At 39.2% G+C, this 72,089-nt stretch overlaps 1 protein-coding gene and 1 long non-coding RNA gene across 6 annotated transcripts; one reads left to right on the forward strand and one right to left on the reverse strand.

Moving 5' to 3' along the window:
• Positions 1 to 14,899: 14,899 nt before the first annotated feature.
• Positions 14,900 to 17,102, reverse strand: LOC145129220 (uncharacterized). Of its 5 annotated transcripts, XR_013717384.1 has the most exons (5): positions 16,259 to 17,102; positions 16,086 to 16,170; positions 15,893 to 15,950; positions 15,540 to 15,631; positions 14,900 to 15,453 (listed from the first exon to the last, which is right to left on the reverse strand). It is a non-coding gene; the product is annotated as an uncharacterized LOC145129220 (long non-coding RNA). The 5 variants fall into 5 exon arrangements; XR_013717383.1 differs by having other exon boundaries at positions 15,893 to 16,444; positions 16,811 to 17,102; XR_013717381.1 differs by having other exon boundaries at positions 15,893 to 16,170.
• An 18,780-nt stretch (positions 17,103 to 35,882) lies between these two features.
• On the forward strand, positions 35,883 to 36,779 carry LOC145131082 (uncharacterized). Its single transcript, XM_079065819.1, has 2 exons — positions 35,883 to 36,350; positions 36,453 to 36,779. The coding sequence occupies exons 1-2, from the start codon at positions 35,883 to 35,885 to the stop codon at positions 36,777 to 36,779; spliced, it is 795 nt and encodes a 264-aa protein (XP_078921945.1).
• Positions 36,780 to 72,089: the final 35,310 nt, after the last annotated feature.

The following is a 72,089-nucleotide window of genomic DNA, read 5'->3' on the forward strand; positions in this document are numbered from 1 at the left end:
CTCAACATGAGGCAAAGACGTTGGGTTGAACTACTCAACGACTACGAATGTGAGATTCGTTATCATCCGGGAAAAGCCAATGTAGTGGCAGATGCCCTTAGTCGTAAGGAGTACTCTGGTCGAAGAGTGAAGTCATTATCCATGACGATCCATTCACACCTGTCAACACAAATCAAGGAAGCTCAATTGGAAGCCTTGAAACCCGAAATCATGACAGGTGAAGCACTTAGAGGGATGGACAAGAATTTTGAGATCAAGAGTGATGGAGTTCGTTACCTCATGAACCGAATCTGGACACCGAAGTTCGGTGGGTTCAGAGAAATGGTTATGGACGAAGCACACAAGACCCCATACTCCGTACACCCAGGTTCAGATAAGATGTACCTGGATCTCAAGCAACTCTACTGGTGGCCAAACATGAAAGCAGAAATTGCTACTTATGTGGGCAAGTGCTTGACTTGCGCCAAGATCAAGGTAGAACATCAGAAGCCCTCAGGTCTACTCCATCAGCCCGAAATACCTGAGTGGAAGTGGGAGCAGATTTCCATGGACTTCATAACCAAACTACCCAAGACGCAGGGTGGTCACGATACCATTTGGGTGATCGTCGATAGGTTAACCAAATCTGCCCACTTCTTGCCTATCAAGGAGACCGATAAGATGGAGAAACTAACAAGAACCTACATCCGAGAGATCATGCGACTTCCTGGAGTACCAATATCTATCATCTCGGACCGAGACAGTAGATTCACTTCAAGGTTTTGGCAGACGCTGCAGAAAGCCTTGGGAACTAGGCTCGACATGAGTACGGCTTATCACCCACAAACTGACGGACAGAGTGAGAGAATGATCCAAACACTAGAAGACATGTTGCGAGCATGTGTAATCGACATTGGTAAAATGTGGGACATCCACCTACCGTTAGTTGAGTTCTCTTATAACAACAGTTATCATACTAGCATCAAGACTGCTCCGTTTGATGCCCTTTACGGTCGCAAGTGCAGATCACCTCTATGTTGGGCGGAAGTGGGCGACATGCAGTTGGCGAAAGGCGTAGTCCCTGATAGCACTCTAACTGGTCGGAAATCATAAGGGAAACGACCGAAAAGATCGTTCAAATTCGAGAACGACTGAAAGCCTCAAGCGATAGACAAAAGAGCTATGCCGAAAAAAGACGGAAACCCTTGGAATTTCAGGTTGGTGACCGCGTTCTACTGAAGGTCTCACCCTGGAAAGGCATGATACACTTCGGAAAGTGTGGAAAACTAAACCCAAGGTACATTGGACCTTTCATAATTACCGCAAGGATTGGTCTAGTAGCTTATAGACTCGATCTTCCAATCGAACTTAACAAAGTACATCCGGTGTTTCACGTGTCTAACTTGAAGAAGTGTCTATCCGACGAAAATCTTGTAATTCCACTCGAGCAAATTGAGCTGAATGAAAATCTTAACTTTGTAGAGGAACCCGTCGAGATCATGGATAGGGAAATCAAACGAACTAAGCAGAGTCGCATACCAATAGTGAAGGTTCGCTGGAATGCAAAGCGGGGACCCGAATTCACATGGGAGCGAGAAGATCAGATGCAACAAAAGTACCTGCATCTTTTCCCTAGTTCATAAACTTTTGCTTTGTAATTAATTTCGGGATGAAATTCCCTCTAACGGGGGGATGATGTAACAACCCGTTATTTCAGACCATTGTAATGACTAAAAGTCGATTTTTGGTAATCTCTTTGTGAAATAATAAAATAGCGTCAAAAATGAAATGTTCAAAAAGCTCAGTTTGAGTATACTATGTGGTAGATATCGTAATTAGGTTTCCAAAAATATAAAGAACACTAAAATCTAAGTTATAACGAAGAAGTTATGACCGATCGAAGATACGCGACAATACCGGTAAAACACTGTTAAGCACAAAACGAGAAATTTCAATAAAATACTTTTCAATCTTAGGTGTCTAAATGAAAGTCGTAGATATCCCAAAACCGTAAACATACATAAAAAGAACGCCCAAATCTGACTTCATATGAGGAAGTTATGATTTTTTGAAGTTTCGGACATAGCAGTAGACAGCTATAAAACTCGAAATCGAGATCGAGCAACTTTTGGCCGAAACAACCTAAATGAGAATCGAAGATCTCAACAATAGTAGCGCAACGGTAAAAAGTCTGACGAAAACGGACGTCGGATGAAGAAGTTATGGATTTATGACGGAGTTTTCGTGTCCCGGCCTGTTAAAAATAATTAATTAAAAATAACCTCAAAATTAGCCGACGAAATCTAAACAAGAGTTGTAGAGCATATTCTCACCTACGCGTGCATATATAGAACGTCGAAAACGGAGCTCGTACGCGGAAGTTACGAATTTTACAAGTTCGAGACACAAAATCTGAGGCTGTCAGGCTGGCCACGACGTGGCACAGATGGTCACGATGTGGGACCATGACTGATGGGTTTTCAGGCTTGGCAGCAGACGTCTCGTCCATGGAAGGGAATAGGATCGACTCCACGACGTGGGCAACCCTTTTGCCACGACGTGGGACCCAAAAATTGGGCTATAAATAGAGCTCAAAGCGTTCCGAGTTTCATTGCTCAGTTCTCTTCTTTCTCGTGCCGAAGCTCTGCGTTTAAATCCTCGAAGCCATCCCGAAGCCCCGGTCTTCATATCCAAGCCCCGAAGGAAGTTTTACGCTCTCGAGATTCCCGAGAATCCCGAGAAATCCGCTTTCTCCTGTCGAAGTTCTGCTCGATTATTGCCTTATTTTCTTCAACCCGCCTCTTCAACCAAGTGAGTTTATACCCTCATTTCTACGCTTTTAAATACTTTTTAAATGCTTTTAGCACATTACGGGGGAGAATACAAGTAAACACACGGTTAATCTTGTGTGAAAACATCTATCTTTCGTTATACATTTCAGATCGTTTTTAATAACTATCATATGGATCTGTTAACATGCAAAACATCTTACCTTACTTTACCCTCTCGGAATAAAACATGATTATAAATACTATAAGCTTATTTGTACGTTTGCATCATATTAAGGGTAACTATTTTTCAGTATACCACTTTTATACATACAATGACATCCACCTTTTATAATGTCTTTGTTAACATTGTGATAAAGGATAATCATTTCAGAAACAACATTATTCATTTTAATACGGGACTTAATTGAGAATCTGTGAGACATTCATCTTCATTATACCTATTAAGGTATTGCTAGAAGTCCTGTTTATAACCAGAATCTCCCGTCCGGAGAACGTGACAAGTGTGTATAGATCTATACGGGACTAATGATCCCGCGCCCTGACTGCTAGCTACAGTCCCCGGGGTGACAAGTGTCATCTCATTTCGATGCCTGAAGAACGTCGCTACAGGCAAATTATGATAGTACGGTTATAAAAACTCACTGGATAGACAATTATTATGGTATTATGTTTTCACGGGGAAAGTGACTATTACAGTCACTTTTCATTTATAAATACGATTTTCTTATAGTTTTCTTTTATAATAAGACTATACATCATTCTTTTAAGCATGTCATAGTTGCTTACAACTTACGGTCTTGGTCATTTGAGACTACATTTCACTTTTAGGAAAATAAGGGATTTTCCTGTTTCAAATAATACATACAGTTTATACAACGATCTTTCATACTCATTTCATACATTTAATAGAAAATAAGGGATTTTCTGGAAAACACACACGGACTTTCGAATGGCATTCATTTCTCAAAACACTACTTATGAACTCACCAACTTTACTGTTGACACTTTTTCTTTGAAATAACTTGTATTCTCAGGAAACCGCTAAACCAGGTAGCAACTACTTTTGAAGACTAACGCGCTGGCGTTAGTAACATATTTTGGATCACCATATTGTATTTGATTTCTTTTGCAAACATGTAACACATACAATCATGTAAAATTTTCAAATATATTTATATTATGGTGGTGTGTACTTTCTTTACTATTCATTTGTTATGATATTTGACATGACGTCCTCCGCCCCCGAGCGTTTCCGCCGTTCAGGTTTGGGGGTGTGACAGAAAAATCAAAATAAATTACAATAAACAGAAAAAATATATATATGTAAACTCGAAGTACTTTGCTATTTACTGCATTTACCATCTAATATGGAAAATGTATCAAATGACAATGTACTTTGATTTTCGGTAAAAGAATTGAAACAACAATGCAAAGTACATTCCTATTTAGTGAATTTACCACCTAAATATAGAAAATGCACAAAATGGAAATATAATTTGTTTTTCGATGAAGAAATTGAGTGGGATTGGAAAAAGCAAAACAAAAAATAAAGCTGTAAAGTAAAAGTGTGTTGCTATTTGTTTCATTTATCAGCTAATTATGAAAAAATGCAACAAATACAATGTATTTAATGTTTATTTTATGGTCTCTGAATATAGATCAATTTTTGCAATTTTGGTCCAAAAATAGTCATTTTATGTGGAACATGGACCCAAAACATCACAAAATTCTCAAATAATGACCAAAATTTCAAGGGAAAACTTTATGAGATGAAATTTGAAAAATATCAGTTATACTAGGGGATGAAAACTAAATTACTCTTCTGTTTATTCTAAAATATTCAAACTGTATAATGTGATTACTAACCTGCCACCTTGCCTCTACCATCCTCAGAGACTACCACCTCAGCTGATTGAGCCAATGTGTCAAATTTTGACCGGAAAGTTGTCGTCTCAAAAAATACTATCACACGGACGATATGAAGTTTTTCTCACACCCGTGAACCAGAACGGCGGAAACATCCGGAGGCGGGTGACGTCATTGTGCAGTATCATAATAATTGATTATAAATAAAACATAGCAAATCCAAAAACCATACCTTAAGATAACAAACTTACATTGTTTTACATCATGTATTTGTTCTCAAATTACACAAAAGAGACATTAATAAGTAAATTCCAAACTACATCAAAATAATCCTGAGTCCGCGTTCCATAAACATGCTTAGTAATTTCCTGAGAATACAAGTCGTTTGAAAAGCGTCAACATAAAATATGTTGGTGAGTTCATAAGCATTTTTGTATAAAAATTAGTGATAGTTTAGAAACCCAGAAAATCCAATATTTTCTTGTCAAAATAGTTGCAAGTCTTGTTTCCAACCAAGAATAGTTGCATGTGTGTCTTAGTTTATCATCTTCGAACTTGTATAAAAATCGTTTTCTCCAGAAAATCCTATATTTTCTGATGTACAAAATAGTTGTCTTAAAACCCTAAGACTTGTGTGGTATAAATCTCGTTTAAAGTATCCAAACAATAGTTGTTTATAATCAAAAGGTGTAACTTGCGTAAATTTCTAAATAATACTGTTATATTCTAAGTGAATCGTTATAACCATACTAATATGACAGAGTGTCTGTCTAGACGTTCTTCAGACGTCGGTTTTGTTTAAGACATTTGTCACCCTAGACTGGCCGGTCTAGCTGTAACGAACAACGAAGGTGCGGGGTTTCAACACCGTATAGATCTATACAAAAATTCCCTCTCTCCCTCCAAGAGACTCTGGTTATAACTCTTACAAGACTTTAAACGTAGACTAATATATATAGGTACAGTGAAGATGCGTCTGACTAGAATAGTAACCGATATTTACGCAATTAGTTGAAATCCGTTATTTATTTAAGAAATAACAAAAATTATACTCGTTGGGTAGATATTTCGTTTTCGTTTATTGAAAATATCAAAAATGACCCAAGATTATCGATGTTAGCAAAAATGGTCCTTTTTATAAATTATCAGTTTAGGCCCATATTTGTCAAAATGTGTCATAAGTGATCCAAAACTACGAGAATTGTTGAAAATGGCCCATTTCTTCCAAAATACTCATTTTAGACTTATATTTAAAAAGTGTTCAAAAAGGCCCTTATTTATCCAATAATGCCATTTTTGGTCCTTAATAAATCGAAGTGTTCAATAATTACTCAAATTTATTCCATGTTCCAAAAATGATATATATATATATATATATATATATATATATATATATATATATATATATATATATATATATATATATATATATATATATATATATATATATATATACGGCCGAAAATGGCCCAAGATATTAATATTTTCCTAATTTAACATCTTCAAAATATTATGTCCAACCACTTGTTTAAACAATTTCTTTGAGCCAATCCTTGTGATTTTTGACATAAGGTTTTATGAATGATAGTTCATAAAAACACTAGTTTTTACTTCTAATCAACTATAATTTGTGAAATATAGTCCAAACTCTTGAGACTTAACTAAAATCTCGAGTTTTGGACTTCTATGGGGAGTTTCATAATCTTAAACACATAAATCCCAACATATAAATATAGACAAGCAATTATACCATGATTTCACAAGACCCTTGACTTGTATCCTCCCCCAAAACAAAGAAAACTCAAAAGAGGGGTATGAAGCTGTAACAACCCGATATTTTTATGTCAATGTAACATTTAAAAAGTCAAATGTAATAAACTGTTTGGAATCAACGAAAATAGCATCAAAAATGAAGTGTTCAAAAATCTAAATTGGGATACTCAAAGTGTTAGATATCGTGCCAAGGTTTCCAAAAACATGAAGAACACTCAAATCCGAGTTATAACGAAGGAGTTATGACCAATCGAAAATCCACGACACACCCGGTAAAACACTGCTAAACGTAAAAAGTGAAACTTCGATAAAATACTTTTTAGCCTTAGGTAGCTAAACGAAAGTCGTAGATTTCATTAAACCGTGAGCATACATAAAAAGAACGCCCAAATCTGACTTCATATGAGGAGTTATGATTTTTCTAAGTTTCGGAACAGCGGTAGATAGCTAAAAATTCGGAATAAAGATCGAGCGATTTTTAGCCGACGCAACCTAAACGAGAGTTCAAGGTCTCTACAATAGTAGCACTATGGTAAAAAGACAGACGAAAACGGACGTCGGATAAAGAAGTTATGGATTTTTAACGGAATTATCGTGTCCCCACCTATTAAATAAAATATAGTTAAAAATAAATTCAAAATTTGCCAACGAAGTCTAAATGAAAGTTGTAGAGTATTTTCTCACCTTCGCGTGGATATAAAGAACGTCAAAAACGGAGCTCGTATGCGAACGTTACGCATTTTTTAAGTTTTTGGCACGCATTACGAAGCTTATCCGAAGGAGTACGCCCAGCGTACTTTGGAGTACGCCCAACGTACTTAATGGAGGGCCTCGGATCGGCCACGTCGCCCCTACCACTCTACCGCCATCCCATCCGAAGACCGGAGACCGTGACATCATCGCTGACGTACGCCCCGCGTACGAGGGTACGCCCCGCATACGAGGTACGCCCCGCGTACTTCGGAGTACGCCCAGCGTACGAGGGCAGTGTTCCTCACCTATAAATAGGATGCGAGACCTCCGACTTTCCTTGCCCATTTCCTCCTTCTCTCTCATTCTTACTCCACATTTAGCATCCCGAGACGATCCCGACTTCCCGGTTTCATACCTCAGCCCCGACGAAGGTTCGAAGCCCCGAGATTCCCGAGAATCTCACCACTTTCCGGTCGAGGTGCCGCCCGAGGAAAAATCTCGTTTTCTTCGAATCATCACACTTTCCAGGTGAGTTCATACCCCTACTTTTTCACGTCTTTTCATACATTCAGTAAATACACTATTTGAGTATAAATACACTATCACTATTCGAGCACGAAAGACACCATTGTACTCCAGCCTTTGGAATCTTTTTCAAACTATATGTAAAAAATATTGGATTTTCTGGAAAACACGTTCAGTTATTTTTACTAAAGGACATACAAATTTCAGTACAAAAACGCTTATGAACTCACCAACTTAATTGTTGACATTTTTTTCAAAACTACTTGTATTTCTCAGGGAATCAGTAATACAGGTAACCATCAGCTTTTGGAGAAGGAACGCTAAGGCGTCTATTATCAAAACATTTTAAATCATCATATTTGTAATATTCTTTTGAAACATGTATTACACGCAACAATGTAAGTTTTTATTATATTTATGATGGTTGTGTTTACTTTCTTTACAATATTCAACTGTTATGATACTATGTGAAGTCATCCGCCCCCGAATGTTTCCGCCATTCTGGTTTGGGGGTGTGACAGAAGCTCACCTTGGGTAGAAGAAAGTGTGGTTGAAGAGATGAGGTGAGATATTTGAGCCTAGAACACTTGATGTTTTGGATGAATCCCTTGGAGATTTTGATACCTTAATGTTATTAACACATGAATTACTAGGCATAAATTACTTACAGGAACTTAGAAGGAATGGTGACGAAAATGGTTTCTGGAGCTTGACTTGAGTTATTGGGAGTGTTCACGGAGGTTCTCAGAATGCAAATGAGTTTGTGAAATGGGAAAATGGGGTTTACGCTCCTTCTTATGGGAATGAGAACTGGATGGGATGTTTTCTTGGATTACTGGTGGGTAATGCATGTATTACTGAGATTTACATTGGAAATTAGTAAATTACAACTCATAATTGTCGTACACACCTTTGAAATTAGAAGGGTTCACGGCGTAAATGGGTTTTCACAAAGTATTACGGCCAAAAGAGGTCCACCAAAGGTGGTTTACGGTCTAAAGGGGGTGCCATTATGGAGTTTACGGCCTAAAAGTGGCCTAGAATGGTGTTCACGGTCTACTTATGGTGGTTTGATGTAGTTTACGGCCAAAGTGATTCTTTGGGAGTTGTTTACGGCCAAACATGTCCAAGAAGAAGAGTTTATGGTCTAAAAGCTTGGTTCCTTAAGGTGTTCACGGCCAAGGAAGCTTCCTAGGGAAGTGTTCATGGTCTTAATGTATAGGAACTCATATATGCTTGTTTTATTGCTTGTGTGCTTTTTATTTTACGTAAGTGCAATGTCCCATTTAATTTCATAGCTCATGAGAGTTTTAGGGTAACATAATTCTAAAAAATTTACATTGCCATAACATAATAATAGTATAGCTATAGCTATTACATATACGGGACTCCTTTGGCTTGGTTTTGGACTTGAAATTTCTAGTTGTGATAGTTTTCATCTATCTATGTTATGAAGATGTTTCTGCAAATTAAAGTCACTAATAATAAATGAAGATGGGTTATCAAAGTAAGATGCATGAGAGAAATGAAAATGAAAAATGAATAATGAAAGAATTAAATTTTACTTCTAAAACTCCACTTATGGATTTGCTTTCATCAAGAGAAGTATTTATCCACATCCATATATAAATTTCTACCCCATAATCCAAAAGATAGCATTTATTTGTGTCTAGAAACTCCTTTGTTAAGGAATGTGCTACAACAAGTTCTACTTCCCCTTTCTCCACATTTCAATACAACAAAAAGACTTTGTCAATAGTCAAAACCTTTAAGTATTCCATCAAAGTCAATGTCATTACCAAAATAGTTGAGTGGGAAGAGGATCGACATTTTTGGTATCATATGTTTGTGTTTTGCTTGGGAGTGGAGCAAAGTCACCAAAGAAACCCAAAAACTCTCCAGTTTCAGCAGCATACATCAATTTTCTATCCTCTATTACAAGAAATAAGATAAATTTCAATTATAATGCAATATAACATCCACTTACCAACAGTGGCTATGTCACACTTCCTGTCATGGTAAGTACCTTTGATATGCAGTAAGACTTCTAGTGCTTTAGCATGTTCTTGAATGCAAGAATAGATTGGAATATCTTATTTGCAGTATCCAAGATAAAGATGTCATCATGATTAAGTGGGGATCGAGCAAAAGGAACCTGAAACAAAATAAAATTGAGACAATGAAAAATCCTGACTGACAATATATAATGAGAGCATCACAATAGTAGAGATTATTTTTGCCACATCAGCACCAATTCAACAACTCAAAAAATTAATATATATCCATTATAGCAAACCTTTTTGACTTAGCTTATTTATAGGTCCAACCTATCTCAAGTTATATTAATTTTTATTTTTTAAACCTAATAATAAAATTGGAATTACATTCAAATAACTAAATGGTATGTATATTTCGATTACAAATCAACATATATTCTTAGAATTGCAAAATTTATAAGTTGTATATTTCTGATATTACCAAGTTTCTATCTTTTTGTTATTTACTTTTTTTATAAATATAAAAACGTAAGCTTTAGAATGTTTTTAATATCTATTTTACATTATATTAAACAAACTAACAATTTTCATTTGTACTTGTGAATGTACAAGCATATTAAAAAAGCTATGCGATTGAAAACCGTCCACACTAGCTTATTTAATTTTCTTCAACTTATTTGACCCAAAAAGCTCATGTTTTAAGAACATAAACATACCTATTTTACATGAACTAGATGCTTCATATCTCTAGTAGGTTGAAGTGCTTGAAGACTTATGAAACTGTTCATAACCTACAAAAATAACAGTAAAAGATACTATTTTTATGCCGATCCAAATATACTTTGTATTGAAGCACCTAATACAGAGAAGAATAGACAATACTGTGGTGGGACGGGGACATACTCATTGTCAGACTCTCGTATGTGAAAATACATAAATGCGCTTCTAATCCTCATCATAGAAAACAATTGGATTGTACTTAAGATCTGCATGCAAGTGTGTAAGGAACCAGTGGAAGCAATCCTTTATTAGATATTTAAATGCATCCTAACAGAATAGAAGGAAGTAAGTAATCTAAAATTGCATAATTTACCTTAATATATGAAAGTATTAATGTGAAAGAAAAAAAATTGTGTGACATCTTGTTTTGAGGAACTTTCATTGTTGAACCTTATATTGAGATTTATTCGATATTGGTCTCTATGTATAAGAAAGGGTACAAAAGGGCCCATAGTTTCATTTTGGTAATTCGCGCTTTGGGAGTATGCTGAGCATACACCTCGTGTGCAGGGCGTAAGTGAGGTTCATGAAAACCCTAATTTTTAGGATTTGGCTCATATTTAAGCATCATTATAGCCTTACATCTCATTCTTATTCGGCGTCTTTCTATGAAATCGATCACCAAGCAAACCCTAAGAGAAAGAGAGTATTTTGGAGGCTTTGGAATGATTAGATGTGTACATGAAGAAGAGGAGAGTGGTGTGGAGAGCTTAGAGTTTGGGAAACACTTTGGATCTGAAGTTTTCTTTTCTTTGCAACCTCCATGATGTATAAAGCTTGAAACTTTACCACTCCATCTTGTAGATCAAGACATTTCACTCTTTTAAGTCACTTTTTGTCCCAAAATGGTGATTCTTGAGCATGACATGTTCTTAACCCATTAAGTCGTCCTTTCAGACCTTAAAAAGGGTCTTGAGTCATAAAAATGGGGTCTTAATGTATTAAGATGTTGAGTTAAGAACTTAATGGACACGCAAAGTCATAAACTTGGAAACTTTGTGACTCTTAAGGATGATTTGGCCTTGGAATTGGAAGTTGGACGTAAGAGCTTAAATCATTAAGCTCTTAATGTGTTTTTGGGAAGAATGGGAGTATACCTTGCATAATCTGAGTACGCAGCGCGTACGTGGTAAACCTCCCCGATGGTGGTCAACGCTCGAGTATGCCCCGTGTACCTTTGGATTACGCCTCGCGTACACATTTTGTGTTGACTCGGTTGCGTTGACTCGGTTGAATCAATTGACTTAGACCAAGTTTGACCAATGGGTATTTTGGGTATTCTGAATGGTGTTTGAGAGTTAGTGATTTTGTCACACCCCGAAACCGAAGGCGGAAACGTTCCGGGGCGGAGTGACGTCATGCGTAGTATCACAACAGTTGTATCATAGTAAGCATAGTAAACACAACCATTACATTATAATATGAATATTTACATTGTTCAAAAAAAACATGATTTATACATAACAGTATAGCAAAAGTAAAAGACGTGAATCTGAAACGCTCTGTCTTCTCAAAAGTCGGCAGGAATACCTGTCTATTGATGCCCTGAGAATACAAGCAGTTTTAAAGAATATCAGCATAAAACTGGTGAGTTCATAAGCGTTTATTTCTGGTGAAAGAAAGGTTTCTTTGATCCTTTGAAAAGTGTTTACCAAGAAAATCCCATATTTTCTTATGAAAGATGTTTGATTTCCCATTAGTTATATGATAAACCACCTGTTTATGAAAGTTTGAGTTATCCCAAGAAAATCCCATATTTTCTTATGAAAGATGTTTGGTTATCGATTCTGAAAGAGAAGTACAAGTATCTACCATACTTGTGTCGTTAGGTGTAGTTTCCTTGAAAGACCCTGTTTATTCTCCGTGAGATGTATTAGTCTTATTACAAAAATAGAACTAATAAGTAGGTAGTGAACTAGATCCTAAGGGTATTATCAATACCCTCTAGTAATCAAATCGGTTATTACTTTGAGGTTAGTTCACTAGATTCATTATTACCAAAGTAAATCTCTGTTATCTAGGTTGCGAGTTTCATAACCATACATTAAACTGGATATGGCACGTACGGTGGCCAGTATCATTTTATGACTTTGTCACCCGTAGAACTGACGGTTCCACTGTAGCTAGCAGCGAGGTGCGGGATAGTCAGTCCCGTATAGATCTATACACAATAGTCACGCTCTCCCTCCAACAGATTCTGGTTACAAGGGTAGTCCTACACTCACGAATCCGGTGGAGTGTTACCAAGGACGTGTCTCCAATCCTTAAACTAACAAATTTACAAGTAATAATACATAAAACCCTGTTTATGGTTGGTATGAATCCTTTGTAAAATATCACAATTTATGACGAGATTCATAAGTTCCGTGCTTTAGTTTTGAAAACTGTTTCTTCGAGTTGATTTCTAAATCGAATGGTAAAACGGTTTTCTGTGTTTGAAAGCATACTGAACATGTAATTATTTTAAACAAAATAATATATTTGAGCACAAGTTTCCTTGTACTTTTGCTTGTATTCCCCCCCCCCCTGAAAACATGAAAAACTCGGAAAAACGTAGGGGTATGAACTCACAGTTTATCGTAGGATCCGAAAGCACAATTGGTTACGAGTGTTGAGTGTCAACCGATGTTTTGTACGCGAGTGGATCCTATTATCATGTGATACCACATATACGCATTAGAATTAGAGTGTTTCATGACTAAACATGACAGGAAACCACCCTAAAGACTTGGAAATGCTTGTCGGGACCCTATATGATCAAATAAGGGATGTGTACGGCCATTTAAGTGAGTGTGCGGCCAGGGTGTGCGGCCAGGCTGCGTGTGCGGTTGCACACAGGAGTGTGCGGCCGTACATAGGGTGTGTGCGGCCGTACACAGGAGTGTGCGGCCGTACACTCCTCGTTTGTGTCTGAAATGTCGATTTTGAGGTGTTTTCGAGGTGTTCTTGTGCTAATACCAAGTCCTATTAGTAAATGAAGGCCAAAACTCTTCACTTTGGAGAGTTTAGTGTGTGTGCGGCCACCTTATGAAGGTGTGCGGCCGTACACCTTCAAAGGATGAAGAACACGAAGAACACTATGAGTTTTAGGCTTAGATTCAGGTGTCTTACCACTATAACAAGCTGAATGATGGAGTAGTTCACATTTTTGAGGCCTTTTGAGTGTTCTTGGATGAAGTTTTTAGAGAGAGAAAGTAGTGAGAGAAAGTAGAGTGCAGCCAAAGGAAAGGAATGAGTGTAGGGGTCTCCTTATATATATATATAATGGGGAGTGTGCGGCTGGAGGGTGGGTGTGCGGCCGCACACCCATGTGTGCTGCCGTACACACCTCTCATGAGGGTGTAAGGCCCGGTTTTGTCTCTATACGACTTGTTGACTCATTTCTAATCTCATTGCCGACTGTACTCAAGCTTAGAACACTTAAACTAACTCTTAAACGGCGTTAAAAGATGATAAAATCGAGTTTAATATTGCTATTAAGATCGATTGCACAGGATAAAAGTTTCGGGTTGTCACAGATTTGGATGAATAGGTATCGGCTAGAGCTAAGATTCAGATTCGGGACCTCGTCAACTCTTGATCAAATTTACAGGTGAGTTTCCTCACTATACTTATGGGTCGAAGGCACCTAGGCAGGCCAATTGGATTTGATATCCTGCTCTATGATAGAATGTCGTTATGTTGTAATGAACTGTTAGATCTGAGTCCTGGTATATAGGATGTGAGTATGTTGTAGTGATCTGTAGATATGCCAGATGGTTTATTGGCAGATTATATGTTTATCTGTTATATGTACACATATTTTGGTTAGTGGTTGAACCTGTATTGCTATGTGCGTGAGCCAACAGACCAAGGGCATTCCAACCCGACGGTTGATAGGGCCCGACTATATTCTATCACGCGGAGGAATGGACCTATAGTATTTTGGCATCCCAACCTAATGGTTCACTGGACCTGGGGTATTCCAACCCGATGGTGATGGACCTGAGGTATTCCAACCCGATGGTGATAGACCCGTTGTATATTGGCATTCCAACCCGATGGTTGACTGGGCTTGGGATATTCCTACCCGATGGTTTACTGGACCCATTGTATATTGGCATTCCAAGCTGATGGTTGACTGGGTCTAGAGTATTCCAACCCGATGGTTGACTGGACGCATTGTATATTGGAATTCTAGCCTAAGGTATTCTATCTCGAGGATGACTGGACCCGGATGTTGGTTGGTCCTAGGGTATTCCAACTCGATGGTTGATTGGACCTGACATGCTTATTGTATATGTTATATGTTTATGTGGTGGTACTTTAGAGGAACTCCTTCGTGCTTATAGTTTCAGTGTATTGTTCCAGGTGATTCAGATAATTGTGGCAAGGCAAAGGCGTGAACATACATATCCTTGGGTTTATGACAAATTGGATCTTGGGAGACTCTAATTCTAATTAATGTTTTGTAAACAATGGTTTTGTAAACACTTCTTTTAGTAAATAGGTTGTTTTCAAAAGTTTAATTTTTTTGTAATTTTTGGGATGTTACAAGTTGGTATAAATAAAAAGTCACAAATAACTCATGCAACTGAACCTTATGCTTTTAATAAATACTATTTTAGTGTTCTCCATGTGTGTGACTTTTTGAGTTGTATTCACTGCTGCCTCGGAACCTTCTGTTCTTAGTTCATTAAGAGCTTGGACAATCTTCTTCCTCGGACCAAGAGGAGTAATACCTATCTTGTATAGATCCTGCAGGAAACAATACAGAGTGAAGCTTAATGATGGAGCCGGAAGAGAAAAGTAAATGAGGGCAAAATAGTAAAATTTTAGGAAGCATACCACATTTGTCAGCCATCTCAGACTGTCCAAATCAATTTATTCACGGATAAAAAATTTTCATACCTAGATAGGCCCAGGTTGTGTAGCCATTGTAAGATAGGACAGATTTGATGTATTTTCCCTTGAGCTTGAAGAGAAGGATCATCAACAACTTACCTATGAGCTCTACAAGCGGAATCATGAAGAAGTTATCCAGAATGGTCACTATTAGGAGCATCTACCTACAAAGTAGTATACAAAACAATTCACAAATGAATAACACCATTGATACAATTAATCCGAAAATGGATGAGGAAGAGGGTCTTACAAAACATATTTTCACGAAGATCAAGTTTTTTTAAAAGGGTGCATTTGGAAAACACCTTCAACACCAACCCTAGTGGAAGAACACTTGAAATCCTTCAATTTTGAAGATTTTTTCAAATGGTTAGAAATGGTAATAAACCCAATAGTCCTCCAACAACATCAACTTTGCATCCATATCAGTCAAAAATCAACAAATCTCGACGAAAATTGGTAAAAAAAAAAGCCTAACGTCAAGAGTATAATAAACCCAATTACTTAACACTTCAAAATTAGTACATAGGTCTGATAAATCCATCATATAGATTAATTTCTAGAGTAAAAAAAAATTGGAAGAAGAAAAGGAAAATCAAAGACCTTATTTCATCTTTTGAAGGGCTTCATAAAGTGGCTTTTGACCTGCCTTCTCCAATTTCTAAAAACAAAGGATTAATCCAAAAAATATTTGTTGATTAATCAAACACCATTTCACGTATAAGTAGAATACCAAATGAAAAACTGATAAATATAATCAGATGAAGAACTTTACGCGATAAAAAACAAACTACACCTTCGATTCCTAAATTGAAGAGAGCATAAGAAAAGAAGAAACGTGGAAGTTGTGGAAAATTACTTCGAAGCTTTTCTTGTTGCAACTGCATTATTTTTATCAAAACCCATAATTTCCAATATAGAAGAATCAGAAGCCCCAAAATTGAGAGTGATGAGGTGATTTGGTGATACCTTTTTTGTTGGTTCGATGGGTCCAAGAACTAAAATAAGAAAATTGTTTACGTTTTTTTTCCATGATCGACATAGGATAGAGAAGAGAATTTTGTGTGCAATCTGGGATGAATTGGAGCACCAACCGACCACTTCAACCTTCAATCCTTATTGCTTCAACATTCGTTGTTATTTTAACCCTTGAAACTACAAAAAATTACCATAAAGCTATAGAAAAACTATGATCAGCTGGGAAGAGATGAGAAGCAAATTTTACAGGGGTTAAACCATCCTATCAACGAAAACCTCCACAAACGATATTCGGTTGTGGATTCATCTCCATTAAGAGCCAAAATAGGGTGAGATTGGAAAAGGGAGAATAGATTTTGGGATTTTTGAGACAGTATATGTGTTCGCGAGTAGCAGAAAGGGACTAAAATTGCACAGCTTGAAAAAGCTGTGCGTTCGAGAAATTGAAGGTCGAGACAGAAGGAGACGCTTGGTGGTGGTTAGCGTTCATGGCGATCAAAGGTTGGTATGTGTAGGAAATTAAGGAAGGTTATTAATGGGTACCTGATTGAGATGGTGCACGGAAATTGAGCATGCAGTGATTAACGATGACAAAACTTGATTCGTGGCATTCACTTCAACGTCGATGACATCGTCGCTTCTAACATTGCACCGGTAGAGGAAGCGGTCGAGAAAGCGTCGTCCGCTTTTTGTGTAACAATAAAGAAAGAAAGCAGTAGACGGTGATATAGATTGATGAGAATGAAGCGGTAGAAAATGTGAACTCCGATTGGATGAAGAAGGCGGTGCTTAACCCCGGATTAAACTAACCCCTTTGAATTGTACCCTGGTTAGGTACTCGTCATAGGGGAACTATATATATATATATATATATATATATATATATATATATATATATATATATATATATATATATATATATATATATATATATATATATATATATGGAGTGGTTCAAATGAGAACCATAAAAGATTAAGAACCCTAAGAACCCCAATTAGTTAGTAACTATTTACATGATACTCTTATTAACCATGTTAAAATCTTTTTTTTTTTGTGTTTTTGGTACGGAAAAAGCAAACTTATAATTTTTACAGTCTAATATTTTCATTCGTATATGCTTTCATATTTTAACACAAAACTTATATCAAATACAGATTTACATAGTCTATTTACAGTTTAATGCAAAAAATTCACAACTTAATACAAACTGTTTTACAATAATTCACTAATTCAAAGAAGTCAAAAACTTAAACTCTACCACCACATGCCGCCACCAACCACCTATATCAACCTAGTAGCCTTCATTTCTTCCAAATCAGATCTGTAAATAAAGTCATGCATTAACAACTTAAATTCTACATTCAGAGTGTAATAAAGCCTATTAATTCACTCGTTTTGAATTTAATGCAAAACAATTATAAAAACTAGTGGATTCTTACAAATTTATACAACAAAAAAATAAATATATTCATAAGAAAATTAACACAAAAGTTTATACATATATCGTTAATATTTTAACACAAATTTTAAAAAAATTCACAGTAAAATGCAGTCAATTCACAATTTAAACACAAAATCCATAGTTTTATGCAATCAATCACATTTTTAAACACAAAAATCACAGTTTAATATAAAAAATTCATAATTTAATATAGTCAATTTCACAATTTAAATAAATATTCACAGCTTAATGCAGTTAATTCAAAGTTTAAAATACAAAAATCATAGCTTAATACGTAAAATTCACAGTTTATTACAATAAATTTACAGTTTAATACAAAAAATATAAATTCACAACAATAATATCAATTTGAAACTCTTTATATAGACAAATCATAGTTTAATATACAAAATTCACAACTTCATATAATAAATTCAGAATTTAAGAAAAAAAATTAAAACTTATATTTATACGTTAATATATGAAGACATTTATATGTATTAAATTGTGAATTTAATATATTAACTCGTGAATAAAATTCACAACGTAATACACAATTCAAAGTTTAGTATACAAAATTCACAATTTAAGACAAAAAAAAAACTTATATTTACAACCATCTTTTTCAAATTAAAACTTATACTATACGTTAATATAATAAATACATAATTCACAGTTTAGTATATAAAATTCATCAGATACATTGTGTGCACGACACATATTCACAGTTAAATAGAGTTTTTCAGATCTCTCATTCACAATTTAATAACCAGTTTAGGACTCTCATTCATAGTATTTTTAAAATAAAAACATATTAATTCACACATTCACAGTAACTAACTTAAATAGAACTAAACAATAGTTGAAACATTAAAATCTCAGTTCAAAGCTTAAAAAAATCAAAATTCAAATTATTTAAGAAAACAATAACATAATAACACACATTTTAAATTCAATTCACAGCTTAACAACAGTAAAACATAAATTGTGAATAAAAACTTGATGCAAACATTATAAAAAAACATTATAAACATGGATTAACAACTTAATAGTAGAAAAAACAATGTTTAACAAAAGTAAACAACAAATGAGAGATTACAACATTAAATTCACAACTTAATAGAAAGAAAAAAAAACGTAAACAAATATCAGCATACCTGATGTGTTTCAACAGAGATCAGAGATAAATAGATGAATGATATTTGACAGTGTTCAATAGAGCGGTGAAGCAACATAAGTGGTGGTGATTGACGGCGGTCTCAGATCAGGTCTCAGTCTTACTGGAGCTCTGTTAGATTTCTTCAGAGCTTGTGGCATCTATAGTTTCAGTTGCGAACATGCTTCAAAACGGAGAACAAAATCCAAATAAACAAAAAAGCTTCAGATGTCTTAGATGTGGAGAACATGAAGGAAATCAGAGCTGAAGGTTTTATACTAGCTTTGAAGGAAATCAGATCTGGAATCACGAATATGAACAACGAAATGACACAAAATTATGGAGGCGATGCAGATCTGCAGGGGTAGTGAAGATACAATGGTGATGACGCATCTGGAGGTGGAACATGTCGGAGGTTCGATGATGATGTCGGAATCTCATGCATGTCGGTTTCTGATAACCTGACAGAGGAGACGACGATGAAAGAAGTCGCCGGAGGAGAAAGAAGGGGAAGAGATCTGGCGGAAATCTTAGGTCTGATTTCGTTGATGAGAGGAGGAGGACGTGGTCCAGATCTGATGCATTCGAGATCTACCGTATCTTAGTGAAAAAGTGGTGGCTCGTCGGAGCAGATATGTCGTGGAAGGAGGACACGACGACGACTGTGGCGGTTCACAACAACAACAACAAAGACGAGACATCAGTGATATCGCCGGTGGTCGGAGGCTGCGACGTGGAGGTATCGTCGGCGGCGGTACTAGTGGTGAGGCGGCCGTCGACGATGATGGATGTGGTGGTGTTCATCAGAGATGGTTGAAGGAGGTGAGAGGATATTTATTTTGTTTCGGGAGAATAATGAAGAAATGGTATCAGATCTAACATATGTAATATGATTGGTTCTTAGGGTTCTTAACCTTTAGTGGTTCTCATTTGAACATTTACCTATATATATATATATATATATATATATATATATATATATATATATATATATATATATGCAAGTTAATGTTGACTTGTATCTTTATGTTTTTAAATTCATTATAACATATTTTTTGTATTTTACAAAATAGTAGAACTTGATGAAAGATAAAGTATAATAATCAAGCACTTATTTGAAAACTACAACATAATTTCCTAGATATTAAAATTATTCCCATACAACATATGAGAAATAAGGGAAAATATCTTGTATGTCCTTGTTAAGCTTCAAAATATCATATTCACCCAACTTAAAATCAAAATATCATATGTACTCTTCTTAACCTGTAAAATACCATATTTACCCAAAATTATTATTTAAACATTTTTTAAAATCTTTTAATCAATTTTTATGTTTTATAATCATTTTAATTTAAAAACATAATGTTAATTGATCAATTTTCCCTTCAATACTTAAACCCCTTTTTCCTTAACTTTGATAGACCATAATATCCCCAACTATTCTAACCCTTTTGTTGATCATGTACCTGTAGGATATGAATGCATTAATGTGACAACCCGAAATTTCTATCTTGTACAAACCCTACATTTCAATCAAGTCAAACTTGTTTCTGCTAACTTTTAGCACAGTTTAGAGCCTGTTTGACCATTCTGAGCTTAATTCATCAAAAGAATAAGTGAAAGGAAGTGTCAATTGAAGTTGTAAACTATCAAACAAGCCGTAGCCATCATCATATGGAGTTTACGGCCACACCATGTGAGTTTACAGCCGTAAACACATGGTGGCGTAAACCCCTTGTATATATATGACACTTAGTCATTTTTCATTCATTCTTCACCTTCCAAGCTAGAGAAATCGGATTCTCTCCCAAGGATCTTCAAGATTTTCCTTCCAATTCTCACAAATGTAAGTAAACCCTTCCATCTATGTGTTGTTACATCACTTCTTCTTGATTCATCCTTGAATCCATCCACAAATTCCATCTTTTGATCTAGATCTTCAAGATCTTCAAGAACACCAAGAACACACAAGTGTTTTGGGACGAAAACACCCCTCTTTAGCCTTCAATTTGTAAGTCCTTACCTCCTTTACATATTTAATAGTTAGGATAGCGAATTAAGGACTTGAAAACACCAAGAATCCAAGAACAAAGGGAGTTTACGGCCAAGGCAATCTCCCTTGGCCGTAAACCCTAATGATGGGTGCAATGTTGCCATAAACTCCTTCCTAAGCCTTGGAACCAAGTCTAGAACACTCCTAATACACCTATATGACCTTAAACATCAAATGGTAGAAGTGACCATGGGTTTACGGTCGTAAACCCATTAGGGCCGCAAACCCTAGGACGTAAACTCATGGGGAGTTTACTCTTGGACCGTAAACTCCAAAGCAAGACCCTACAACCCTTAGATGCAACCCTGTGATCTTTTAACACTTGAATCAAAGTGTTTTCCATGTTCTTGGGTGTCTTTACTTGCATAATTAGTTGTTTAAACACTATATATGTGTCATTATATGATAAATAGGATCCGTGTGTGTGTGCTCAAGTCTTCACTTGACACCTAGCATCCTATACCACTCGTTCATCCAAACCACTCACTGCAGGTGAGTTCATACCCCTTAATCAACCTTTTAAATGATTTTAAATGCTTTTATGGGGGGGGGGGAATACAAGTTGAACTAATATAGTTATTATATCAATCACATGTGATTAATAACGACCAAACAAGTGGATTTCTTACTTTTCAAACTGTGTTATCAAACAAACTACTTCAAATGGTTTTATAAACTCTTTTACATGTTAAACACTTTCTATTAAACTTATTCTTATATGCCAAACTGCTTTTAAATCGTCTTATGAAATGACACCAAGTCATCAATATTTATTTAAACTCTTCAAAAGGTTTTACAAAACTTCTTTCTAAACTTATATTTTGTCAAATGCGTATCTATATAGATATAGTTATATAAGTAGGATTGAAAGGACTTAGGACTGATAGCTCACCTTACTTTCTGTTCCTTGTTTGGTTGTGGACTTAGGGTATCGGTTGTTTGTCTGAAGGTCGTTTGAATCTTAGTTATATATTATGTATATGTATATAGATATAAAAGTTCCTTCATTCAGTTCAATACCTTTGGGTAGCAAAGGTATACAAACATGTTCATTCATACAAACAACATTGCTAGTAAACTATAATAGGTACAGTTTAGGAAGTTACTAATACTATTACTAGAACAATGAAACATACAAAGAGTCAGTTCATACATGAGTCAATACATACTATTATGAGAAACTAAGAGAACATACTATTATGAGAAACTAGGAGAATATACTATACACTAGTACAAAAAGAACATTACTACGTTATGACTTACTATTCAAACACCGATATACGATAATTTAATGTGACATACCATTTAAGGATACAACAAGAAAGTGTTGTATCATATTGTAACCAGAGTCTCCTGGAGGGAGAGCGGACATCTTGTGTATAGATCTATACGGGACAGACACTCCCACACCCTGACTGCTAGCTACAGTCCCAGCCGATAAGGCCAAGGGGTGACAAATGTCACCTCACTACATATGACACCGGAGTGTCATCTTTTATTCAGTCGTCGATCAACATGGTTACATACGAGTTCACATTTAAACCTTTAATTAACCAAATTGAGATTAAAGGCAAAAAGACTCCCCGAGATGTATTGTCCATTTAATACTACCTGGAGTCTGTATTTTATTACAAAAAGACTCCCCGAGGTGTATTGTCCATTTAATACTACCTGGAGTCTGTATTTTATTACTTTAGACTCCCCGAGGTGTATTGTACATTTAATACTACCTGGAGTCTGTATTTTATCACTTTATAACCAGCAGTGTCACTGCTGAGGTAAAACATTATTTTCCCTATTGCATTTACTTTGTGATCTTATCACATACTCATTAATGTATAAACTATATTTAGTTAATGATAGTCATACTTGGGAAAATACACACTCTCAAAAGAAACAAACATACAGAACATTTTGATGCCTTGGTAGAAGGCTACTTTTAGTAGAAAATATAGGATTTTCTAGGAGATACAATTACTTACAGCAAACATTTACATTGAACAATTACAAACATTTTATTCAAACTTACAAACATTTTCGTGCAAACAATGTCCCTAATACTTATGAACTCACCAGCTTTAATGCTGATAAACTCTTTCAAAATAACTTGTATTGTCAGGTCATCAGTAGACAGGTACAGTCGACCAGGTTTTGAGAAGAAGGAGCGTGTTCCAGACTCGTCTTTTATTTTGATTACTTGTTTTTGTAATCTTATTACTATGAAAGAACACATTTGTATTAAATTATACTATTAATGCAATGGATGATGTTGTTGCTTGTTTACTACTTTGCATTGTTATGATATTGTACATGACGTCCTCCACCCCCGAACATTTCCGCCATTCTGGTTTTGGGGTGTGACAATTAATTTGCGCTAACTAATTATATACACATGTCGCATGCTTCAAAGAAGGATCCTTCCATTCAATGTCGTCTTCAGCACCACCTGTGCAACGAAGAATTTGTCCCGAGAAGAGGGAAACTGAAGTCGCATTAGGTAATATAATGTGTCATGTTTGCCAATTCTAATTTTTGATTACACAATTCTTATTCGTATCCTTTTGATTGCAATTTCTTATTATTAAAGTTCAATGGCTTATTTTTCCATTTGATTACTCACCTGATAATTGAATTAATCAATGTTTTTCAGCTTTAATTACAACCTATATGTACTCTTCTATGTGATTGACAATTTCTTGAATAACAACAAATTAACAGACGATTTGAATGGTGAAAAATCAACAAATGAAACTTTGAAGGGCAACAAATCAATGGTCAAAATATGGATAATTTCATTGAACATGTAAAGTTATTTACTCTCAAGACGTCTTTCATGTATTTTAACTAGTTAAAAGCTTAATTGTTATATAAACATGTAATAGTTACACGCAGACACGTATGATGACATCTCTAAATCGATATGGGAGAATAGGGTTGAGTCTCTAATGATCGATTATGTTTCTATGAGTATACCAGCTTCTAAGTGCAAGACAAAATTGAAATCTAGGGGTATTTTTCGACGATCAAAGAACACCAGTAAGAAAATATATTGTTTTGGTGTGACAACCCGAAACTTTTTCCGTTATCCTTACTCAATTTCCGTTAACCAAATTTGGGTTTTTATTTAATTCCGTCAAATTTGATAGTTTGGGAAGGACTTTGCGTTTAAATAAATCAATTCGGATTTATTTCCGTTCGCGTTAGTATTATTTTTGAACTAACGGAATATTCTAAACTTAGTACATCAGAGGAATCGGTGTTAAGATGAATTGGTTGAAGTTCTAGTCATGAAGCAAACCGGAAACCTCCTCAAAAAGGAGTTTTCGGTCAAGATCGTTGGGTTTTCGGTCAAGGGACCGAAAACTCCCCTATACATATATATATTTCATGATTATTTTGATCATTCTTTCCCTTTACAAGTCTAGAACTCGAAAACTCTCTCAAGTATCATAAGATTTTCTTGCAAATCCTCAAAAATGTAAGTGTTTCTTTCACCTTAAATTGTTGATAGATATTCTTAACTAGCATCACCCTTCGATTTCATCCATTAACTTCATCTTTTGGGTTTAATCTTCAAGAACACCAAGAACACCAAGAACACACACTAGTGTTTTGGTCCAAAATCAACTCCATTAGCCTCTAAATCGTAAGTGTTACCTTCCTATACTTAATATCTAGTTGAAACTCGTGTTTAAGGCCTTGAAATCATCATTTATCCAAGAACAATAAGTGTTTTCGGTCTAGTGCATCTCCTTAGACCGAAAACCCTCATTAAGGGGTTCTTATAGCCTTAAGCCTTCCTAAGACTAAGCATGAACCCTAGAAAACTGATCCCATTGAGCATAACCCTTGAAAAGCATCATTTTTACAAGATTTGATGAGTTTTCGGTTGAATCTCCTTAGACCGAGAACTCCATGACCGAAAGGTCATTGGACCGAAAACCTCTTAGACCGAAAACCCTTTGGGCCGAAAACCTCAAGAAACATGCTACTTGGACCGAAAACTCCTTTTAGTGGCTATACAACCCTTTTATGCAATCCTAAGTGATTGTAACACTTCCATTTAAGGATTTCTTAGTCCTTAAAGTGTTATTCTTTACCTGATTAGTTGAGTAAACACTAATTGTATTCATATATGTGCCTTTATATGCTAAATAGGATCCGTGTGTGCTCAAGTCTTCACTCGACACTTAGCATCCTTTTTCCGATCTTACATTCGCATCACTCACTTCAGGTGAGTTCATACCCCTACGCTTTTCCAAGTTTTTCATGTTTTCAGGGGGGGAATACAAGCAAAAGTACAAGGAAACTTGTACTCAAGTTATATTATTTTGTATAAAATAATTATATGTTCAGTATGCTTTTAACACAGAAAATCGTTTTACCAAACGATTAATAAATCAATTCGTAGAAACAGTTTTCAAAACTAAAGCAAGGAACTTGTGAATCTTGTCATAAAATAGGATATTTTGCAAAGGATTCATACAAACCATAAACAGGATTTTCTATATTATTACTTGTAAGTTTGTTATTTTAAGTTGGAGACACGTCCTTGGTAACACTCCACCGGATTCGAGAGTGTAGGACTAACCCTTGTAACCAGAATCTCTTGTAGAGAGAGCGTGACTATTGTGTATAGATCTTTACGGGAATGACTATCCCGCACCTAAACTGCTAGCTACAGTTAGGCAGCCATGCATGGGGTGACAAAGTCATAAAAAGATACTGGCCCCCGTTACGTGCCGCATCCAGTTTAATGTATGGTTATAAAACTCGCAACCTAGATAACAGAGATTTACTTTGGTAATAATGAAACAAGTGAACTAACCTCAAAGTAATAACCGATTTGATTACTAGAGGGTATTAATAATACTCTTAGGATCTAGTTCACTACCTATTTTATTAGTTTTATTTATGTAATAAGGCTAATACACCTCACAGAGAACAAACAGGGTTTTCAAGGAAACTACATCTAACGATACAAGTATGGTAGATACGTGTACACCTCATTCCAGATCAGATAACCAACTATCAACTTTTATGGAAAATATAGGATTTTCTGGGATAACTCAACCTTTCATAAACAGGCGGTTTAACATATAACTAATGGATAATCAAACATCTTTCATAAGAAAATATAGGATTTTCTTGGGAAACACTTTTCAAAGGATCAAAGAAACATTTCTTTCACCAGAACTAAACGCTTATGAACTCACCAACTTTATGCTGATATTTTAAAACTGCTTGTATTCTCAGGGCAACAATAGACAGGTACTCTTGCCAACTTTTTGGAGAAGGCAGAGCATTTTGGAGTCACATCTTTACTTTTGATATGAACAAAACTATGTATCAAACAATGTAAACCTTTTTCATGTATGTATTCAATGTCTGGTTGTGTTTACTATGCTTACTATAATACAATTGTTGTGATACTACGCATGACGTCCTCCACCCCGTAACGTTTCCGCCATCGGTTTCGGGGTGTGACAGATTGGTATCAAAGCTATTGTTTATAGTGAACTAAGTATACCGAACCTTACATGGTATACAACTATAAACACAAAGGGGCCGAAGTGCTCTAAACTAAAAGTACTTTTAAAAATATAAGTATTTTTACAAAAAGTATACAAGTATACCTACGTACCAGAAACGATATCATGAGTAGAACAAAACAAAAGTATTTGGGTGTTGGACACTGCGGTTAAACCTAGGCAGTTATGTAATCATGTCTAGGATCAATATAGCCTGATCAACTATATTCATTCGAGACATGACCAACATGTGCTTGGGAGTGACTGTGATGTTGCAACAAGCCTAAAACTTACCCAATATCTATACAACAAAGTATCAAAAGAACAAAACATGCAACTTAAAATACTATAGGAGTATTATAGTCAGAGTCGAATACATTGTAGAAATTCATTCCTAGTGTTGCTACCTATTTATTTCTTAGCGATAACTTACTTACGCTAGTAACTTTTATTTGCTTATCGCTTGGTAGAACACTTTATTATCAGGATGAGATATATTTTGCTTCATATATCTTGGGGACTTACCATCCTCTTCTTCCTGATTGTTTCTAGAACAAGATGCCTCCCCGAAAAAGACCTATCAGAAGAAGCGACGACACTCCACCACCACCACCGCCCCCTCAGTTCGATCCCGTTATGTTCCAAGCAGCTGTTACTGCTGCTGTGGCTGCCGCGATGTCACAGATGAATCCTGGCGGATCTGGTAGACAGGGAGGTGGTACGCATCCCCAAAATCATGAAGGTGGTCAGGGACACCAGAAGGAGTGTTCCTATAAGGACTTCATGAGCGCAGAACCCACATCTTTCGACGGCAAAGGAGGGGTTATTGCCCTGACTCAATGGTTCGAAAAGATCGAGTCCATTTTCGAAATATGTTCCTGTTCTGAGGTCAACAAAGTAAAATTCGCCGCTTGTACCTTCGCCAACAGGGCACTGACCTGGTGGAATGGTCGGGTCAAATCCCTAACCCTACGAGTAGCAAATGCTATGGGTTGGGAAAACTTAAAGGAACTCATGATAACTGAGTACTGCCCACGGGGCGAGATGCAGAAACTAGAGCACGAACTCTGGAACCTAAGGATGAAGGAATCCGACATTGCTGCCTACACTTCTAGGTTTGAAGACCTAACACTTCTTTCCCCGGGAATGGTCACCCCGGAAAGCAAGAAGATAGAGAGATATATTTGGGGACTGACATAACCCACCAAAGGTAATGTCTTGGCTGCAAGGCCAAACAACTTTGACAACGCTAAGTGTCTGGCACAAACTCTCATAGATCACAGAGTTGATCTTGATAAAGTGGCAACCACTCCTGAGCCAGCAAAAGGGAGTGGTGAGAAAAGAAAGTTCTGGAAGTAGCGGAAGGGCCAGTCTTCGCAGGAGCCCTCAAAGAAACAACAAACGGTAGCAGTCCACGCTGCTACTACTCCTGCCGCTGCTCCTGCCACTCAAGCACCTACCAATAAATGTGTTGGTACCCTTACTCGGTGCGAAAAGTGTAACTATCATCAAAATCCCGACCCATGCCGAGAAATGTCATGCAGCAGCTGTGGCAAAAAGGGGCACACAGCTCGAGTTTGCAAAACAGCAGTACCTCCAGCCAATCAGGCATCTGGAGCAGGCATCGGTCAAGCCTGTTATGGTTGTGGAGAAGTCGGACACTATAGGAGGAACTGCTCCAAGGCAACAACAGCAGGTGGCACAGGGAGAGTGCTAACGATGGGTCAAGAAGAGGCAGTTGCAGACCCCACCGTTGTTTCGGGTACGTTCCTCCTCGACAACTCTTATGCATGCATTCTTTTCGATTCTGGTGCGGATAGAAGTTTTGTTAACCATGCATTCAAACATCTTCTCAAACATAAACCTCAACCATTAACTGAAACATTTACCGTCGAGATGGCTAACTGTGAGAAAGAGAGCACTAATGATATATATGTAGGCTGTACTCTTACCCTAAACGACCATTCTTTTCCGATCGACCTTATGCCAGTCTCCATAAAAAGCTTTGATGTTATCATCGGTATGGATTGGTTGAGCCCCAATCATGTTGATATCCTTTGTTACGAAAAAGCTATCCGCCTCAAACTCTCCTCTGATGAAACACTCATGATTTACGGTGATAAACTCAATTCGAACCTCCGTATCATTTCATGCATCCAATCCCAGAAACTCCTGCGAAAGGAGTGTTATGCATTCCTAGCCCACGTCGTTAACGAGAAGCAGGAAGTTAAAGACCTCGAGAGCATCCCCGAAGTCTGCAACTTTCCCGATGTTTTTCCTGAAGATCTCCCAGGAATCCCTCCCGAACGCCAAGTCGAGTTTCGCATCGACTTAATCCCCGGAGCTACCCCCATAGCTAAATCCCCATACCGATTAGCGCCGACAGAAATGCAGGAGTTATCCAGTCAGCTCAATGAGCTGCTCAGCAAAGGGTTCATCAGACCGAGTTCCTCACCCTGGGGAGCCCCGATCTTATTTGTGAAAAAGACGGATGGATCCTTTCGGATGTGCATTGACTACCGAGAGCTGAACAAGCTCACAGTCAAAAACCGTTACCCTCTTCCTCGAATCGACGACCTCTTCGATCAACTTCAAGGAGCTAGTTACTTTTCCAAAATAGATCTAAGATCAGGGTACCATTAGCTGCAAGTCCATGAGAGTGATGTTCCTAAAACAGCATTTCGGACTCGGTATGGTCACTACGAATTTGTAGTAATGCCCTTCGGTCTAACTAACGCACCGGCAATATTCATGGACCTGATGAATTGGGTGTGCCGTTATTTCCTGGACAAGTTCGTAATCGTGTTCATCGACGATATACTTGTCTATTCTAGAAGTGAGGAAGATCATCGACAGCACTTGAGATCGGTGCTGGAAACCCTAAGGACGGAGAAGCTATACGCGAAATTCTGCAAGTGCGAATTCTGGATTCGAAAAGTAACCTTCCTAGGTCACGTGGTAAACGAGGAAGGCATATACGTGGACCCCTCCAAAATCAAAGCGATAGATAACTGGTCAGCACCGAAGACTCCCATAGAAATCCGTCAATTCTTGGGCCTTGCTGGCTACTATCACAGATTTATCCAAAATTTCTCCAGAATTGCCAAACCCTTAATCACTATGACTCAGAAAGGCGTACCCTTTTGTTGGAGTGAAAAGGAAGACACTGCGTTCCAAACATTGAAGCAGGCCCTGTACAGCGCGCCTATCTTGTCTCTACCCGAAGGGACGGAGGACTTCGTTGTCTACTGTGATGCATCTAATCAGGGCCTAGGCTGTGTGCTCATGCAACAGGGAAAAGTCATTGCTTATGCCTCAAGACAGCTGAAAGCACACGAAGTCAACTACACAACGCACGACTTAGAATTAGGAGCAGTGGTCTTCGCATTGAAGATATGGAGACATTATCTCTACGGAACCAAGTGCACTATTTTCACTGACCATAAAAGCCTGCAACATATCTTCGACCAGAAGGAGCTGAACATGAGACAACGGCGATGGGTTGAGCTACTCAGCGATTACGAGTGCGAAATCCACTACCATCCCAACAAGGCCAATGTGGTGGCAGATGCCCTCAGCCGGAAGGAGTACTCAGGTCGTAGAGTGAAGGTGCTGACCATGACTATCCATTCCCATTTATCCGCGCAAATTAAGGAGGCTCAGTTGGAAGCCTTAAGACCAGAGAACATGTCGAGTGAATCCTTGAGAGGAATGGAAAAGAACCTAGAGATCGAAGGAAATGGAGTCTATCATTTCATGGACCGGATCTGGACCGGGAAGTTTGGTGGTTACAGAGAGGTTGTAATGAACGAAGCTCACAAGACTAAATACTCCGTTCACCCAAGTTCGGACAAGATGTACCTCGATCTCAAGAAACTGTATTGGTGGCCGAACATGAAAGCAGAGATCGCTACCTTCGTGGGCAAGTGCCTGACTTGCGCCAAGGTGAAGGTCGAATATCAGAAACCCTCAGGTCTACTCCACCAGCCGGAGATACCTGAGCGGAAGTGGGATAGAATTACTATGGATTTTATCACCAAAGTACCGAAGTCTCCGAGTGGGTACGACGCCATTTGGGTAATTGTCGACCGACTGACTAAATCCGCTCACTTCCTACCAATCAAAGAAACTTTCAAAATGGAGAGACTCACGCGAATCTACATCCAAGAGATAGTCCGACTGCACGGTGTTCCTATGTCCATTATCTCTGATCGAGATAGCAGGTTCACTTCGAGGTTCTGGCAGTCACTATAGAAAGCTCTTGGAACTAAGCTGGATATGAGCACAACTTACCATCATCAGACTGACGGACAGAGTGAGAGAACAATTCAGACATTGGAAGATATGTTGAGAGCCTGCGTCATCGATTTCGGCGCGTCATGGGACACTTATCTTCCTTTGGTTGAATTTTCCTACAACAATAGTTACTATACCAGCATTAAGGCTGCGCCTTTCGAAGCCCTCTATGGTCGCAAGTGCAGATCCCCTCTGTGCTGGGCTGAGGTGGGTGACACGCAGCTAGCCAAAGGGCAAGTCCCTGATAATACTCTCACTAGTCCAGAAATCATCCGCGAAACCACTGAAAAGATCGTACAAATCCGAGAACGACTTAAGGCCTCACGAGATAGACAAAAGAGCTACGCCGATAAACGACGAAAACCCTTGGAGTTCCAGTTTGGAGACCGTGTTCTGTTGAAGGTCTCGCCCTGGAAAGGCATGATACGCTTCGGAAAGCGTGGAAAGCTAAATCCAAGATACATAGGACCCTTCGAGATCCTCGCTAGGATCGGTCCCGTAGCCTACAAACTTCCTTTACCACAAGAACTTAGGAACATTCATCAAGTATTCCACGTTTCAAATATTAAGAAATGCGTATCCGACGAAACCTTTACGATTCCTCTCGACGAGATTGAAATCAACGAGAATCTGAACTTCGTAGAAGAACCAGTCGAAATCATGGATAGAGAGATCAAACGAACGAAACAAAGTCGCATCCCGATAGTGAAGGTTCGCTGGAATGCCAAGCGGGGACCTGAATTCACTTGGGAACGCGAAGATCAAATGAAACAGAAGTATCCGCATCTCTTTTCTAATCCATGATTTGTATTCTATGTTCGAATTTCGGGACGAAATTCCCTCTAACGGGGGGATGATCAAATGACAACCCGAAACTTTTTCCGTTATCCTTACTCAATTTCCGTTAATCAAATTTGGGTTTTTATTTAATTCCGTCAAATTTGATAGTTTGGGAAGGGCTTTTCGTTTAAATAAATCAATTCGGATTTATTTCCGTTCACGTTAGTATTATTTTTGAACTAACGGAATATTCTAAACTTAGTACATCAAAGGAATCGGTGTTAAGATGAATTGGTTGAAGTTCTAGTCATGAAGCAAACCGAAAACGTCCTCAAAAAGGAGTTTTCGGTCAAGATCGTTGGGTTTTCGGTCAAGGGTCCGAAAACTCCCCTATACATATATATTTCATGATTATTTTGATCATTCTTTCCCTTTACAAGTCTAGAACTCGAAAACTCTCTCAAGTATCATAAGACTTTCTTGCAAATCCTCAAAAATGTAAGTGTTTCTTTCACCTTAAATTGTTGATAGATCTTCTTAACTAGCATCACCCTTCGATTTCATCCATTAACTTCATCTTTTGGGTTTAATCTTCAAGAACACCAAGAACACACACTAGTGTTTTGGTCCAAAATCAACTCCATTAGCCTCTAAATCGTAAGTATTACCTTCCTATACTTAATATCTAGTTGAAACTCTTGTTTAAGGCCTTGAAATCATCATTTATCCAAGAACAATAAGTGTTTTCGGTCTAGTGCATCTCCTTAGACCGAAAACCCTCATTAAGGGGTTCTTATAGCCTTAAGCCTTCCTAAGACTAAGCATGAACCCTAGAAACCGATCCCATTGAGCATAACCCTTGAAAAACATCATTTTTACAAGATTTGATGAGTTTTCGGTTGAATCTCCTTAGACCGAGAACTCCATGACCGAAAGGTCATTGGACCGGAAACTCTTTGGACCGAAAACCTCTTAGACCGAAAACCCTTTGGGCCGAAAACCTCAAGAAACATGCTACTTGGACCGAAAACTCCTTTAAGTGGCTATATAACCCTTTTATGCAATCCTAAGTGATTGTAACACTTCCATTTAAGGATTTCTTAGTCCTTAAAGTGTTATTCTTTACCTGATTAGTTGAGTAAACACTAATTGTATTCATATATGCGCCTTTATATGCTAAATAGGATCCGTGTGTGCTCAAGTCTTCACTTGACACTTAGCATCCTTTTTCCGATCTTACATTCGCATCACTCACTTCAGGTGAGTTCATACCCCTACGCTTTTCCGAGTTTTTCATGTTTTCAGGGGGGGAATACAAGCAAAAGTACAAGGAAACTTGTGCTCAATTTATATTATTTTGTATAAAATAATTATATGTTCAGTATGCTTTTAACACAGAAAACCGTTTTACCAAACGATTAAGAAATCAATTCGTAGAAACAGTTTTCAAAACTAAAGCAAGGAACTTGTGAATCTTGTCATAAAATGGGATATTTTGCAAAGGATTCATACAAACCATAAACAGGATTTTCTATATTATTACTTGTAAGTTTGTTATTTTAAGTTGGAGACACGTCCTTGGTAACACTCCACCGGATTCGAGAGTGTAGGACTAACCCTTGTAACCAGAATCTATTGTAGGGAGAGCGTGACTATTGTGTATAGATCTATACGGGACTGACTATCCCGCACCTAAACTGCTAGCTATAGTTAGACATCCATGCCTGGGGTGACAAAGTCATAAAAAGATACTGGCCCCCGTTACGTGCCACATCCAGTTTAATGTATGGTTATAAAACTCGCAACCTAGATAACAGAGATTTACTTTGGTAATAATGAAACAAGTGAACTAACCTCAAAGTAATAACCGATTTGATTACTAGAGGGTATTAATAATACTCTTAAGATCTAGTTCACTACCTATTTTATTAGTTTTATTTATGTAATAAGGCTAATACACCTCACAGAGAACAAACAGGGTTTTCAAGGAAACTACATCTAACGATACAAGTATGGTAGATACTTGTACACCTCATTCCAGATCAGATAACCAACTATCAACTTTTATGGAAAATATAGGATTTTCTGGGATAACTCAACCTTTCATAAACAGGCGGTTTAACATATAACTAATGGATAATCAAACATCTTTCATAAGAAAATATAGGATTTTCTTGGGAAACACTTTTCAAAGGATCAAAGAAACATTTCTTTCACCAAAACTAAACGCTTATGAACTCACCAGCTTTATGCTGATATTTTAAAACTGCTTGTATTCTCAGGGCAACAATAGACAGGTACTCTTGCCAACTTTTGGAGAAGACGGAGCATTTTGGAGTCACATCTTTACTTTTGATATGAACAAAACTATGTATCAAACAATGTAAACCTTTTTCATGTATGTATTCAATGTCTGGTTGTGTTTACTATGCTTACTATGATACAATTGTTGTGATACCACGCATGACGTCCTCCGCCCCGTAACGTTTCGGCCATCGGTTTCGGGGTGTGAGATTTGGCTCTCATAAATACATCTACTAGAGACATGGCCATACAACTTTGCTCAACTAAATGATAAAGTCATAAAGCATTATTCATCAAAGAACAATCCATATTTTTCAAGTTGTTATGTTGGCAAGTTTACATCAGACCGATATCCAGCTAGATTCTGAGGAGAAGTTCATATTTATGCTTACCATGTATGAAAATGAGAAAGAAGTAACCATTTATGTCAAAATAGAAAATAACCTCGAGTCAAATAACCTTAATGTTAGTAATCAGTAATGTGTTAACAGAGATGAATTACAGTATGTAGATGATTCACTCTATTGTCCCATTAGAGCAAGTTATTATAGTCGTCTTAGTTCTAATAATGAATATGAGGCGATGACAGATGATGATGAGGCTCACTCATTTACAAAGAACAGTTTAAGCATGAAGGTGGGCTAAAAATATGAAAATGTGATTAGTTTTAAGAGAGCTTTGAACCATTATGCAATCACGGATGAGTTCGAGTACTTCATCTGGAAAAGTAACACGACACAATTCACAACAAGGTGTGCAAAAAAATAGATTGTGAGTGGAGAATTCATGCTTATATCATGGAAGATGGAATTACATCTTTAGTAATTATATAGCCTAACATATGTATAACATGATTTCCATTAGCAATATATTTATGTTTATGTCATTATTTTAAAGGTTAAGAAAATGGTGGAAGGACATACGTGCACTCGAAGTAACAAGGGTGGTAATAAGCGTGTTACTCAAGGATGGATTAAAAATATAGTTATTGACAAATTGATATCTGATGGGGATGTCTCTCATATGTAGTGTTGCAAAACTCGACCTACTCGGCCTAGTCGGCTGAGTACTCGGCCGAGTACTCAGAATCGGCCCTCCGTCGAGGCTTGTTATGTGACCTCGGCCAAAAAATTGGATTAAGTCAAACTTAGTAAAAAATTGGTCAACCTCAGTCAACGTCTCTCTAACTTGGGGCTACTCGGTCTTACTCTAGCTTACTCGGTCAACAAAGTCAAACTCGGCCAACTCGGTCAAACTCGGTCAAGGGGTCAAAATTTTCATAAAAAGCGAAAGAAAATTGAAGTTCAAGATTAATATGTATAATACACTTAATGATTTATTAATTAACACACACATGTGATTATTACTAAATATATATCTTAAATTTTCAGTAATTGGTCACGAAGTGAGACAATTGTGTGTATTTCAGTTTTTATGTATTCACATATATCTAATTTTGTTATATATTTGAATCAAGTTATGATTTTGACATATATAATTTTTCTAAAAATATTTGTACATGAACTTCCAAATCCGAGTACTCCCCGAGTGCTCGCTACTCGGCAGTCGGCCAAGCAAGTACCGTAGCGAGTTCTACAACCTTGCTCCTATGAATCTTAGAAAGTGGATTACGAAAACTTAAAATGCTAAATTACCATATGTAAAAGTATTTAGATGGAAAGAGCAAGCTTATAATGATATGTATGCTAAGTGGGAAGAATGATTCATGAAGTTGGATGAATTTAGAGAAGACCTACTAAATAGGAACCAAGGAAGCATTATGGAAATTTACATTGATATTATTGGTGACAAGAAATGATTCAAAAGGTTTTTTTATTGGTCTTGCAACTTGTTCTAATTCATTCAGGATGGTTTTCCTCCTTGTATTGCTCTTGATGCTTTCCATTTAAAAGGAAATTTCACTCGCGTATTGGTTGCTTGCAACGGATATTAATGGCAACAATTCCATCTTTCCAATAGCTTATTTTGTGCTTGAATAATAGAATACACAATCATGGATTTCAGATGGTTTTATTAACTCATCAGGCATGAAAAAAGGGTTAGAAGTAGCTATGATGCATGTTTATCCTAACATTCAGCATAGAGAATGTATAAGACACTTATATAGCAATTTCAAAAAACAATTTCGTGGTGAATTCTTCAACAACAAACTTTGGGGTGCAGCAAGAACCTATCGTCCTACCATGCATTACATATTGTTGAAAGATATTGCCGATGTAAGTCAAGATACCATTACATATCTAAATAACAAACACAAAAAGATATGGAGTAGAAGCAAGTTTGGCACAACTTCCAATTGTGACTACATTACTAATAATATTTTAGAATCATTTAATTCTTGGATTGGTGCAACAAATTATCAACCTGTGCTTGATCCACTTGATGTAATTAGAGAAAAGCTTATGAAACGGTTTGACAAGAATAGGATGTTAGTGAAAACATGGAATGACGTATTGGTTCCAAGTGCTAAGAGTCGTCTCAACGACATCTCTAAGGTAAGTATGTTAAATTATAGTTCAATTACATATTCATATTTATTTGAAACTTGGACGATACATATAGATCTCAAAAATATCTTTTTTTGATCTTTCATGTAGAACTTGGGTGAATATAAAGTATGTAGAAGAGGTGAAAATCAAGTTGAGGTGAAGTTCAAGGGAGCACACTGGGAAGTCAACCTAGACAAAAGAAAATGGGGTTGTCAAGTGTGCGAAGTTACGGGCCTTCCATATGTACATGGAATGGCTTTTATTGATTTTACAAGGGATGCTAATTGGGACCAATATGTTGAGAAATATTTTAGTATAGAGAAATTTAAAGAATCATATGCTTTCAAAATTTCTTGGATGGCCGAAACGGATCAATGGATTAAAAAAGATGGGAAGAAAATTTACCCACCTCTCACGAAAAGACCGCCTGGATGACCCAAAAAAATAGAATTAAACCCTCGGACGAGCCTAAAAGAAGGCACAATTGTCCGCGATGTGGTGAGTATGGACACCATGAAAAGACTAGCAAAAATACAGCATCTCAAAGTATCAATATAAGTGAAACATGCACGTCTACATGGTTGCTCAAAATCACATTTATTTTGTCTTATTTCACAAACAAATATCAATACTTGTACAATGCTAATAATGTTTTTATTTATTTTTGGAGACGTGGAAAGAAAACAATATTTGGGGTAAATATGAAAAAAAAATTGATGACAATAGTTGTTCCTTTTGAAAATTTTCTTATTTTTATTGATTACAAGTTGTAAGATGTTGCTAAATAGGTTTTTCTGAAAAATTTGTTGCTAAAAATAGTTTTTTTAGAAAGTATAATGGTAAAATGATTTTTCTACAAAGTATGTTGCTATAAGTATGTTTGTTTACAAAGTAAGTTGCTAAAAATATTTGTCTAGAAAGTATGTTGCTGAAATGTAACGCCCCAAAAATAATGACATAAAATTTTCGTTTTTAAAATAATAAATCGTTAATACATATCATGTCCATAAAACCACGGTAATAAAGATATAGCAAAACATCATCGAATCAGAGTAAATCACAGAATGCGGAAACATGTGGTGTGCGCCCTGCAACCATCCCAAACTCTTCCATTTGAAAACCGAAGCACCTGAAACATATACTGAAAACCTTAAGAACAATGCTTAGTGAGTTCCCCAAGATACCTCATACCAAACATACATAAATCAGATACTGGACCCCGCCCTCCATCGGTCCTCACCCGTTTTCGAGTGTCAATCGGCCTTGGACCCCGCCCAACATCGAGCCCTGCTCGGATTAAAGATTTGTCAATCACCAGGCCCCTCCTCACATTAGGCCCCGCCCGATACAAAAATAATCATATAACCATATAATCATGTAAACATATAACCTTACTAGCACATGCAATAATCACAAATATTATAGCATACCGTAGAGTCATCGAGCCTCGCTCGACATTGGGCCTCACCCGGTAAGCATAAAAACAAGTACTAATAACTATCATGAAATATACTCATCAGGTTGCGCCTGGCATCGGGCCATGCCTGGTAAGCATACCATCTCATAACGCATGCAAGAGTTACGCAGACATCTAACATTCTAATATGAAAACCATGGTCCGACAGTGGTGCCTTCGACCCTCTAAACCTAGTGAGGAGACTCACCTCACACTGTCGAATCACATTGACAATCCCTAGCTGTTGGCTGACAAATCCCCGAACTGTCAATACGAAAACAACACCCAATTAAGAATTGGGTTCCAATCTATAACGATAAATCCATACTCGGGGTAAAAAGACCATTTTACCCCAAACCAAGCTAGGTGTAAGACCACAGCCCAAACTCACCATCTGAAAAGCCCAAACACAAAATAATCAACCAGGGCCCAATTATGGCCCAATTTTCCAAATTAGGCCCAATCCCCTTACATTGTCATTACCCTAAAGCCAAACCAATTTTCCTAGTCCAATAGATTTGTACTTAGATGGCCCAATAATAACTCAAACACCCAAGCCTAAAAGAATGCCCAAACTTGAAGCCTAAAATGCAAAAACCCTCTTAACTAAGTATGTGGGGGGTACTCAGGTGTACGCTAAGCGTACATGCAACTTGGCTTGTACACTGCACGTACAGACTTGTACACCCATCGTACTCATCCATTAAGCCAATTTAGACATTAAGCTCTTAATGTTTAACTCTAGAAGTCCAAACCACAGATCTGAGTCCACACAAGTGTCTAGAACCATAATGTCAATGACTTGGTGACTTTGCATGCCAGAAAAGAACCAATATTCAAGATAAATCATCATACTTTCACCAAATCGACACCAATTCATGCATGGGGGATTCCAAACCCTAAAAGAGACAACTTTATGCATATAGAATCTTAGAAACACCAATAGTGGCAACTCATAGCTCCTGAAGTCGTACCAAACCACTAGATTTCATTCTTGGGGCCAAAAATGGACCAAAATTTACACAACATAGTTCTAAGAGAATATTGTACAAGATCAAATATTTTTACCTCAATCAAGTTGGAAATCAAGCACACACTCTAGATCCACAAGCTCCTCCTTGATCCGCAATCTTGCACCAAGCTCCACCTTCTTGGAAATGACTCAAAAACACCAAAATCCACACCATGAGCTCAAAATCACAACCATGTAGGCTTATAGACGATTTCTAGGGTTTTGAGGACTTGGAGGCTGGTAAAGAGGCCCGCTCTAAAAACTTAATGAGTTTATAAAGGGTACACATCCAAAAATTAGGGTTTTTCTTTTCCTTTCGCACGCCCCGCGTACTCTTCGTACGCCCAACGTACAAGGTCTCGTAACCCCGATCAGACCCTCACAGTACACTAAGCGTACATAAGTTTACGTCCATCATAATGCCCTTCGCATCAGTATGCTGCGCGTACTCCCTATGTACGCCCCGTGTACTAGGGTTTCCCCCTCAATCCGTAAAGGACTCCGAAGGCCATAACTTCTTTGTTATAAATCCGATTCCAGTGATCCTTATATCCATGAAAAGGTAACGAGAAGCTATACACTCTAATCAACCCATACCTGCCTTACCGTTTCCTGAACAAACCTGCAATTTCCATAAAAGCCCGAGATGAAAAATTACCCTTTGACTCCAAAACACAAACCGAATACCCGGATCATTCAAAATACATCATCCACCTTAAAATGAGCCTAAAACTCAATTCTTTAAGGGTCCTAATCTTGCTCATACCCAATCCCAGATCACCACCCCAAAATGGGAAATGATTCGAAATAGGGCGTTACAACTCTCCCCACCTAATTGGATATCATCCTTGAAATCATTCTTTACCATTCTCGACACGCCAAACAACCTAAGCAACATGGCCACAACCTCGAGCATAACCCAACCTTCCCCAAGGCAACCGAAACCAACCCTCATAGTGCTTTCCAACCCGAAGATAAATGAATCCTTTCTCAACCTGAAAATAATCCCTTGCAACATAACCACATCTACTCAATCTGAAATCTGGAACCTCGAGATGGTCTGTCTCCATGACAGACTGCCCATACTGAACCATTAATAAATTCATTCCACTTATAACCCACCTTGTCACACCCCGAAACCGTGATGGAGGAATCGTTCCGGGGCGGAGGACGTCATGCGTAGTATCACAACAATTGTATCATAGCAAGCATAGTAAACACAACTAGACATTGAATACATATGTGAAAAAGGTTTACATTGTTTTATACATAGTTTTATTCATATCAAAAGTAAAATAGACAGACGCGACTCTAACGCTTCGTCTTCTCCGAACTCCTGGAAGTACCTGTTTACTAATTCCCTGAGAATACAAGCAGTTTTGAAAGAGTATCAGCATAAAGCTGGTGAGTTCATAAGCGTTTAGTTTTAGTGATAAAATGCTCTTTGAATCCATTTGAAAAGTGTTCTTCAAGAAAATCCTGTATTTTCTTATGAAAAGCGGTCTTGAAAGAGTATCTATTAGTGAGAATAAACCATCAGTTTTAGAAAACATGTTATCCGTCCTAGAGGTAGAGATGCCAGTTTAGAAGTCCTTGATTTCTAACAGCATATATAAAAGTAGTTTTATTACTTAAAATAAAACAAACGAAGGAGAGAATCCGTAAACAAAGTTAGTTTATACTTATTTGCGAGTCGTATAACCATACTTGATATGACTGAGAGACCTTTATAACGTTCTTCAGGCGTTAAGCTTGATGACATTTGTTCACCCCAAGCGTGCCCGCCTAACTGTAGCTAGCAGTTCAGGTGTGGGATTGTCAGTCCCGAATAGATCTATTCACAAATCTCACGCTCTCCCTCCAGGAGACTCTGGTTATACTAAAAGGATTTATCACTATACACCTAAGGGTACAGTATTGAAGTAGCGCCTCACAATTCTGTATAATCTAGTTTACTAGCGAGAAATCAGTATAAAACAGTAATTATCCTTGAGTAAATGTACTTTATACTTCTGAGAAAAACATATAACATAAACTAAATCTGTCATAGTTTATATATGTTCATTTATGAAATCTGATTATGTAGAGACTGCCTAGAGAGTTATCCCAAACTATACCCATTATAGTTTATTGGAGTTGATCTGGAAAATGCTTTGTAAAAACCTTTCTGAAAGCTATGAAGTTTGATTTCCAAAATAGAAGTTTCCCTTATGTTCAACATATTACAAAGAGAGATAAAATATCCGAATATGTTATTAAACATGGAAATCATTGGACTGCATTAATAAGTTTAAAACTTATTAAAGTACTTTGAGTTTGGCTTGTATTCCCCCCCTGAAAACATTAAAAACACGGAAAATGTAGGGGGTATGAACTCACAGTTTATCGTAGGATCTGAAAGCACAATTGGTTACGAGTGTTGAGTGTCAACCGATGTTTTGAACACGAGTGGATCCTATTAACATATGATAACACATATGTGCGTTAGAATTAGGGTGTTTCATGGTTAAACATGACGGGAAATCACCCTAAAGACTTGGAAATGCTTGTCGGGACCCTATATGATCAAATAAGGGAGGTGTACGGCCATTTGAGTGGGTATGCGGCCAGGTTGTGTGTGCGGTTGCACACAGGAGTGTGCGGCCGTACAGAGGGTGTGTGCGGCCGTACATAGGAGTGTGCGGCCGTACACTCCTCATTTGAGCACGGAAATGTCGATGTTGAGGTGTTCTAGTGCTAATACCAAGTCCAACTAGCAAATGGAGGCCAAACTCTTCACCTTGGAGAGTCTTTAAGGCGTGTGTGGCCACCTTATGAAGGTGTGCGGCTATACACCTTCAAAGGATGAAGAACACGAAGAACACTAAGAGTTTTAGGCTTAGATTCAGGTGTCTTACCACTATAACAAGCTGAATGATGGAGTAGTTCACGTTTTTTAGGCCTTTTGAGTGTTCTTGGATGAAGTTTTTAGAGAGAGAAAGTAGTGAGAGAAAGTAGAGTGCAGCCAAAGGAAAGAAATGAGTGTAGGGGGTCTCCTTATATATATAAGGATGAGTGTGCGGCTGGAGGGTGGGTGTGCGGTTGGCTGGCCGCACACGCGGGTGTGCGGCCGCACACACCTTCTTTGATGTGTTTGGCCCGATTTTGTGATGCTACACACTTTCTAACCCTTCCTAAGACTCATATCCATGTTATACTAAGACTATAACACTCATATAGACCCATAATTTTCGTTATAAGATAGTAAAATGAAGGCTAACTTTGATAAAATGAAAAATGTACAAGTTAGAAATTTCGGGTTGTCACATCATCCCCCCGTTAGAGAGAATTTCGTCCCGAAATTCAAGAATAAGAATATAACTCATGGTTTTGGAAAAAGATGTAGGTATTTAAGGTTCATGGGACTCTCGTGTTCCCAAGTGAATCCAAGTTCCGTTTTGACATTCTAGCGGACCTTCACTATCGGGATGTGACGTTATTTCGTTCGCTTGACTCATCGATCCGTGGGCTCGGATGATTCTCTCACAAAGTGTAGACTCTCGTCTAATTCAAGGTTGTCGAAAGGAAACCGTAAGTGTCTCATCGGCCGGGAACTCATTTTGGTTTGGAAGGAGGAAGACGAGATGAGTGTTGCTAAGCGCTCGAGGTAACTGGAGTTTGTGCGCTATAGGACCGATCCTAGCAAGGACCTCGGACGGTCTAATGTATCTTGGATTTAGCTTTCTATGCTTTCCGAAGCGTATCAGGCTTTTCCAGGGTGAAACCTGTAAGAAAGACACGTTCGCCAATCGGGGACTCCAATGGTTTTGTCTATTAACGACATAGCCCCTTTCGTACGATATTTTCTGCCGTCTCTCGGATGATTTCATGACCCGTGAGAGTGCTGTCGGGGACTTGACTCTTGTATTTGCGTGTCGCCCGCCTCAACCCAACACAGATGGGGTCTGTACTTATGGCTGCAGAGGGCTTCGAACGGCGTATCCTTGCTACTGGAAAGGTCGTCGTTGTTGCAAGAAGGTTCAATTAAGGATAGATATGGGTCCCATGACACATCTTCAATTGTTGGGATGGTTCTCTTAATTTGTCCTTCTCTTTGTGGATGATACTCTTCGTATGAATACTTTCGGATTTCGAAGAGAGATGAATTCTTTGAAGTTCGCATCTGGTTGTCGTCACGAGCGACGAGAGTTTTGTGATTGAACGACTTAAGACAAAAGGGTTTGGTATAATGTAGACTCAGTCGAGCTAGACAGAATGGTGTCGTAGAATCGCGCGTCAAGTTAGTCCGGGAGGATCGTTTTGCTTGCATATTGGCATCCCTAAATGAACGTATCTGGTATTTTCTGCGTTTGATTTGGACTTGGTGGGTACTACTAATGCGAGGGTCCAGATGTTTTGAAACTATGGGCTCTCGATGGAATGGTTCTCACTAGATTTTTCCTATGATTGTTCGGCGTATACAAGTCATGTATAATCACAACTGACTCTAATGTATACACTAGGCTACCATAATTTACCCCTTAGGGCATCAACTTTTAAGAGTACGTCGTGATTAAATTTGGATGGGAAAGAAACCACGATTATGAATAATTATTGAGGTTTTGAAAACGTACCCAAAACACTGTATGGTTCTTTGATGCTTCCCTTCTTCTGAGGTTAGACTCCTTCTGTCTCCTCGTCGTTCTTCTCTGTTGGGCAGTCTATTGTGAAGTGTCCCATTTCGCCACATGTACCGCACACTTGAACTATGCTAGCGTCGGTAGTGGAAGTGATGTGCTCAGTCGGGGTCTTTGCGAAGCGAGCTTCCTGGCTATCCTCAGCCCCTGGATAATTTCTTTTGAAATGCCCGGGTTCGCCACACTTGTAGCAAACCTGACCCATCTTTTCACCAGAAATTGAGGCATTTGACGGTGCTAGTGCTCTGCAGTAATGAGCGGTGTGTCCTTGCCTATTGCAGTTCTTACATCTCGATTCAAAGCATTTTCCTACGTGGTGGAAGTTGCATTCCCCGCAATTTGGAAGTTTTCCAACATATCGTCGCACTGGCGTCGGCACCGGCATGGCGGATGTTGTGGCTGTAGGAGTTATCACGGGTTGTTGTCTCTTGACAAGTTTCTGAGACAATTTGCGCTCCCTCTTCTTCCAGAATTTTCGTTTTGCGTTCTTAGATTTGGGAGTTTGAGTGCCCTCCTGAATAAGCCCTTGTTGGTTTCCCGGTGTGTTGTTACAATTCGAGAGGTGGAAACTGTTCCCATTCCCATTTGGGTTGTTAGCGTTAAGAACGGCTAGGGCGGCTGCTACGGCTGCTGTGACAGTAGCTTGGAACGTAGTTGAGTCCATCTATAGGACTGGTGTCTTACTGGTGGGTTGGGTACGTTCTTTCGGAGGCATGATTCTGCTACATGTCAAGAAAAGAAGCTTGTGAGCAACAATGGTTGCCTCTGGATGTATTCTAAATGTTTGTCTATGCATTGATATTTCCCGTTTTGCTAACTGACTCTCTTTGATACGACCCACATCCCCATGATGTGGTCTTAGCAAGGATAGGAAGATTTGAGTACACAAGATCATATAAAATAAGTTTAAGAATTCTTGTTTGCTCAGCTCAATCGAGCTGGCTGAGTAACTCTTCTATCTCTTCGGCTCCAGATGAAATGAAGGGTTAGCTATAAGAGTAGTTACGGGTATCAAGTCGACACGGGATTCAACTTGACGCTCGGGAGATATCCCTGGAATGTCTGTGGGGAAGACATCGGGAAAGTCGCGGACTTTGGAAATGCTCTCGAGGTTTTTAACTTTTTGCGTCTCATCGACAACGCGAGTCAGGAATGCATATCATTCCTTTCGTAGATGCTGCTAGGCTTTGATGCAGGAAACGATACGAAGGTTCGAACGATCTTATCACTGAAACTAGTGAGGGCTCCATCAGAGGGACGTTCGAGACGAATCGCTTTCTCGAAGCAAGGACATTGGCACGATGTGAGGCTCATTCGTCCTATGTCGATTAGGACATTGAAGCTTTTCATGGATACTGATATGAAATCGATGGGGAAACGGAATGATCGTCTAAGGTAAGAGCACATCCTATGATGCATGATCTAGCTGAAATATGATTGTTGTCATCATAACTGAAACTGAGATTACATATTCCGGAACTCAGGACCTAACAATAGGTCTAAGTATTAATAATAAAGAGAAAATTTCGGCAATATGGAAGACATAGATGTTTACGGGAAAGAGCTACTCAGAACAGAAATATGAAAGTTATTCCTTAGAGTGTTCCTCTATTGGTGACGGGCACTCCTCAAGTGAAACCCTGATCCGGTCAGCTATCGCTCTGCGTAAAGCAGGCGTCCTTCATACTCTGACTGACGGGCTCGGAGCTTTATGATCTCAGCTCGGGTTATAGCTAACTCTCACTGCAGAGTTTCATTGTTTCTCGTAGTTCTCCCGTGAGCAACTTCAAGATTACGAATGTGGTTTGTGTTGGCCTCCGAGTTTGCCTCAAGTTCCATAGTTCGCTGTAGGGTTGCCACACTTAGCTCCACATTGCAAGCCACTCGGCGTACCAGGATTGGAAGAGCCCTGTCTGCGGGTCCTCCTTCATTTAGATTGTAGAAGTTGCGGTTTCCGTCGTATAGGAGGGGTTGGTCTTGCTCGTGGCTTCACCTATTCAACTCCCGGCTCACATGGGCGTTGGACCTTGGAATTCAACTCGAGAATTAGGATTCAATATTGGAGCCACTGGGGTAAGTTCTCGACTTCAGGAAATGGTTCGGCAAAGCCATCGTCGAAAGGGATTTCATGGTTTCCTTTTGGCTCTGGTTTGATCCATCCACCATCTCCTTGGTTGGGAAAGTACGGGTCGCCAAGGAGATAGAATCCAGCCATGCTATCTACACGCAGTGATGGTAAAGGAATAGTCAATAGGCATCAAATCTAATAATACTTCCAATGTATCATGCCTACGTGCTTGATTCTTGAAGGATGGGTCCTTGGGTAAGTTTTCGGCTTAGTTGCTATAGCATCCTAAAATACTCCAGTAGTATTTTAATCCTTATGTTTGGCTCTAGAACCCGTCTAGTATCTAGGTAAGTTTTAGACTTGCTGTAACACCATAGTCACTCCCAAGCACATGTTGGTCATGTCTCGAATGAATATAGTTGATCAGGCTATATTGATCCTAGACATGATTACATAACTGCCCAGGTTTAACTGCAGTGTTCAACATCCAATTACCTTTATTTTGTTCTACTTATGACATGGATTATGGTACTCGTGTATACTTGTATACTTGTTATAAAAATACTTATATTTTTGAAAGTATACTTTTAGTTTAGAGCACTTAGGCCCCTTAATGTTTATAGTTGTATACCATGTAAGGTTCGGTATACTTAGTTCACTATAAACAATAGCTCTGATACCAATCTGTCACACCCCGAAACCGTGATGGCGAAATCGTTCCGGGGCGGAGGACGTCCTGCGTAGTATCACAACAATTGTATCATAGCAAGCATAGTAAACACAACCAGACATTGAATACATATGTGAAAAAGGTTTACATTGTTTTATACATAGTTTTATTCATATCAAAAGTAGAATAGACAGATGCGACTCTAACGCTTCGTCTTCTCCGAACTCCTGGAAGTACCTGTTTACTAATTCCCTGAGAATACAAGCAGTTTTGAAAGAGTATCAGCATAAAGCTGGTGAGTTCATAAGCATTTAGTTTTATTGAGAAAATGCTCTTTGAATCCATTTGAAAAGTGTTCTTCAAGAAAATCCTGTATTTTCTTATGAAAAGCGGTCTTGAAAGAGTGTCTATTAGTAGAGAATAAACCATCAGTTTTAGAAAACATGTTATCCGTCCTAGAGGTAGAGATGCCAGTTTAGAAGTCCTTGATTTCTAACAGCATATATAAAAGTAGTTTTATTACTTAAAATAAAACAAACGAAGGAGAGAGTCCGTAAACAAAGTTAGTTTATACTTATTTGCGAGTCGTATAACCATACTTGATATGACCGAGAGACCTTTATAACGTTCTTCAGGCGTTAAGCTAAATGACATTTGTTCACCCCAGGCGTGCCCGCCTAACTGTAGCTAGCAGTTCAGGTGTGGGATTGTCAGTCCCGAATAGATCTATTCACAAATCTCACGCTCTCCCTCCAGGAGACTCTGCTTATACTAAAAGGATTTATCACTATACACCTAAGGGTACAGTATTGAAGTAGCGCCTCACAATTATGTATAATCTAGTTTACTAGCAAGAAATCAATATAAAACAGTAATTATCCTTGAATAAATGTACTTTATACTTCTAAGAAAAACATATAACATAAACCAAATCTGTCATAGTTTATATATGTTCATTTATGAAATCTGATTATGTAGAGACTGCCTAGAGAGTTATCCCAAACTATACCCATTATAGTTTATTAGAGTTGATCTGGAAAATGCTTTGTAAAAACCTTTCTGAAAGCTATGAAGTTGGATTTCCAAAATAGAAGTTTCCCTTATGTTCAACCATAAACAGGAGTGTGCAGCCGTACACAGGAGTGTGCGGTCGTACAGAGGGTGTGTGCAGCCGTACACAGGAGTGTGCGGCCTTACACTCCTCATTTGAGCCCGGAAATGTCGATGTTGAGGTGTTTTGAGGTGTTCTAGTGCTAATACCAAGTCCAACTAGCAAATGGAGGCCAAACTCTTCACCTTGGAGAGTCTTTAAGGCGTGTGTGGCCACCTTATGAAGGTGTGCGGCTATACACCTTCAAAGGATGAAGAACACGAAGAACACTAAGAGTTTTAGGCTTAGATTCAGGTGTCTTACCACTATAACAAGCTGAATGATGGAGTAGTTCACGTTTTTTAGGCCTTTTGAGTGTTCTTGGATGAAGTTTTTAGAGAGAGAAAGTAGTGAGAGAAAGTAGAGTGCAGCCAAAGGAAAGAAATGAGTGTAGGGGGTCTCCTTATATATATAAGGATGAGTGTGCGGCTGGAGGGTGGGTGTGCGGTTGGCTGGCCGCACACGCGGGTGTGCGGCCGCACACACCTTCTTTGATGTGTTTGGCCCGATTTTGTGATGCTACACACTTTCTAACCCTTCCTAAGACTCATATCCATGTTATACTAAGACTATAACACTCATATAGACCCATAATTTTCGTTATAAGATAGTAAAATGAAGGCTAACTTTGATAAAATGAAAAATGTACAAGTTAGAAATTTCGGGTTGTCACATCATCCCCCCGTTAGAGAGAATTTCGTCCCGAAATTCAAGAATAAGAATATAACTCATGGTTTTGGAAAAAGATGTAGGTATTTAAGGTTCATGGGACTCTCGTGTTCCCAAGTGAATCCAAGTTCCGTTTTGACATTCTAGCGGACCTTCACTATCGGGATGTGACGTTATTTCGTTCGCTTGACTCATCGATCCGTGGGCTCGGATGATTCTCTCACAAAGTGTAGACTCTCGTCTAATTCAAGGTTGTCGAAAGGAAACCGTAAGTGTCTCATCGGCCGGGAACTCATTTTGGTTTGGAAGGAGGAAGACGAGATGAGTGTTGCTAAGCGCTCGAGGTAACTGGAGTTTGTGCGCTATAGGACCGATCCTAGCAAGGACCTCGGACGGTCTAATGTATCTTGGATTTAGCTTTCTATGCTTTCCGAAGCGTATCAGGCTTTTCCAGGGTGAAACCTGTAAGAAAGACACGTTCGCCAATCGGGGACTCCAATGGTTTTGTCTATTAACGACATAGCCCCTTTCGTACGATATTTTCTGCCGTCTCTCGGATGATTTCATGACCCGTGAGAGTGCTGTCGGGGACTTGACTCTTGTATTTGCGTGTCGCCCGCCTCAACCCAACACAGATGGGGTCTGTACTTATGGCTGCAGAGGGCTTCGAACGGCGTATCCTTGCTACTGGAAAGGTCGTCGTTGTTGCAAGAAGGTTCAATTAAGGATAGATATGGGTCCCATGACACATCTTCAATTGTTGGGATGGTTCTCTTAATTTGTCCTTCTCTTTGTGGATGATACTCTTCGTATGAATACTTTCGGATTTCGAAGAGAGATGAATTCTTTGAAGTTCGCATCTGGTTGTCGTCACGAGCGACGAGAGTTTTGTGATTGAACGACTTAAGACAAAAGGGTTTGGTATAATGTAGACTCAGTCGAGCTAGACAGAATGGTGTCGTAGAATCGCGCGTCAAGTTAGTCCGGGAGGATCGTTTTGCTTGCATATTGGCATCCCTAAATGAACGTATCTGGTATTTTCTGCGTTTGATTTGGACTTGGTGGGTACTACTAATGCGAGGGTCCAGATGTTTTGAAACTATGGGCTCTCGATGGAATGGTTCTCACTAGATTTTTCCTATGATTGTTCGGCGTATACAAGTCATGTATAATCACAACTGACTCTAATGTATACACTAGGCTACCATAATTTACCCCTTAGGGCATCAACTTTTAAGAGTACGTCGTGATTAAATTTGGATGGGAAAGAAACCACGATTATGAATAATTATTGAGGTTTTGAAAACGTACCCAAAACACTGTATGGTTCTTTGATGCTTCCCTTCTTCTGAGGTTAGACTCCTTCTGTCTCCTCGTCGTTCTTCTCTGTTGGGCAGTCTATTGTGAAGTGTCCCATTTCGCCACATGTACCGCACACTTGAACTATGCTAGCGTCGGTAGTGGAAGTGATGTGCTCAGTCGGGGTCTTTGCGAAGCGAGCTTCCTGGCTATCCTCAGCCCCTGGATAATTTCTTTTGAAATGCCCGGGTTCGCCACACTTGTAGCAAACCTGACCCATCTTTTCACCAGAAATTGAGGCATTTGACGGTGCTAGTGCTCTGCAGTAATGAGCGGTGTGTCCTTGCCTATTGCAGTTCTTACATCTCGATTCAAAGCATTTTCCTACGTGGTGGAAGTTGCATTCCCCGCAATTTGGAAGTTTTCCAACATATCGTCGCACTGGCGTCGGCACCGGCATGGCGGATGTTGTGGCTGTAGGAGTTATCACGGGTTGTTGTCTCTTGACAAGTTTCTGAGACAATTTGCGCTCCCTCTTCTTCCAGAATTTTCGTTTTGCGTTCTTAGATTTGGGAGTTTGAGTGCCCTCCTGAATAAGCCCTTGTTGGTTTCCCGGTGTGTTGTTACAATTCGAGAGGTGGAAACTGTTCCCATTCCCATTTGGGTTGTTAGCGTTAAGAACGGCTAGGGCGGCTGCTACGGCTGCTGTGACAGTAGCTTGGAACGTAGTTGAGTCCATCTATAGGACTGGTGTCTTACTGGTGGGTTGGGTACGTTCTTTCGGAGGCATGATTCTGCTACATGTCAAGAAAAGAAGCTTGTGAGCAACAATGGTTGCCTCTGGATGTATTCTAAATGTTTGTCTATGCATTGATATTTCCCGTTTTGCTAACTGACTCTCTTTGATACGACCCACATCCCCATGATGTGGTCTTAGCAAGGATAGGAAGATTTGAGTACACAAGATCATATAAAATAAGTTTAAGAATTCTTGTTTGCTCAGCTCAATCGAGCTGGCTGAGTAACTCTTCTATCTCTTCGGCTCCAGATGAAATGAAGGGTTAGCTATAAGAGTAGTTACGGGTATCAAGTCGACACGGGATTCAACTTGACGCTCGGGAGATATCCCTGGAATGTCTGTGGGGAAGACATCGGGAAAGTCGCGGACTTTGGAAATGCTCTCGAGGTTTTTAACTTTTTGCGTCTCATCGACAACGCGAGTCAGGAATGCATATCATTCCTTTCGTAGATGCTGCTAGGCTTTGATGCAGGAAACGATACGAAGGTTCGAACGATCTTATCACTGAAACTAGTGAGGGCTCCATCAGAGGGACGTTCGAGACGAATCGCTTTCTCGAAGCAAGGACATTGGCACGATGTGAGGCTCATTCGTCCTATGTCGATTAGGACATTGAAGCTTTTCATGGATACTGATATGAAATCGATGGGGAAACGGAATGATCGTCTAAGGTAAGAGCACATCCTATGATGCATGATCTAGCTGAAATATGATTGTTGTCATCATAACTGAAACTGAGATTACATATTCCGGAACTCAGGACCTAACAATAGGTCTAAGTATTAATAATAAAGAGAAAATTTCGGCAATATGGAAGACATAGATGTTTACGGGAAAGAGCTACTCAGAACAGAAATATGAAAGTTATTCCTTAGAGTGTTCCTCTATTGGTGACGGGCACTCCTCAAGTGAAACCCTGATCCGGTCAGCTATCGCTCTGCGTAAAGCAGGCGTCCTTCATACTCTGACTGACGGGCTCGGAGCTTTATGATCTCAGCTCGGGTTATAGCTAACTCTCACTGCAGAGTTTCATTGTTTCTCGTAGTTCTCCCGTGAGCAACTTCAAGATTACGAATGTGGTTTGTGTTGGCCTCCGAGTTTGCCTCAAGTTCCATAGTTCGCTGTAGGGTTGCCACACTTAGCTCCACATTGCAAGCCACTCGGCGTACCAGGATTGGAAGAGCCCTGTCTGCGGGTCCTCCTTCATTTAGATTGTAGAAGTTGCGGTTTCCGTCGTATAGGAGGGGTTGGTCTTGCTCGTGGCTTCACCTATTCAACTCCCGGCTCACATGGGCGTTGGACCTTGGAATTCAACTCGAGAATTAGGATTCAATATTGGAGCCACTGGGGTAAGTTCTCGACTTCAGGAAATGGTTCGGCAAAGCCATCGTCGAAAGGGATTTCATGGTTTCCTTTTGGCTCTGGTTTGATCCATCCACCATCTCCTTGGTTGGGAAAGTACGGGTCGCCAAGGAGATAGAATCCAGCCATGCTATCTACACGCAGTGATGGTAAAGGAATAGTCAATAGGCATCAAATCTAATAATACTTCCAATGTATCATGCCTACGTGCTTGATTCTTGAAGGATGGGTCCTTGGGTAAGTTTTCGGCTTAGTTGCTATAGCATCCTAAAATACTCCAGTAGTATTTTAATCCTTATGTTTGGCTCTAGAACCCGTCTAGTATCTAGGTAAGTTTTAGACTTGCTGTAACACCATAGTCACTCCCAAGCACATGTTGGTCATGTCTCGAATGAATATAGTTGATCAGGCTATATTGATCCTAGACATGATTACATAACTGCCCAGGTTTAACTGCAGTGTTCAACATCCAATTACCTTTATTTTGTTCTACTTATGACATGGATTATGGTACTCGTGTATACTTGTATACTTGTTATAAAAATACTTATATTTTTGAAAGTATACTTTTAGTTTAGAGCACTTAGGCCCCTTAATGTTTATAGTTGTATACCATGTAAGGTTCGGTATACTTAGTTCACTATAAACAATAGCTCTGATACCAATCTGTCACACCCCGAAACCGTGATGGCGAAATCGTTCCGGGGCGGAGGACGTCCTGCGTAGTATCACAACAATTGTATCATAGCAAGCATAGTAAACACAACCAGACATTGAATACATATGTGAAAAAGGTTTACATTGTTTTATACATAGTTTTATTCATATCAAAAGTAGAATAGACAGATGCGACTCTAACGCTTCGTCTTCTCCGAACTCCTGGAAGTACCTGTTTACTAATTCCCTGAGAATACAAGCAGTTTTGAAAGAGTATCAGCATAAAGCTGGTGAGTTCATAAGCATTTAGTTTTATTGAGAAAATGCTCTTTGAATCCATTTGAAAAGTGTTCTTCAAGAAAATCCTGTATTTTCTTATGAAAAGCGGTCTTGAAAGAGTGTCTATTAGTAGAGAATAAACCATCAGTTTTAGAAAACATGTTATCCGTCCTAGAGGTAGAGATGCCAGTTTAGAAGTCCTTGATTTCTAACAGCATATATAAAAGTAGTTTTATTACTTAAAATAAAACAAACGAAGGAGAGAGTCCGTAAACAAAGTTAGTTTATACTTATTTGCGAGTCGTATAACCATACTTGATATGACCGAGAGACCTTTATAACGTTCTTCAGGCGTTAAGCTAAATGACATTTGTTCACCCCAGGCGTGCCCGCCTAACTGTAGCTAGCAGTTCAGGTGTGGGATTGTCAGTCCCGAATAGATCTATTCACAAATCTCACGCTCTCCCTCCAGGAGACTCTGCTTATACTAAAAGGATTTATCACTATACACCTAAGGGTACAGTATTGAAGTAGCGCCTCACAATTATGTATAATCTAGTTTACTAGCAAGAAATCAATATAAAACAGTAATTATCCTTGAATAAATGTACTTTATACTTCTAAGAAAAACATATAACATAAACCAAATCTGTCATAGTTTATATATGTTCATTTATGAAATCTGATTATGTAGAGACTGCCTAGAGAGTTATCCCAAACTATACCCATTATAGTTTATTAGAGTTGATCTGGAAAATGCTTTGTAAAAACCTTTCTGAAAGCTATGAAGTTGGATTTCCAAAATAGAAGTTTCCCTTATGTTCAACCATAAACAGGAGTGTGCAGCCGTACACAGGAGTGTGCGGTCGTACAGAGGGTGTGTGCAGCCGTACACAGGAGTGTGCGGCCTTACACTCCTCATTTGAGCCCGGAAATGTCGATGTTGAGGTGTTTTGAGGTGTTCTAGTGCTAATACCAAGTCCAACTAGCAAATGGAGGCCAAACTCTTCACCTTGGAGAGTCTTTAAGGGGTGTGTGGCCACCTTATGAAGGTGTGCGGCCATACACCTTCAAAGGATGAAGAACACGAAGAACACTATGAGTTTTAGGCTTAGATTCAGGTGTCTTACCACTGTAACAAGCTGAATGATGGAGTAGTTCATGTTTTTTAGGCCTTTTGAGTGTTCTTGGATGAAGTTTTTAGAGAGAGAAAGTAGTGAGAGAAAGTAGAATGCAGCCAAAGGAAAGAAATGAGTGTAAGGGGTCTCCTTATATATATAAGGATGAGTGTGCGGTTGGGTGTGCGGCTGGCTGGCCGCACACGCGGGTGTGCGGCCGCACACACCTTCTTTGATGTGTTTGGCCCGATTTTGTGATGCTACACACTTTCTAACCCTTCCTAAGACTCATATCCATGTTATACTAAGCCTAAAACACTCATATAGACCCATAATTTTCGTTATAAGATAGTAAAATGAAGGCTAACTTTGATAAAATGAAAAATGTACAAGTTAGAAATTTCGGGTTGTCACACACCTGACTACCCAACTTCTGATAACTTGAGGTTCCCATTTGAAAACATAATCACAGACCAATTATCCCTGCAGAACACTTATACTTGACAGAAGGCTCAGATAATCCTTCGAGTAAGAGACTTATCCCTGCAACGGTTAGACTTAGACGAGAGTAGCGCAATAGGATCAAATCATTTATTCTTAGATTTTCCAATCCCAATTGCAAGTGACCTAACATCTCCTCCAAATAACAAGGTACTCCACACATGTGTTCCAAATCAATAATATTGCCTTAACTTAGCTTGATGCCCTTCACAAATAGAACCAATCCAAGACACAATCACAAGATCTTGATATATCATCAAAACTAAATCCATTCATTACCCTTGAACCCTTTGATTGATGCCCTCGGCGTATAGATGCCCCGATCCTTATCCCACTGAGAAGAAAATCCTACACAAGACACTCGTGATTACCAACTCGATATCTCACTTAAAAACCAACTCGGTACTCAACTTATAACCCGAGATCCATGGATTTGCACTTGCATTACACCCGAAACCTTCTTGTTCGCGACAACCCCTCACTAGAACGAAAAATAAGGTTCCCAAACCTCCGCCGTAACTACCAGTCTTGCACTTGGTCCAACCACCAGGTTCCCAAGAGTTCAAATAACAAGGCTAACCAGCCTATAACCCCTCCGCCTCACACACAAACCATCCACTAAATCATGTCACTATCCAAAACCTTGACCCAACGGTCTCTACCACGTCCCACCTGTATTGCCATAATCATACGGGCGTCGCCCACTGGTCCCACCCAACTATACCACGGAGCTGCCTCACCCACGGGTCCCACCCATGAAGAGACACATAAGCCAAACTATGCCTCGAACCCTAATGATCCTCAATCTAAAACAAAGAAATACTCCTCGAAAATCCTGACCGGCGTGCCCAAGGCACGAACTTATTCCCCCTTTAGGCTCATGACCACCTCCAACAATAGTCTACCTCGAACTGGCGAATGCTATGATCCCATGGCAGTCCTGCAACACTTCAAACCAACCATGATTACCACCCACAGACTACCACACCCAAACCACCACCACCCCACTCAACCTGAACCGAAACCTTCATCCGACTGCATCTAATCAGGCGTTCGAGTCATACATTGAATTCAAATGCCCTCAACCTGGACTCAACCACAAGCATGTTATGCATAATAAAGTAAATACCGACTAGCGGTTGTAAGTTTCCTAAACTCCCACTTATACAACCTTCGTCTCAACGACCACTTGGGTCATCTCTCCTCCTGGCCAGGATGTGAATCTTGCCCTAGTCCCATACCCTTCCTAACTCCCTGGAATACCGATCGATTCTCCCCCACTTCGATTCAATGAAGCTCTCTCACCTCTCACATCCGATGGAATCCCAACCCATCAAACTCATATATCATGAACTGCCTATGACCTGTGCTAAACAATACTAGCATTCCATTACTAGCCAACTCAATGGTTGTCCAGCTCCTGAAATTCAGACAGATGCTCCCAGAGATCCCAACTCCCCGATAACCCCAAGTGGTTACCATGACACCACACCAAATCCTTAAGTTCTTATGTGGAAGACCAAAAACCATAAACCTTGCTTTGAACTAGCGAATCTCCACCCCAACTTCCATCCTCAAAGAATCACTGAATTCTAACCATCTACAACCGATGCGTATATAAAACCTCCCTGATACTTCTAATGGCCAAAAAACTCATGCAACTGATACCGCCATCTTCCTGCTACCGATTCTCCCCTAGCAACGATAGTGATTGAACCTAAAGCTTGTTCCATGGACAATTGTTGATCATACCAGAACAGATGCTAACTCGACTAAACCCTGTCTTCATTATAGAACCAACCAGGTAATCCGATCACAGACCCTTCAATCAATACACCTGAACTGACTCAGACAAAGACCCGGTACCGCAACAGAACACGGCGAAACCGTCTCAGCAAGATGCAACCCATTACAGATCCTGGCATGCAGAATGAATTATGATAATCCTTGATAATACTACCTAGACAATAGTAGAGAACCAACCCAGTGATGATGCTTACTCGGCCGGAAACAATTTCTAAAACAATAAAAATTCTAACAATAAATGAGAAGAAATCAAAAGATAACATACACGTAGAAGCATCTACTGGAATCCTGACATCCTCCTGGGCTACCCCGAGCACCCTATTAACCGCCTGAACAGCCGAGGTCTGACCCTCGAACCTGAAGACCCTTCGATCAATGATGTCGGGTAACTCCTCGCGTAAGGCTCGTGAACCCTCCTCGGAATCCAATCATGGAGCCGACCCTCCTGAGGACATGGTGCATAACCCATCTCCGATACCGAATCACGAGAAGTAGCAATAGGATCCTCTTTCCTGAAGGATTCAATGGATCCATAAGCTTTGGGCTCCAGATGAACCCCCAACTGCCCTGCTACAATCTCGGCCCGAAGGGCCCCAAGACGACCATCCAAGAGCTCCAAAATCCCTTCCTTGATTGAACCAAAGATCACCGAGGTCCATTCCAAAATACCACGAGTAATGTCCGATGAGATGAACTCCCGCAACCGCGCATCGATCGGCTCAGCACCTGCTATTGAGCCGGAACCATAATCTGAATCCCATTCCTGAGTGCTCAACACCATACCGAAAACAACATGCAAAAGATCTGAATATACCCAAGAATCCTCATCTCACAGGCTTCTTAGATTCTCCAAGACTCTCTCCAATTCGAGTATGGATCCCGTTCTTTCAGTAGTACGGGACCAATACTACCTTCCACACTTATCCATACTTTCCTCAAGAATCCACCCGTATCCTCTAAGTCACCTTCTCAAATCCATACACCAAACACTCGCTACCCAGCGCAACAAAACCCACTGAATCAGTCCCTAGGATTTCCTAGGTACCCGACCTCACCCTGCTATCAGTTGCTGAAGAAATCCTCATAATGCCAGTCATCCACCTCATGAATACAATCACATGCAACAATGATTAGATAATCCTTCAAGTAACAGACTTATCCCTACAACGGTTGGACTCAGACAAGAGTTGTCCAATAGGTTCAAATCCATCACTCTAAGATTATTCAACCCTTGTCACATATGACTTGATATATTCACTTAGTATTTAACTCCCATCACCTAAGAGTTCCTCAAAGCACAAAGAAATCAGTTGTCGAGCAGTAGCATTCCAATCCCACATACTACAACTCATACTAGGAGCTCCCACTCCCGCTACTGATTGCCTTACACATCCAAATCATATCCAAAGCAGCATCCCATGCTTCCTAGGCTACCAGGCATCACATATCAGGCTAACCTAACACTTCGCTAATCAGAAGTAGCATGTAAGTATACAAGCTCATACAATAGGCATACAAAGGCATATCTCCTAGCATATTATCATGCAAACACTGAGCAGATCCGTAGCACTAACTAGCATGTGATTCACAGATTTATAAGTCAGATAATACCAGATAACGTGTATATGTATTTTGGGATAAATTTACTTGAGATCGATCGATTGCATACACCACACCCTTTCTTCTTTTAGAAAAATTCCTTTTCTAAAAATATATTTCTTTTTTAAAAACTTTACCAAATCCTCAGTTTTAGTTCAGACACACCCAAGAGTGTACCCAAATCCCTCAAACCAAGGCTCTGATACCAACTTCTAACGTCCCAAAAATAATGACATAAAATTTTTGTTTTTAAATTAATAAATCATTAATACATATCATGTCCATAAAATCACGGTAATCAAGATTTAGCAAAAATTCTTCAAATCAGAGTAAATCACAGAATGCAGAAACATGTGGTGTGTGCCCTGCAACCATCCCGAACTCTTCCATTTGAAATCCCAAGCACCTTAAACATAAACTGAAAACGATAAGCACAAAGTTTAGTGAGTTCCCCAAGATACCTAATACCAAACATACATAAATCACATACTGTGCCCCCACCCTCCATCGCGCCTTGGTCGGTCTCGAGTCCCAACCGGCATCGGGACCCGCCCGACATCAGGCCCCGCCCGCCATCGAGCCCTGCTCAGATTACAGATCTGTCAATTACCAGGTGATGTGTATTTTTAATGCACTAGTTTTTTATTTAGAATTCCTATTTTATCGCATCTAAACCACACCTTACAGGCAGTGAACCCGATAGAGTATAGTATAGCTTTGACAAGCAAGGGTGTCGAACTCAAGGGGAACGGTAGTGAATTAATTTAAAATGTTTGATTATAGATTACAAATCTAGTGAATTAATTTAAAATGTTTGATTATAGATTAGAAAACATACAAAGACAGTAAAGAAAGGGTTTATGAAATCTCAAACGAACAACCAAATAGCAAATCTCGATAAACTGACAGGAAGACAAATCTCTTTAGGTACTTTGGTTTAGACAGATTACATCTTAAAATCATAGATAATGGCACACACAGATTTATTTATTCATGTTCACCGATTTCTAAAATGATTAGGTTCATGTTCACTATTACTAATCCTTTAGCAAACAAGTCAATTCAAGCAGTGATCAATTGATTAAACTAACATGTTTCCTAGTGTTCAATTCGTATCAAGCAAGACTTGTAATAATAGTTAATTAAATTTCTCAATTCAATCAACTTATATGTGATTGGTTATCACATATACTCACACATTAATTTACTTATTTTCTAGTTAACCCTAGTTTCATGTTCACTATTCCTAGGCATACAATCTTGGTGGTCATCAAAATCATAAGAGACAAGCAATCAAGCAGATGTTCATACAACTCGATATACTTAATAATTAACAGAAAATAATTGTCATTAACACATAATGATCTTTTAACAAGATTAAAAAGATAAATTAAACATTAATAAAACAATCAAATATAGCATTTAATCCAATAATCAAGGTTTCATCTAATCATAAACCCAAAGCAAATGGTTTTGACATCAAAATCAGAAAGTAAAAACATAATAGTATTATAGTGGAATGCTAAACGTGGTCACGATAACAAACCACATGAATACCGACACGAATCTGCTCTCTAATCCATTAGATCTTCGTTCCTGTCAGCTTAACGGCCTTCCGGTTGCCTTCTAGACCCTCAAAACGGCAGTTATGAAGTTTTTTTGTCGCACAAGTCGAAGTGGAATATAATAGATTATGAAAATGGGTGAATGATATGGGATATTTATAGTTGAATGGAGATGGGATTAATATGGATTATTAGAGTTGGATTGGGATAAGGAAACTAATGATGGCTTAGGGATTAAGCAAATAAAAATAAGGTAAGTGGTGCTTGGGGAATATGTAACTTGGAGGGAATTTCCCTCCAGCTTTTACGCTTCATCTTCAAGGCCGATTTTGGATACGATAAATGCCGAATTAGCGAAAAGGACCTCTCACATAAGTCGTAGGAAAATTCAACTAGTTTTCAGAACATTTTGAATCTCGTCAGTTGGACTTATGAGTCATCAGATATACCCAAAACACTGAAGAGGGGTCAATCTGCCAGCAATATCCTTTTTGCATCTTTATAGCTCCTTTTTCCTCCTTTTGCATTCCAGCTCCCATTTTAACTGTAATTTAACATTTCAAAGCGTATTAAGTATCTTTTAGTTCTAAATAGCATAAAACATAGTATAAAGTAATAAGAAAACATCATAAATATATGCATAAAATAGACGTTATCAAACTACCCCACACTAGCCTTTTGCTTGCCCTCAAGCAAAACTGATTTTATTATCTCACCAATATCCCATAGAATAATCCATTTCAAACGCAACCATTATCCCAATTCCGCAATGCATGTATTTGTGTCTATAATTCCTAAGAACTTCCCACTCCTAAATACTCACAATCTTTATGAACCTTCACCCCTTAGCTTATACGGCATTCATTTTTGCAACCCTCCAAATCAATCCTCAGAAATCTTTCTTAACCTCAAGGTATTTTTGGTTAAACTACCAAGCATACATAAACTCTAGAAAGAATTACACTTTTATACCACAATGGAGCTCTTGGAATTCATCTCTTCTTTGATATTTGGTTTGGTTTCTTTGAATTCACCACCTTTTTGTTTGATTTTTGGTATCTTCAACTTTTTGATTCTTCATAATTTTGATCTTTGGATTTCATACTTGACTGCTCCAAAATTCTTTCAACTTTTTGGTAATTTCTCTTTTTTTTTTTTAATATCTCACTTTTTTCGCTCATATCCTACATGCTTAAGCAAGGAGCTTAACTTCAATCTTTATTAGTTAAGGTATTAGTCTAAGTGCAATGACTACATAAGCTCTCCTGGATAGATTTCAGGTTTAGGCTCTGCAGAACATATTATGTCATATAAACTACCAGATTACCTTTCATACTTAATGACCTTTCAGTAGGAAATGGGGAGCCACAAATACACTATAACATGTGTTGGCTCAAGTAAACATTTGGGTTCTCATCGAATCATCCTATACAATATTAGCAAAAAAAAATTAATTATTACTAGATTTTCCTAAATTAAACTATTATTTCAAGTTTTCAAAATTTTAATTTTCCTAATCTAGCAATTTTTAATTTTCCAATTTAAATTCCTTTTTCGACCCCTACGCCACACTTATTTGATACAATGCCCTCATTGTATGCATAGAACTAATTAAGCACATAAAAACAATAAAAAAAAGAGAAAAAGGAACAGACTCCCCTGGGGTAGTAGTGGTGAGATCAACTGGGGCTGCTAAAAGTTGCTCCATAAATGTGCTGGAAGATAGAAAACTGGAACTGCTGCTTCTGAATGTGCCAGAAAATAAAATCAAGAACACCGACTTCTGAAATGTGGTGCAAAGAATTGCAAACTAATGCAATGTGTAGTGTCCACAACATGGGAAAGTGTCGACCACGTCGTGTCGTCGAGTGAAGTAAAATCTATATTGTGAATAATAGCATAGCCACGACGTGGTAATTGGTGGCCACGTTATTGTATCAAGAATGGCAGCCTCCTTTCACGATGAAAAACTCCCCCACGACATAGAAAAGTGTCAACCATGTCGTGGCAGCCGCGGCAATAATTCTGCTTTGCGTCAAAATAAAACTCCATGGTGTGGGAATAGCTCACCCATGCCATAGGAATCAATATATGGTAGAAATGCCACTCTTTTATATAATAAACTCTCACAATATTGACATGCACCCCACACTTATTAAAAGTCGTGGCTCTCGATTGTAAACTTCAAACTCTCACACGACTTTTTCTCTCATGACAAATCAACATTCGACCCCAATTGTTGAAATTTCTGAAAGCATCCGAAGGGTAAAAATTCTGCAAAGATCTGAATCATCAAGAGCATCAACATGGAAAACAAATTTTAAACAAAATAAAAATAAAAATAAAAACTCACTAAAATAACTAAAAAAATAGCAAACCAAAATAACTAAAAAGGATATCACGGCCACTCGTCTTCGTCGAAATCACGCTACAATTGTTGACTAAATCCCTTGCATGCAAGAAGCGGTTTGTGAAAACAAAAACTTTCGGGACTCGTTAGACTATTTCCTTTGTTTTCTTTGCACTATTAACTAATAACTAGAAAAAGAGTTGACCCAACTAGTCAAGAATAGCAAGAGTTCGGTCTTCCACTTAACCACCTCGATACGCCTTGCTATACTACGCCTCGTAGATTGACTTGGACAAATCACCAAAGTAGTAGACTGAACAAGTTAAGAATTCCCTAATCGCTTGCAGTCTCGAAACCCATGCAAAAAGTAAAACCAAGCAATACGTATGATCATAAATTCCTGCAAATAACAACACGAACTTTCCCGATACGTGACATGATATCAACGAAAATAAAAACAAAAATAAAATAAAACTAAAAATCAAACAAATAACGAATAATCAAACAAACTAAATTAATTGAAATCGTTCCCCGACAACGGCGTCAAAAACTTGATGTGTATTTTTAATGCACTAGCTTTTTATTTATAATTCCTATTTTATCGCATCTAAACCACACCTTACAGAAAGTAACCCGATCGAGTATAGTATAGCTTTGATAAGCAAGGGTGTTGAACTCAAGGGGAACGGTAGTGAACTAATTTAAAATGTTTGATTATAGGTTACACAAAACACACAAAGGCAGTAAAGAAAGGGTTTATTAAATTTCAAACGAACAACTAAATAGCAAATCTCGATAAACTGACAAGAAGACAAATCTCTTTAGGTACTTTGGTTTAGACAGATTACATCTTAAAATCATAGATAATTGCACACACAGATTTATTTATTCATGTTCACCGATTTCTAAAATGATTAGGTTCATGTTCACTATTACTAATCCTTTAGCAAATAAGTCAATTCAAGCAGTGATCAATTGATTAAACTAACATGTTTCCTATTGTTCAGTCCGTATCAAGCAAGACTTGTAATAATAGTTAATTAAATTTGTCAATTTAATCAACTTATATGTGATTGGTTGTCACATATACTCACACATTAATTTACTTATTTTCTAGTTAACCCTAGTTTCATGTTCACTATTCCTAGGCATATAATCTTGATGGTCATCAAAATCATAAGAGGCAAGCAATCAAGCAGATGTTCATACAACTTGATATACTTAATAATTAACAGAAAATAATTGTCATTAACACATAAGGATCTTTTAACAAGCTTAACAAGATAAATTTAACATTAATAAAACAATCAAATTGTAACATCCCAAAAATTCAAGCCAATTTAAAACTTTTTAAAACATATCAAAACACATGATTCTTACAAAACTTGTTTTTTAAAATAGTAAATTGTCAGAGTATCCCAGAATCAAATCATAAAGTCATAAAAAGGTGAGGAGCTGTACGATCACGCCTTCCCCTTCCCGCGATCATCGGAAGTACCTGAAACAATAATCGATAGATGTAAGCTCGAAGGCTTAGTGAGTTACCCCCATAATACCAACGCCATACAGATATATCCATATCATATAAACATATAAGTAAACAATACAGCATGCATAATGAGCCATCAGTCTGACTGGACCGAATCCCGGTCCTCAGTCTATCTAGACCGTTCTCCGAGCCCTCGACACGTCTGGACCGCCCTCCTCGGGGCCTACAGCCTATCCGGACCGCTCGCTGGGCCTTCGGCCTGACTAGATTTGCCCGGCCTGGGCCTGCAGTCTACCCGGTCCGACCAGGGTGTCTTGGCCTACTGCACACAGCAGGACCTGCCTCAACCCTTTCCCCAAACCAATAAACATGTGCACATACATATAAACAAGTAAACATGCAAATCTAACATATCACTAACATGGCAACCATCCTATAACTAGGACACCGATCTAACCGATCTCTAGCATAACAACCATCCTAAACCAGGATGAAATCTAACATAGCAACCATCCTAAACCAGGATGAAATCTAACATAGCAACCATCCTAAACTAGGATAAAATCTAATCATAAAGGGCCGGCCTTGGTGCCGTAGACCCTGTTGATATAGTGAGGAGAACGCACCTCACAATGTCGCACTGCAGTAATAGGCTCAAACTCTCGAATCACCAACACGAACTCCACCACCTATAGACACCATAAAACCCCTTTCCATAAATTTCCAAATTACCAAAATACCCCAGAGGTCAACTGGTCAACCCTTGGTCAAAGTCAAAGTCAACAGTCAAGGTCAACAGCCCATGCTAACCCAGCTCGTCGAGTGCAGTTCACCGACTCGTCGAGTCCTTCCGGAACTCGAGAAGTCATGAAATCCTCGGTTGACTCGTCGAGTTTCCCTATAACTCGCCGAGTTCATACGTGTCCAAAGGTTTGGGAAAAGCCTAGCCGACTCGCCGAGTCTTCGACTGACTCGTCGAGTCCAAGGCAATCTTCAACGGGCTCGTCGAGTTGTTCATCCAACTCGTCGAGTACAAGGCAATCTTCAACGGACTCGCCGAGTCCAAGGCAATCTTCAACGGACTCGCCGAGTTGTTCATCCATCTTCATGTTGCTCGCCGAGTTGACTATGCAACTCGCCGAGCCCCTTCAGACCTTCACCCATACAGACACTTTTTATGCCATGCAGCGGCTTCATATTGCAGATCCAAGCTTCTAAGGCATGCTTATCACGTAAAGTTGCAAACTTTACATGCATACATGGCTCTAAAGGCTCTTAATGACAAATCCAATATTATAATGGGGCTTCACACTCAAGGGAGGCTTCATACATGACCAAGCTCGAAACTATATGAACCTAGAACCCAAGAAGGGTCCAGATCTGAAGTTGCAACTTCAGATCTAGCCCATACACCACAATAACATCATAGCCAAGCCAAAATAACCCTAAACTTCACCCAAATGAGATCTAGAAAGAAATGAGGTAAAGGTGGCGAATTGATACCTTCAAATGATGCTAACTGAGGTAGATTTCTGATCCCCACAAGTTCCTTGCTTCTGGCCACTTGTTTCTCCAAGCTTTCCTCACTAAGATTCACCTTCCAAAACTTAGAACACACAAAATGAAGCACACACACAAATTAGGGTTGGTTTGGTTCTTAAAAGACTGCAAGGGGGATAAAGGGATGTTGCTGATCCTTTAAATAGGGTGCAAAACTCTAGGATTTAGGGTTTCATCTGCCAGCTCCTACTCGTCGAGTCCCTTCTTGGACTCGGCGAGTAGGTCACTAAAACACGCGAACCAACCCGATGCTACTCGACGAGTAGGGAAACCAACTCATCGAGTAGACCTTGAAATCAAAGAACTTTATATTAAATCAATACCTAAGAATCAGGGCGTTACAATTCTCCCACACTTGAACTAGACTTCGTCCTCGAAGTCTGCTGCGGTGAACAGTTCCGGATAATGCCCCCGCATATCTACCTCTGGCTCCCACCTCCACTCGGACCCCCTACGATGTTCCCACTGTACCTTCACCAAAGGTATCTCCTTGTTCCTCAGAATCTTCATCTTTCTTTCCATTATGGCCACAGGCGTCTCAACATAATTCAAGCGCTCATCGACCTGAATATCATCCAATGACACCACTGCCCCTGATCCATAATGCACTTCCGCAACTGTGAAACGTGGAAAGTGTTGTGGATCCGACTAAGCTCCTCCGGTAGCTCTACCCTGTAAGCCACCTTGCCAACCCTGGCCATGAACCTGAACGGCCCAATATATCGGGGACCCAATTTTACCCTCTTCCTGAAGCGGATCATATCCTTCCAGGGCGAGACCTTCAGGAGTACCATATCACCGACCCGAAACTCTAACTCGGATCGGCGCCGGTCGGCGTAACTCTTCTGCCCACTCTGAGCGGTCTGCAACCGCTGCCTAATTTTCTGAATCTTCTCGGTAGTCTGGAAGACCACCTCCGTCCGACCCATCACCCTGTGTCCGACCTCACCCTAACAAACCGGGGTGCAACATCTCCGCCCGTACAACAACTCGAAAGGCGGGGCGCCAATGCTGGAATGATAGCTGTTGATGTAGGGGAACTCTGCAAGCGGTAGGTGGGAATCCCAGCTCCCACCGAAGTCAATGACACATACCCTCAACATATCCTCGAGAGTCTGAATGGTCCGCTCACGCTGGCCGTCTATCAAGGGGTGAAATGATGTGCTGAAGTGCAACCGCGTGCCTAGTTCCTCGTGGAACTTCTGCGAGAAGCGGGAGGTAAATCTAACATCCCGGTCGGAGACAATGGAGACCGGAACCCCATGGCGAGCAACGATCTCGCGGACATATAGGTCGGCCAATTTCTCCGCTGACGAACTCTCCCGTATGGACAAGAAATGGGCACTCTTGGTCATTCGATCCACGATGACCCATATAACATCAAACCCCTTTGTTGTTCTCGGCAGCATGGTAATAAAATCCATCGTGATCTGTTCCCATTTCCACATGGGAATCTCCACGGGCTGCAGCTTTCCATGCGGCCTCTGATGCTCGGCCTTGACCATCCTACAGGTCAAGCACCTCTCGACGTACCAAGCGATTTCTCGCTTCATGCATGACCACCAGTAGCTCAAACTCAAATCCATGTACATCTTGGTGGCCCCCGAGTGAATAGAGAAGTGAGACTTATGAGCCTCCTCCATGAATGTATGTCTGACTCCACCAAACATCGGAACCCACACCCGACCGCACCGGGTCAATAATCCTCGGCTATCCTGCACAAACCAGGTGTCCTCACCCTTGATCCTTTCCAACCTCCAGTTCTCCGGTTGCATGCCCTCAACCTGGGCATCTCTAATCAAACTCACAAGCGGAGAATCCACCGCTATCCTCATACATACCGCTGGAATGGAAGACCCAGCTGACTTGCGGCTCAAAGCGTCCGCACCCACATTCACTTTACCGGGGTGGTAAAGGATCTCGCAGTCGTAGTCGTTGACTACATCCAGCCACCTGCGCTGCCTCGTGTCCAGGTTTGTCTGATCCGTGATGTGTCTCAAACTCTTGTGATCCGTATATATGGTACAACGAGCCCCATATAAGTAATGTCTCCATATCTTGAGAGCGAACACCACCGCTCCCAACTCCAAACCATGAGTAGGATATCTCGTCTCATGCGGCTTCAACTGCCGCGATGCATAAGCTATCACCCGTCCCGTCTGCATGAGGACTGCCCCTAAACCTGTGATGGATGCAATACAGAACACCACGAAATCCTCAACTCCCTCCGGGAGTGTCAAAACTGGAGCCTCACATAACCGCTGACGGAGGGTCTCAAATGCCCTCTGCTGCTTAGAACCCCATCGGAAATTCACCCCCTTCCTCGTCAGACGAGTGAGGGGTACTGCAATCTTGGAGAAATCCTGTATGAATATCCTGTAGTACCCTACGAATCCCAAAAAACTCCTGATATCTGAGGGAGATTTCAGAACCTCCTACTGCATGACTGCCTCGATTTTCGCCGGGTCAACCAAAATCCCATCCTGGTTAACGAGGTGCCCGAGGAACTGGACCTCTCGTAACCAAAACTCGCACTTCGAGAACGTGGCGTATAGCCACTCTCGTCTCAGAACTCCCAACAACTCCCTGAGATGCTCCTCGTGCTGCTCTCGAGTGTTAGAATACACCAAGATATCATCTATAAACACGATGACCGAGCGATCCAGCATTGGTCTGCAGACCTGATTCATTAGGTCCATAAATACTGCTGGCGCGTTAGTGAGCCCAAACGGCATCACCACGAACTCGTAATGACCATAACGAGTCTGAAACGCGGTCTTCTCCACGTCCTCCTCTCTGACCCGGACCTGATGATATCCCAACCTCAAATCTATCTTGGAGAACCAAGATGCCCCCTACAACTGATCAAAGAGATCATCTTGTTGGATAAGGTGTCTAAGTCCATAACTATTTCTGGTATGTACTTGACCCGATCCGGCATGGTCCATTTGGGTTGCATGGCACCATGCAATTGGATAAACTAAAATGAGAGAAATAACACTTATGGTTTATTAATATATTATAAGTTCTAATATATTAATAATATTATTTAATTAGTTTGATCAAGAATTAATTTAGAATTAATTAAGTGATCAAAAGATAACTAATTAAATATATGGGTAGATTATGTAAATCTTCCATATCTTATATAGTGGGCTAAGAGGCTCCATGGATTATTAAGTTGGGTTCCACCCATAGGATGCTCCATGGGAGTTACAAACCCATGGGTCATGGAAATGAAGAGTCATGACACATTAGGGTTTACATGGTGTAACCCTAGATGTGTCAACACTATATAAGAAACCCATTCTCCACCAAAATAGGCTACATACTAAGAAACAAGAGGGCTAGAGCCGATTTTGCAAGTGTAAGATTCTCTCAAAAGTTTACTCCAAAAGCATTTGGTGTTGTGTGAAGTATTTGAGGCATCACACTTGGGGTGCTAGGCTCACAAGGTTTCAAGGATCATAAGCAACAACAAGGTAAGTTATTCTATCTTTCATGCAAGTTAAAATTTGTTCCCCATGTATGCTAGATAGGAATATAACCTTGGAATTCAACTTTGCATGATAATTAGACAAACATAGATACACTTAGGAAGTGTTAGAATGCTCAAAACCCATCAGTGGTATCAGAGTCTGGTTCGTTTGTTGTTTTTTTTTTTGGTGTGCAAACAGCTTGAAAAAAAATCGTTTTTCTGTTTTCTGCTCGTATGAAAGTTTGCACTTTTGTTGCTAGAAATGGACTAGAAACATTACCCTAAACTGTTTTGATGTTTTAAAGCTTGTTTTAGATGGTGTAATGTTTATGCTAATCCATTTACAATGGCAATTATTAAAATTACAAGTTTTTTTTAAGTGTAATTTTTGATTCTTGAAAGTGTTCATATTCATGTTCTTGAACTTATGAAGATTAGATGATCATAGGAATTGTTTGTAACCTTCATGGTAGTTTAATTCATGATCATAATGTGTTTTAATGGAGTCCATAACTTGTCCTCAAGTTATGGAAAACCAAAAGTCTCACTTTTATTAAAGCCATTAAAAGAACACAAGATTTATAAAAATGAAGAGTCTTCATTTTTCTTACTCAATTAATTCATAAGTTATAAGAAATGAAAAGTTTTGGAAGTTTACAAAACTTGCCCTCAAGTTTTGGAACATGTAAAGTCTTGATTAAAACTTTAGTTCCAACCCTTAGAATTTTAAAAGTTAAAATTCAACCCTTATACTTTATAATATTATAAGTTACTAATATATATATGTATAACGTCAAGTCATCTTACTGCTAGTACGCCTCATTCACGAAGCCGGTCTATAAGGGGGTATAAGGTTGTTGCCTATAAAATGGCAACTTAATGGGTGTCCACTCTCACCCACTGCTTCCTTGATCGGTGGAGGGTCGTTAGCCGAACGGGTAAAACAAGGACTTATAAATTCTCATTAAAAGTATGATGAATATTATAAAGTAACTAAATGCTTTTATTAAATTCCCAATCTTAGTTACTTTAGGAAAATGTGAATAAGGTGCTAATCCATGAAATTACACTTTACACTTTGTTTAAGTCGTTGGTGGAGCGTGTGTGGTTAACCGACACACTAATTTGGACTTAACAAGGTAGGTAAAGGGTGACTTAAGGTTTACCATAGCATCGGTGGAGCGTATGTGGTTTACCGGCACATCGATTGAGTGATAAACCTTGAGGGTACCAAGTGATTTGCATGGTTACTTCACACCTCGTTTTGTGATCCTCGGTATCCCAGTCACAAAACTTGGAGGGCACACTCGAGATTGAAACATGCCTTTGAAAAGTTCATTGAATCTCAAAAGAATCTAGGAATTTCTAAGAACCAATTAAAAACCTAATATTTATATTTCGTTTTTCATGGTGGAAATTGGTGAATCGTCATTCACCTACCTTTCAAATATGTTATAGCTTGGATTACGTCATACCTCTTCTAAGTTATAATATATTGTGATTGGATCCTAGCCTTAATATTACATTTGGGTGTTTTATTAAGGACTCTCTTAATATCTAAACTAATATTGTTCTCTTCTTTCAGATGTCTTCAAACAATGCTGCTTCTGGCTCTAATCCTAATGGCTCCTTTACCCTTATGAACTTGTGTGGGAAAGTCACTTTTGATGGATCCAACTTCAATGAATGGATCAGAAACAACAGGATGATTACCCGCTACGAGGACAAAGAATATGTCCTTGACAAGGAGCTTAAGGAGATTGATGAGACCACTGCAACTCCCCAGGAGATCGCTGACTTCCGGGCACATGAAAGGGATGCTACAAAAGTGGCATGCATCATGTTGGCCACCATGACAGCGGAACTCCAAAAGTCCTATGAGGACTTCTACCCTTTTGAAATGCAGCAAGATCTGATGGAAAGATACCATCAAAGTGCACGACAAGAGAGGTATGAAATCATATGCTCTATCATAATAACCATGATGGAGGACGGGGAATCCGTCACGAGCCACATGCAGAAAATGCAAAGGTATGTGGATCGGTTTCTGAAGCTTAATGTGAACTTCCCTGAGGAGCTTGCAATAGATATCATTTTGCACTCCTTACCATCGTGCTATGATTAATTCTGCATGACATATCACATGAATAAGGAAGAGGTCACACTCAGCAAACTTCAGGGACTCCTCAAGACCCCAGAAACAAGTCTTAAGGGTAAGTCGGTTGTTAACACTCCTACTCCAAACTCCGCCCCGGTTTTGGCAATCGGGAAAGGTAGAGGGAAGAAGAGGAAGAGCTCTTCGAAGGGTACCAAGGCTAGGACCCTTGATTGCTCTTCTTCAAGTGGAACCAAGAAAGGTTTTGTCACTCCTTCTTCTGACCCTAAAGAGGCTGAATGCTTCTATTGCCATGAAAAGTCACATTGGAAGCGGAACTGCCCAAAATACTAGCAAGATGTGAAGGATGGGAAAGTTAAACCCAACCATGCAGGTATTTACACTATCTTATCTAATAACTCACCCCATTCTAACTCTTGGGTCCTTGATACCGGTTGTGGTATTCATATCTGTTCTGATTTGTAGGGACTAAGAAGAAGTGAGAATGTGGAGCATGGAAGAATAAACTTAATCATGGGGAATAGGAAAGCTTTACCTGTCACCAAGATTGGAGTTTATACTTTATCGCTAAGTAGTGGGTTTAGTTTAGATTTGAATAAGTGTTGTTATTCGCCAGAAATGGCAAGAAATATTATTTCCTTTAATGCATTGTATAAACAAGGTTTCACCTTTTCATTTGATAATGAAGTTGGTTCGATTAATGCTTTCTTTAATAATGTTCTTTATTTTAAAGCATTACCTTGTGATGGTGTGTATGAAACTGTATCTGTGGTTGATAACTTAGGAAATAATGTATTGTGTATTGATTCTGTTAATGATAATAACTTGGATAAAGCATCATTATGGCATTGTCGTCTTGGACATATAAGCAAGAAACGCATAGGCCAACTCCAAAAGGATGGAGTCTTGGAGTCATTTGACCTAAAGTCAGATGATAGTTGCGAATCATGCTTACTTGGAAAAATGACAAAGTCACCCTTCACAGGTTCTTGTGAGAGGGGTGAAGGTTTGTTCGATCTTATACACACGGATGTGTGTGGGCCCTTCAAACATGCCACAAGGGATGCTAATCGTTATTATTTGACTTTTACTGATGATTACAGTAGATATGGATATGTCTACTTAATCAAGCATAAGTCAGAGACTTTTGAGAGGTTTAAAGAGTTTAAACAGGAAGTCGAGAATCAATTGGGCAGGAACATTAAGATGCTTCGATCCGATCGAGGTGGTGAGTATCTTAGTTCAGAGTTCCTCGACTATCTTAGGGAATGTGGGATTGTCTCACAATTGACACCTCCCGGGACACCGCAGTTGAATGGTGTAGCTAAGAGGCGTAATCAAACCTTGTTGAATATGGTTCGTTCCATGATGAGTTGAGCTTCGCTACCAATCTCATTTTGGGGGTATGCCGTAGAGACTGCCGCCCATATCCTTAATCTAGTTCCCACAGAGAAAGTTGCCAAACTCCTCATGAGATGTGGACTGGTAAAGTACCCAAACTAGACCACATTAAGATTTGGGGTTGCGAGGCTTTCGTGAGACGCGAGACTCATGATAAGCTCGAACCTCAAAGTGAGAGGTGTATTTTCATCGGCTACCCACAGAAATCCTTTGGTTACCTCTTCTACAGACCTAGTGAGAATGTGGTCTTTGTAGCTAGGAGGGCTTTCTTTCGAGAGAGAGAGTTCATAAGCCAAGGAGACAGTGGGAGGCAAGTTGACCTTGAAGAAATTCAAGAGTCAAGTGGTGAAGGAACTTCAAACCCTAGCACTCAACTTGAGGAGGAAACTTATGTTGAGCCAATTGACAAGTCTGTACCTCTGAGGCGTTCCACAAGGGTTAGGAATGCACCTGAGCATTACTATGGATTCCATGTTACTGCGGAAGGTGATACACTTATCAGTGATGAGACACTGATAGGTCTGGATGAACCTAACAGTTACGCGGAAGCCATGGCAGGCCCTGAGTCAGCCAAGTGGAAAGAGGCAATGGACAGCGAGATACAGTCCATGTATGACAATCAAGTTTGGAACTTGGTTGAGAATGTACCAGGTCGTAAGACTGTA

Source organism: Lactuca virosa, chromosome 8, assembly GCF_052849685.1.
Source record: "Lactuca virosa cultivar CGN04683 chromosome 8, Lactuca_virosa_CGN04683_v6, whole genome shotgun sequence".
NCBI classification, from domain to species: domain Eukaryota; kingdom Viridiplantae; phylum Streptophyta; class Magnoliopsida; order Asterales; family Asteraceae; genus Lactuca; species Lactuca virosa.

Excerpts from the sequence above, each read along its gene's own strand:
- LOC145131082 (XM_079065819.1), top strand. The coding sequence starts at position 35,883 with ATGAAAAAAGGGTTAGAAGTAGCTATGATGCATGTTTATCCTAACATT. Across the intron at positions 36,351-36,452 it reads GTCTCAACGACATCTCTAAG|AACTTGGGTGAATATAAAGT; the intron begins GTAAGTATGTTA and ends TCTTTCATGTAG.